Source organism: Melopsittacus undulatus, chromosome 10 (assembly GCF_012275295.1).
Source record: "Melopsittacus undulatus isolate bMelUnd1 chromosome 10, bMelUnd1.mat.Z, whole genome shotgun sequence".
Classification (NCBI taxonomy): Eukaryota; Metazoa; Chordata; class Aves; order Psittaciformes; family Psittaculidae; genus Melopsittacus; species Melopsittacus undulatus.
In genome coordinates this window covers 9603902-9675990 of record NC_047536.1, presented here as the reverse complement: position 1 = coordinate 9675990, position 72089 = coordinate 9603902, and the positions used below count along the sequence as shown (strand labels likewise).

Here is a 72089-nt window from a genome sequence, read left to right as displayed (position 1 = left end):
AGATTGCTATTCCTCTTCCACAGCAGCAGGCAAGCACTTTGCTGTGTGCTTCCCCTCCTCAGTGCCAGCTGATGCTGCCTGTGGGTCAGCAGAGAGGAGGGAGCATCTTTCCCAATCCAAGAGGAATCCACTGGAGACATTCCCATGCTGCTGGTGTCCTCTGGCTGCTCGCTCCATACCCTCAGCACCTGCCCACCTCTTCCTGGAATTCCATTGACCAGGGACCATTCACCTGGCTGCATTATCAGAGAGGGGTCAACAGTTTCTGGCAAATGCAGGGGCCAGGAATAGAGCTGGAATTACTGTGTTACTTCAAGCTTTGCAATGTGATGGGAGCTAATGCCTGTTATTTTATGTTCTGTTTTCTCCTATGGAGTCAAGGACTAGGAGGTGCTTTCTTCTTTTCCCTGGTGAGATATTTGCAAAACTCTCTTTTCCTGTTCGCACTGCAAGCAACACCAAGCCATCAAACGCTAGGTGTTCCTGCCTCTGTGTAATCCTAGGTTAAATGCACAATGTGATCTAAGGGGATGTAAACAGATGTCCCTCCTGGTGCAGCAAGAGTTTCTATTCCCAAGGCAGCTACAAAGCTCCGCATATTACAGTTTCCAAAATCATCTAAAACTTGTCAGACATTTTACTGATGCCTCAGAAATAGGAGTATCTACCCAGCAGCCTGCTCACCTGTACCACTGATAATCAATCCCACATTGCATTGCTTAAGATGCTGGCAGAGTAAACACTACAATAAAGTCCCCAGCCCAGCTGGGGGTCTCTGATGGATACAGCTGGTGCAGACATCTCCTGGTAGAAGACTTCTTAACTTTTTTTTTAATTATTTTTCTTTATTTTAAAAAGAGTGCAGTACAAGCCATGTTTCCAACAGGAAATTTGGGGTGTCCCTCCACAGCTGCCTTGTGCAGTCATTGGCTGTGCTGTGAAACACTGCCGGCGACAAATGAAAAATGCAGAAAATGAGCAATGGTGAGCTAAAGCTTGGTTGTCAACTTTGCTTTGTCATTTCTTCCGCTGCCTTTGTCAGTCACTTTGCCAAGGTGTCAAAAGCTACAGCATTAATGTGCGTGCGGAGTTACACCCCATCTTACATGTGTATGTCTGATTTGAACACATTCGCTGAGAATCTGCTTCCCTGTGAATCCCTTCACATACATCCTCCTGCTTAAGCTAGGGGCAGGATCGGAAATAGTATCTGTGTGACAGCTTTGAACAGATGGAAAATACTGCTGTCAATGTCTCAATTATTAAGCTTCTGTGTATTCCCACGGATTGCTGCCATGCTCAAAAGAGCAAAATACATGTACTAAGCCTTTTGCCTAGACCTCCAGGAGTTTCTGGGTTTTGAGTTCTTAGTTCTGCAGAGCATTACTTAGAGGGGCAAATCCTATAATTATTGTTATTTTCTCTCTGATATCTTCACTCCTTCCTAAATCTCTGACATAAATACATCCCCAAACAAATGTCTCTTGCTTTTCCACTACCATTTTTAAGCACTGCCAGAGGGCATGCTGCAGGCCATCACCAAAATAAAATATTAATTGCAAGTAGAGGTTTTCAATGGAAAAGCCTTGATGGAAGAAAAGGTACTTTGGTTGCCAGTGGGAATCCATGGAGCTGCAAGTCTCTGGGCCTTGTAACTGCGAAGCCCTAGGTGGTTTTGAGGGGAGAGACTTCACAGTTGTGTGCATACACACACAGAGCAGAGAACATAATCCCATAATCTGGTTATGTCTGGTGCTTAGCTGCCAAGGAATTGCACACATTACAGCAGTTGCCAGGTCAACGAAACTCTAGTCTATGGTGTACATGTACAAGAAACCCAAAGGATGTCAGTGAAACTCCTTTGGAGTCTGATGTTAGGCGTGTGCTTAACTGGGTCTTACACTGGAAAAACATCTGTAAAGATTCAAAAACTCAAAGATGTATTGCTCTGAATAGCTTTAGAGTATTGCGAATAAATTTTGGGAACATATGGTCACTGCACATCGGTTTCTTTTTTTCTTGCTAATGTCTCTGGTTGCCCATTCATCTTATAATTAACAAACCCAGTGGGATAAATTATTGTTTCCAGCAGCTTAGCATATAGTTCTTGGGACAATGGCATGGAAACTCAGTACAATACTGTTTGTCAACTATTTCTCATACTCTGACAGCCAAATAAATATCTCTGGGAAGTGTTGCTGTTGGTGTTCAGTAAAGTTGTTGCCCACTTCTTGGGCTGCTATAAATTCTGAACTACTCTACTATGCCTCACTAGGCTGTTGGACCTGGCAGGAGACTGTTATGTCTCCACTACTCAGCCTCATCTATGCGATATCGATTATTTATACTCCAGCTGCCCTAAAAATAAAGCACTTGATAAAGTGAGAGAGAAAAGCAATATTCCCAAGAAAATGGCTGAAGTGGGTCCAGCTTGTGGCTCCTTCATACTATGGGTCTTCGTCAGGAAGTAAGTATTTCAATCTGTTATTCTAAGGAAAGTGCTTGATCGCAAGCTTAACTCTGAAAAAGCTTAAATGATTTGCTGGATTTTCTGACCGAGGGAAAATAGAAGGTGGGAGAAAAAAAAACCAGCATAAAGGAGTCCAAAAGAATAAAAGAGAAAGCAAAAAAATAAAGCAAGTCACACAGAAGAAATACAGAACTGCAAAGAGGAATAAGAAGTTAGGTATTAAATTAGGAAGGAGAATGCAGCTATAGTTGAATTGAAATAAGAGTAGCACAGACCAAAACCTCCTCCCCCACCCAGATTACAAATAACAGTCAAAGACATTGCACCCCTGTCTTAAACTTAGGTTAATATTCTAGTGAGTCAGAATAAATTATCTGTACCCTACTCCATGTAAACACTTCACGTGTTCCTGATGTGCAACTGGAATGTTTATTATTATTATTATCCTTATCCTTATTATTATTATTATTCCAAGGAGTAGTTTGCTTCTGGGAGAATACTAACAAACCAGATCTATTGTTTCCATTTCACCTTTATGCTCTGCTTCTGCAAGATGAATGTGGATGCAATCAGAGCTCCAACCTCAGCAGGCAAATTCACAGCATCATGAGGCTGTGAGATGTCAAGTCACTCCAGGTACCTGCGGCTGTGGCAAGTAAGATACTGATGCTTTGATGCCTTTCCAATGCTGCAGTCAGTGAGAGCTGAGAGCATCTCTCCTGCTCCTGCCTCTGCCTCTCTTGCTCAGCTAACTAAAGATGGACATTTAAAATCCCATCTGAGAGGAGGATGAGCTGCAATATGCTGCTATATTCTGTGCTAGAAATTATGCTATGTTGCAGAGCAGCACTGTACATCATATGTGCAAACCCAAAGTGCATGAACAATAAATATAGTAACAGAATTCTTATGCCTTATGTTCAATAATACTTCCAGGGTAACATGTGCTGTGGGGTAGTGGAAGTTGCACAGATAGGATATTCAGGGTTGTAGCAAGGGACAAATTTAGGGCTGTAGCAAGGGACGAGCAGAGACAACTCCCATCACTTGTGAGGGATGGTAGCTTCTTGCTCTTAGTGGGACCCCAAATTGCCATAGCAGCAGTGTCTTACCTCAGCAAGATGCACTTCTGGTGATACACTCAAGGGCATGGAGAGAAGAGCTGCCTTTGCCCCTGCTGATTGCAGAGGCAGGGGACACGAGACATCCTAGGACAACAGAGTGCCTTATTATGATATTAAATGATTTCTGCTCTATCACACACCTTGTTGCTCAGCAATCCTTCACTGCAGGGAACTGCTGGGATTTAGGACTCAAATCCTCATCCACAGCAAGTGTGCCTGCTATTGATGCTTATTCCTACAAGTCTGTGAAGCCAGAAAGAGTTACTGAAGCTAGGAGGGAAGTAAATTTTCAAACATTTGGGCTTCCTCTGCTGGCTTCGTGCTGGGTTTTACCTCCTCAGGCCAACATGAAAACTCAAAAGGCAGCAGCTTTATTTGCAAGGGGTTCAGGCCAGGCTGATTAGCAGATCTCCCTTGTTACCCCAGAGGAGAAAGCAGTTTCTGCAAACTGCAGGTAAAAGAAAAACAGGCTGCATGACCTGCTGAGGAAATGCTGAGCATAGGAAGGAATGTGCAGAGCTTGTTCTGGGGGCCTAGAAACTGAGGAAGCCTCAAGTAAGCAGAGGTACAGGCATGAGGAGAGGCAGTTCCCTGTAGACAGAGGGTTATATATGATCCTCCAGTTGCTATGCTGAAGGCTGGGGAATACAGGTGGTGAAACAGCAAGGGAGCTGAGTGTGTTCAGTTATTAGTCAAGGATCCCCGCAGCTCTGCAGGCTGCAATGCTGCAGGCAGTGAGCTGCCTGCAGAACGGAGGAAGAGAGGGAACAGATATATAGCAAGGAGTCCAGGAATAGATGGTGTGTGTGGAACCAGGGACCTTAATTTCTAGATGAACCTTAACTTTCTGGTGCCATGCATGGTATAAACACCAAACACAACCGGGAAAGTGGCAAATACATAGAATTATAGAATACATAGAATAACCTCAAGCCTTAGGTCTGCCCAGAGCAGCCCCCACTCACCTGGCTCAGAGCACCAGTCAAGGAAGACAAACACACGTGCAGGATCTTTGCCCAGGGGAAGGAATAGAGAAGGACAAAGGAAAGTGTTCCTCTAAACCTTGCATACATGCAGCCAAGAATTTAATTACACACTATCTTTTGAGTCTCTCCCACACATTCTCCCTCAGGGGCTGATTTCTTTCCTAATCCCAGTCACCATGTTTGGATGGTTTAACTCCTTGGCTGGCCCAGATGCCTTATTGCTTTTGCCAAGGTCCTGTTTCATTCTAAAATTCATGTTTCGTGACGGAAGACTCCTGACGATACAGATGACTTTGTTCAATGAACAAGAGTCATTGGGAAACAAGTAGGACCCGTGAATAGAAAAGAGAAATGTCAAATGTCTTGTAAAGCTGGAGGATTGCCTGCTGCTGGATGTTTGTTTTCTCAAAGGACCTATACTATGAAGATGAAATTATCTAGACAAAACAGAGAGTCATGTCCAGGGGTGTCTCTTTTCCATTCCTGGGGATTTAGTCATCCTTTCATAGCTGCTGGGAAATAGAATCTTGTGAGCACCTGCCGACAATGACAATCTGCTGATCACAGAAGGAAAGGGTGGGTGTGCAATGTCAAGATGGGTAACGATGCACAGTTAATCTTCGACATGGCAACAGATCTGGGAAATCTTTGGTGGCATCTCATAGGCCAGGAGTTGGGGCTATCCCCAAAGGAAAGAGGTTGGATTCCAGCTGCTTTGCTGCTCTTTGTTTGAATTTAATTCAGTGTGCCTAAGAGAGACTCATTCCTCACAGGAATTTTGGTGCTCTGGTTTTGAACACTGCAGTTTATGTCCAGCAATCCTCATCACAAACGCAACGTGTCTGCAAATTTGTCATTGTTTTGGGTTAAAAAGTAGAAACTTCAGACCTAACTAAAGAAAGGAGCCCCCTGGAGAATTTTTCTTCAGGATCTATTAGTGAGCTCTTTCTGAGCAGGGTTTTGGGTGGATGTTTACTTCTCAACTTACGTATACCAGAAACTGCCTTTCTCCTGCATGTCCAGAGGTCTCTACATTAATCCTCTACTCAGTCAATGCACAGTCTTCATTACCATTTTGACTAGAGCTTAAGGTTTTGCTGGAACATGGGACAGCAAAGGGAGACAACAAAAATAATATTGATGGGCCAGAAAACATATGTGACCTTTGCATTTGTCACAGCCACTTAGAGAAGTGGGTGCTGTTTTCTTCATAACCATTGCAATACCCTTCACAGGTAGTTAATGTATTCCTCCAGCACATGAAAGAATAATTGGATAGCCACTTTTTTAAGCTGTATGTAACCAACCATATCCAGTTTACCACTAAATGTCACAGTTTATCATAATCTAATCACCAGAGAGCAAGAAAAATGAACATACTTGTCTCCATCAATAAATGAGTGATTATTCAGACAATAACTAGGTTTATTTTCTTTATTTCCATAAATGTTTGTAGTCTTATGAAGATGCTCTGGAGAAAGGATTATTTATGTTGGCATCCAGGCAGTATAGCAACAGGCACTTTAAAAAAGCTAAAGAAAGATGTTCATTTAGAAATGATCTGAAAAGTCTTATTAATTTTCATTCTGCAGAAGGAATCTGGGACATCAGATTATTTACAAGATTAAAAATGCACTGCCTGCTCCATCTTATAGTGTGCAAGCCTGATGCACAATATCATCACTGGAAGCCAATAGCGAGGAAAGAGCCACAATGTCTACTTTGGTTTTTATTTGTAAGATAACACAGCTATTCTCCAGCCAATTGGCCATTCTTCCATGTCCCACTTTTTGATGTTATGCAGTATCAAACGTTGATATTACTAGATAAAACCACTTCACTGACAATGGTAAAAACAGTTTTGATCAGCATCAGGAAAAAAGAAACAAATGTATAAAATTGGCCTCAAGTCTCCAGCATGTTCTAACACAAGGAAAGTTATAGCTTGTCCCCAGGGGGATGTCAAACTGCATCTCTGATTTCTGAGTAAATCTAATGCCACGTGACACCTTTGTGTGCACATGCCTGCCAGGAGACAGGTGTGTGCTGTAGTATTTCATACAACCAGATATCTTCTGCCAAGGCACTGAGTTGCCTGAGCTGCTGACGAGAAAATAGAGATGTCAGGGAAGGAAAACAATTCTCTCCATAATCCATTTGCCCTTGCAGATAATTCTTCACGCCTCCAGACTGAAGAGTGAACATCTGATAGGCACTCATGCAGTGGCGGCGGCTTGAAGGTTGAGAGAAGGAAACATATGAAGAAGAGTTGGAAGGTATTTTTGTGACAAAAACAGCCATGCATCAGCCTGCGTGAGTGAGAAGGGATAAGGACTCTTCTTCTTTGCTCAAGTGGAAATGCTAATGACAGCAGTCTAGGGAAGCTTTGCTAAATTTGGCCACCAGAGTCTGATGGGTGTTTGCAGGGCAGCCCTGGTTAATGACTTCTTGCTTTACTTGCAGAGAGCTACCAGTCTGAGAGCATTTACCCTCAATTTCCTTGGAAACACAGGGGAGATGCCACAAGACAGGAACTTTTCTATGATTTCATCACCCACCCTGAGTGTGTATTCAAGGTGACAGACTGAAATCCCTGAGCAGGGACATGGGAGATCTGGCTTCACTTCTTCCTTCTCTCTTCACGTCTCTCTCCTGCCCTGCCCTTTGAAGCTGCTGCATGTCTCTAGACACAGGGTCCCAGCCTTATTGATGGGGAAGAGCCAAAATGACTTTGTTTTCATCCCCACTCTCTTTTATCATATTACGCATGCATGAAGTACTTAGCAACAAAAAATCTGGATCTTTTCATTGCTGCTGTAACATAACAAGATGACAGTTCCATGTATTTCTTCCTAAGGTTTTCTGTGATTTTCTGTGACTCTGGTTTTCCTCCAGGCAGTGAGCAAGGGCTTGTGCTGGAACATAAGGAGAGCCATTATTCCCTAAAAAATGAAAACTAAGGCAAATTGAAATCTGGGTCTTTTGCAGGATTGCCACTTCACGACTTGGGTCTATAGCTGCAGAGATCTCCTTTGAAAATGTCCTTTAACCCCCTTAAAACACTCATTTTAAAGCTTCTGTTAGTTGACATTTCTGTAATATGTCACTGCAAAATATCTTCTTAATGGCTTCTGGCAGTTCATGGCATCTTGGTGACCTAAATGAAGCTTTTTTGCAACACTGGCCTGCAAACAGCAAATGCTCTGGATTATTTTGCATTTGCTATAGTCCTGCTGTTCAGAAGAGGGGAGGAAGAAACAGCAACAGCAGAAGACACCTAATCGGGGGACAGGATATGGGGAACAGGAGGGAGGGAACAAGCTGGAGAAGATGGATGGGTGCAGGAGGCACCATTTCTGTGCAGGGAGAGTTAAATTCCAGAGTTAAAGGGAACTGGGTGGCAAATAGACTCAAAATGTCCTCTCATGCCTGCTACCAGAAACACTGTCAGGGGTAGATGAGTGCCCTTGCTGCCTATTGCTCCTGGCAACATGTCCCGTGCTGCTGCCAGTGCCCATGCTGCATAGGACATTACGCCTACAGCTGCTCAGGGCTCCTCAGTATCCCTCCAATGCCTGGGCAGACCACTGCTTTCCATTCTGCAGCAGTTCCTATTCAGGCTGAGATCTTGGCCAGCTACTGCTCCACTTATTAAACTGAAATGATGCTGATTAGAGCAAAAAGGCCAATGAGAGCTCCATTTTCCTTGGGCCTCTCTGTACCCATAACAACAAGAAGAGCCTGCATCATGGGGCATCTCACCTGCACAGACAGGACAAAGACCAAGAGGATTTTTATTCCTCCTCCTAATTCCTTCATGAAAAATGATCTGAATATACATTTTATCTTCCTATTGAAAAATGTCTTGAAAAAAGGCAGATGGTGCTTTCTTCTTTCATAGAATCATAGAATCATAGAATAGTTAGGATTGGAAAGGACCCCAAGATCATCTAGTTCCAACCCCCCTGCCACGGGCAGGGACACCTCACACTAAACCATATCACCCAAGGCTTCGTCCAACCTGGCCTTGAACACTGCCAGGGATAGAGCCTTCACTACCTCCCTGGGCAACCCATTCCAGTACCTCACCACCCTAACAGTAAAGAATTTCTTCCTTATATCCAATCTAAACCTCTGCTGTTTAAGTTTTAACCCATTACTTCTTGTCCTATCACTACAGTTCCCAATGAATAGTCCCTCCCCAGCATCCCTGCAGGCCACCTTCAGATACTGGAAGGCTGCTATGAGGTCTCCAAGCAGCCTTCTCTTCTCCAGGCTGAACAGCTCCAACTTTCTCAGCCTGTCTTCATACAGGAGGTGCTCCAGTCCCCTGATTATCCTCGTGGCCCTCCTCTGGACTTGTTCTAACAGTTCCATGTCCTTTCTATGTTGAGGACACCAGAACTGCACACAATACTCCAAGTGAGGTCTCACGAGAGCAGAGTACAGGGGCAGGATCACCTCCTTCGACCTGCTGGTCATGCTCCTTTTGATGCAGCCCAGGATATGGTTGACTTTCTGGGCTGCAAGCGCACACTGCAGCCGGCTCATGTTCATTTTCTCATTGACCAACACCCCCAAGTCCTTCTCCGCATGAATTTCCTTTTTGCCCAACCTGTAGCTGTGCCTGGGATTGCTCCAACCCAGGTGTAGGACCTTGCACTCGTCATGGTTAAACTTCATGAGGTTGGCATCAGCCCACCTCACAAGTGTGTCAAGGTCCCTCTGAATGGCATTCCTTCCCTCTAGTGTATCAACAGAACCACACAGCTTGGTGTCATTGGCAAACTTGCTGAGGGCACACTCAATTCCATTGTCCATGTCAGCGACAAAGATATTAAACAAGACCGGTCCCAACACCAATCCCTGAGGGACACCACTCGTTACTGGTCTCCAGCTGGACCTTTTTCAATTACTGTTTACAACTATTTTCCACTGCATTTATGAACTACTTCAAAAGCTTTCTTGGAAGTCATACACCCCAGAGTCATTTGGAACTAGTACAAACCAAGCAATCACAAAAAGGGGGGTGGTAGAAAAAATTGCAGGTTAATAAGATTTCAGACAGTAGAAAAAAGTAATAGTTCAGAGCTGCTGTGTGAGAAACTCTGAACCTATTTATTTCTATTCTCTCACTTCTTATTTTAATGTACCACAGTTGAATTAACTTTGGCAGAATTTGGAGCCCTTTCGGTCTGTTTGGTACACTGAGTCTTTAATGTCCCAAGTGGTCCTATGATCTGTTAATTACCTTATTGCATGCAAAGCTCTACAGGGCTATTTCTCTACAAGAATTCTTCATCAGGATCAAATTAGTTTTGGGGACCCCTTTCTGTGTGATGTCAAGCATCCTCTGCTTCTCACAGGGAGTATAAGAACCTCTGCTCATGGCAGGATGCATTCAGCCATTTGCAGGATGAGACAGTGTGTGAAGCAAATGATCAAAGTGGTCCATTAGGTAAATCCATGCTCTCATCTTTAACCATCCTGAAAGTTGCAGTAGAATGGTTTTCGTTTTTCATTTTGCATTCCAAGCACCATGCTTAATTTCAATGTTCCCTCTCTTCATAAGCAGAGCTGGTGCTTGACTCTGGAGGGCTGAACAGCAGCTAACAGCTGAACTGAGGCAGTAAAACATCATCCTGTTTCTTCCTAACCCCAAGGAATTGTCATAAGCAAGGGGAGGTTTTTAATGAATGGTTATTTCTGTAATGGATGTCCCTATTCAAATGCAATAGGTGAAAAAGCATTGCAACAAACAGTTCAGAGAGATTTGAGTTTTACCCATTTACACAGGATCTTTTATCCCTGCCTGGCAGAAATACCAATTGATTAGAGGCACTTTCTTTCCCATTGCCTAAACCCCATGCTACATTTTGCTTTTCTTTAGCCCAAACTATTGCCTATTACCTTTTAAACTGTCAAATTTTACTTCTGTGAATAGCAAGGATCCCCAGGTTCATGGTCCCCATGGCAGCAATGTCTCCTGGGTGTTCCTTATGTCTTTCTAAAGCCCAGTAACTGCAGGGTCTCTGTTAATAACATTGCAGTATTTTTTTCAGTTTTCTTTTCTGGCTGTTCTCATCTGCACAGGGGAAGTACATAAAGCTTCTCCTCCCGAGGACCGCTCCTTAGGGGAGGTTGTCACTGAATCCTCCACTCTGAGCATCTTTCTTCACAGTTTCTGCCAAAGCAGAGAAATACGGACTCTTTCTGATGTCTGGCAGAGGCAAGCAGACAGCTCCCCTCCATCCCTTGAGGTCCTTCACTGCTGCTCCCACCCAGCTCACTGGATCACAGAGCAGCACCCTGCATTCATCTGTGAGAAGGTCCTCCACAAAGCACTGCACAGGGCAGCAGCAGAGGGCTTTGGTCTGGGTCTAAAGCTCTATCAGGCCTTACAGCAAGCTCCCCAGGGTAGCTGTTGTGTTGGCTATCTGCCTGCGCTTACCCTGCTCATCCACTCTCCTGCAGCTGGGAAACAGCCCCCACACCTCTTGTCATAGCACTGTTTTGTACAATTAGAACATCTCTCCTCTGAGGATCTCGGAGCCATTTATGACCAGCAAGGAGCAGGTCCCCACAGGTCCTTTGCTGAGGGAGGTGAACATGAAAGTCCATCCATCAGACACTGCACGAGGGTGGGTTTTCTAGCACATAAGGAGACACCCAGTCCATATTACTGTGCCCCATCCAGCTTCACCCTCCATCCTCAGCTCCTTCCAGCCCAGACAGCAGCTGCATCAGTTCCTCATCTGGATGAGGAATCTGATTCAGCCCTGGATTAAATACATGTTCAGTTAAGGCACAGGGGTAAGAATTCACTAGAGGGTTTTGCTAAGCCTGAAAGAGGATGATTTTAAGAAGTCACTGTATTTAGGTCATGGCGGGGGAAAGCCTACAAATCAGAGAAGAGGGGGGATTATAAATAGGAAATTCTTCATATGTCTTATTCCCTCAAAAGCCCATCCCTGATATCTCCCTCATTAACTGCTGGGGCTAGGCTGCTCATTCTGGCTGTGTTTTCACATTTTCTGCTTTTTGGGGTTTCTGGTACAACTTCTGGAAGCAGCAGGATAGGGACATTATAAAGACATAGAAGAAGCACGGCCAGTTTTCTGCACCACTAAGCAAGCACCACTTTCAATAGTACTACAGTACCTAAATGTGCCCTTGATAAGCAGAACTTGCTAATACTGTCCCTGGTGAGAAGCAGTCTTTACCAATCACAACTATTAAGCTAACTTGGTTTCTAGAGAGACATCCAACTAAAGATATCAGCTTCTTAAAGCTGTGCAAATTTGTTATCACTGCCTGCAGATGGGGAAACATGATGTATGCTTTGCTTTTCACTGCTTTCCCAGGTAGCTGCTGACGGTCAGCAACTGGGTTACACCGAGTTGCTCCAAAAAGGCTGCTCCTTTCACACCTTCTTGGGCAGAATCAGACACGTTGGTGGGGCAAATGATTGTGATACAGATCTAGGGGAGAAATGGGACAGAGACCCCAACCTCCTGACACCCTGTCCTTTGTTGGAGTTGCTACACTGCTGCAGTGATCATGTGTTTTCTTCTCTGTGTTGGCTCCTTGCCACAGCACATCACTCCTGGTGCCATTGCCATAGTGATGGGCTTTCACCAAAAGAGTTAAATTATACCAGGAATTGAAAGGGGTAGGATTTTTTCTTTATTTTGCCTAAGGGAAATGACAACTGCAGCAGCATTCACAATAACAATATTTGTACACATTTAAATACTGAATTCAGTGCTCATACATACAAAGAAGGACTATTTAATTCCTAAAAAAGAGGCCAAAAGTATTTCTTTTAGTAATGAATCTGGAATTGAAGAGCTGATATGAGCTTTCTGGCTAAAATTGCAGGTATTTTCTTTTCCTTTTTTTTTCTTTCTTTCTGAAATATATAGGGAAAATATTGAGGTCAAGCAAGTGTGGGTACTAGTAAGCCCTTCACAAATGTAGAGGAATGGCCATTTAGCAGGATACTGGGAGACAATGAGAGAACCTACTTTTATAATAATTTCAAAGCTACTCAGAAGGAAAAAAAACACCTGTTAAGTAAAGTGAAATTAAGTCTTCATTACCTAAACCCATACCTTTTACATACACAGTATAGACAAGGGAAGAAGCATATATGTGATATTCAGCTGCAAGGGTAAACTAGACAAGGTAAACAAAAGGATTAGGAAGAAATTCATGATGTATAACATCACAGTTGTAAAGTTATATGAAGACATGTTTATGCTGACAGAAAGGTCAGAGGAAAAAAGATGTGTGAGTGCTGCAGAATGGAAGCATATAGTGATAGTAAACTACATCAAAGATAGAAAAATGTTTGGTACTAGAGAGCCAGTCCTAAATGAGGACTCTGTTGTAAAGGGGACACAGTCATTAGACTAACAATGGCAAGAAATACACAATTAAAGAATGGGGGGAAAGAACACCAAAACCCAAGGCAGAGATGGTTTTCTTTGAAAAAAACATGTTAAAAAATAATGTGGCAAATGAGTCTTGTCAAAGCTGGATTGAAAGAAGAAACTACAAGTATAGTAATGTCTGTACCAATATGCAAGAGAAAAGATGAAAGGTAGACAGATGTAATCCTTACTATGCAGACATGCTTGAGGATGTACAAAGTTAGCCAGAGGTAGGAATGAGCCACAATGTGACAAATGTGGCAGGACCAAGCACTGGACACTGTCAGTACAAGCTGCATATTGCACTATGAGCCTGACTGAATGCTAGAGAAATAAAAAGATAAAAATACTGTAATTTCTCATTTAAAGTATTTTAAAGCTTTTTTAGAAGTATTTCCTAAAGGGCCTGGCAAGGTTAGCATAAAGTATGCCGGTGCTCTATTGTGGGCTTTGCCAGTCAGTGTGTTTTGCTGGGAACAAAAAGATGTATATACATCTGCAGCTATGAATGTAACTTGTAAGGGTTGTAAAAAAAGAGGAGAACTGTACAAACTGTGTCACTTATTTCCACACTCCTGGGATCTCATTGAAGAAGTGTCACACCACACAACTGAGAAGTTGGACCTACCAAACCTTTGTGAGAGCTCTATTCATGGCAGTATCTAAAACTTGGAGCAAAACTTTTGATAAGGTTCCTTGGCTTGCCTTGCTCTATGCTTGTGCCCCCAATATCAGTCAGTGACTGCTGATGACAGTCTCCTTATGGTTATGTCACAGTCATGATACAAACTGGAAAAAGGGAAAGCCAGGAATAGCATCACTGGAGGATCTTGCACCCCCAGTTGTATCATCACACTTCACATTTATAGTCATTCCCTTTTCTCCTAGCCTAGCAATTAGACTCACTGCTTCCATATCTAGAAAAGCCATACTCAGCAGTTCATATTTTGTTGGTTGGTACAATTTACTACAGCTTTACCCTGAAAGCCATGTTCAGTAGCCTATGCAAGGTGCACAAATGTATGATTTGTAAACAAAACCACAATGACCATGTATCCTTTGTTCGGATTACAAATATTAGCCAAGTACTTTGCAGGTCAAGGCTTCCCACTGTGTGCTCCTCTTTGAAAGGGACACTGGTAAATTATATATGTGCTTGTATAAAAATGGCAGGCTTTTGCTGCAAGCTGGGTTAATAAGTAGTTGTGTTGTACAGCTGCCTCATTCACTTTAAAAGGTAGGTCACCTTGTTGTGCAGTGTCACCAAAAGCCAAAGCCAGGGTCTCAAGGGTCAGCTTTGGCTTGATTCTTCCTGGGATGGAGTTGCCCCATGGACTTTCTCTTCAGGTTTGGGTACACAGTGTGTTCAGGGGTGGGATTTTTATTCACTCCCCACCTTTCCTATACATGGGCACTCTTCATAGTGATATCCAGGCTATTTAGCTTTGCCAGGGTCCCTTTTTTCTTGTCTATCAGGTGGGCAGGGTTCCTCCCACCCTCCACCCAGCTGCATGCAGGTCCAGGAGCTGTGAGGCAAATACGGATTATGGTTACTGTTTGCTTTTCTTGCCTTCCTGATGTTTCCACAACCACACGTAATGGAGACACTTGGTGCCCTGTAACAAACCTTTGCATTTGACTCACACCATTTTAAGGATTAAAGGCAAGTCATGGCACAGTTCCCTTTCCCTCTTCCCAGATCAAGTGCAGTATCACCTTAGCCAAATATGCAATCCCCCCCACCAGTGACATTTTTAGGGGTGATTCTACTATATATTGCCGGACAGCAATACAACCTCCACAGAAAAGGTCACATCCAGCTTCAAAGGGATAGGCAAACTAGGGCAGGAAGTTTCTCACTGTCTTTGGCAAGCAGTCAGGGTGACTGAGGGGTTCATGCCACACAGCTGCCTCTGCCAATTCTCCCTTGGCCCTGTCAGCACCCAGGCTGTGCCCTGCACATCCCTCTCTATCAAGGGATGCTATGGGACTGGTGGGTGCCTGGAGCTGCCACGAGCCTAACTGGGAGATACAGCAGTCTGAGGGTATTTGGTAGTTAAGAGAAGCACGAATGGTTTTTAATATCCTTATACCATTCTGATTAACAGCTGGGGGGCATTAAGGCTGATACAGTCTCTGCATGGCAGAACAAGCTGGAACAAAGGCAACAACAAAAACTCTCTTATTCCTACCCCCCACCCTGCTGGGGGTGGGTGGAAGTGCTAAACTTTCTGGTACTTGGAAAAAGGGAAATGATGGTATGAAAAGGAGAGTGTCAAAGAAACAGCCTCCATTTCCAACTCCTCCTCCGACTTTGTACTCCCCTCCACCGCCTCCTCCCCATACACATGCTCTGCAGCAGAATCCTTACAAACTTTCAGACTTATAAATGAGCTCTTCTTCAAAAAGGAATAGTGGGGGGTTTTCTCCCAGTATTATGGTACCATGCACAAAGGCTGGGTCTGCACACCCTGGTTTGCCTTGGTAGCAGGGTTTGGGAAGCGAAGGCTCTGCAGGCTGTGAATTCTCCTCCGGGGAATAAAACTGATGAAGCTCAGATAGAGACTCCCATGGCTACAGCAAACAAACCAAGGTCAGAGGAAATATGTCATGCTTCAGGCCTCATCAGCAATCCTTTAAGTACACTTTCTCTCTGCAATGCCAGAGATTTAATCTTGAACATTAATGCAATTAATATGGGATAAAAGTGTTTATGCTGGTGCCTTGTTTTGGTATTTTGACAAAAGGTAGATGCTCAGAGCAGAGAATAAAACACTTTAATGAATAGGAGAAATAGTTGTTCTTTATTCTGCACCTCCCTATATTTGAATTAATTAATTTCAGTTTGCTTAGCTCCTGAATAGGAAAAGTGCTGAAAATGAACAAGACTATTAAAAAGAGTTATAGCTGGCACAAACAGACCTTCGAGGAGAGAAATGATAGGACTGTATTAGAAAAATAGATCTTAGTGCAGCTTAGTGCAGCAACAGTTTGGGTTTACATTTTAATTTGCAAAACCTGCAGGTGATTGCAGGAATACAGACAGGGTACAAAAATCAATGGTGTGAATTATTAAAAAACAGAGGGTCCAATCCTCCATTAATATGAACTGGCTTGGTCCTTAGCATCACTAGGGTCTATAGAGAACACAAGCGAGCTTAGCAAGACAATTTTGAAGGGTGATACAAGGACAAGGCAAAAAACCCCAGTCTCATTATAATTTAGGATGAGTGTAGTATTTATTAGTGGTGAAGCTGGGAGTAAACCATGCTGACTATTACAACAAGCTGAAAATTACCTTCAGCCCCTCTGCTCCATCATATATATTGTGTCTGTAAACGTGTTACCAAAAATAGATTAAGAAAATGTTTTAGAAGACTAAAAATACATATTTGGTGCTATTTATTACTAAACCCTAAAGCAAGGTTTCTTGGCATTATACAATATACAGGCATTATACAGGATTCAGAAAAAAGCATTTGAAACACCTAAAATTACCTTAAAATAGTCGTTCTATGTCTGAAATTTACCTAATAGGGTGTTTCAGAAAATAGAAGATTTTCTGCTAATCTCAACACATCCAAGAGCCTGCCCTCAGGTAACATTGCCCACTATGGGGATCTGGCATGTTGGCAGGTAAAGGGTAGCTCCTCAGGAAGCTGAGGCTTTTCCCTTTCCCATTGGATGGAGTTACAGGGGTGTTCTTTCCAAACAGTTCAGTTCCATTGTGGCATCAGTGCTAACTGTATTTGTCCAGGTTTTCTGAAAACCTGGATACTCCCTTCAAACCTGAGGATGGCTCTGGGATAATTGTTTGGAAATATAGTGGGGTTTCTTCTAGAAAATTCACAATTTCCCTGATGAAAGGCTGACTCTTCCCACCTGATTATCATTCCAGTAAAACAACCCTGAAAGATACCATGTGCAGAAGTGGGCATGCACATCTTCCCTTACCAGCCACAGGAACCCAGAAAAGAGTGAATCATTGCTGATCCCCAAAAAGCAGCAAGTTACTGCTCTCAGAGAGATTTGTCTTCAAACATAGGAAATGAAACACCCCAGGGAGCTACCAGAATGAATTCAAATTGGAATGCAGCACCAAGCCAGCTGATTGAGTATATGAGGACTAGCACCAAAAATTCCTGGGCACCAACACTCCTTTCTATGTACACACCCCTTTGCCATCATAACGATTTGGAAGTAGGATTAGTTTGGGATACATTTGATAGTCTTGTCATGTTGTATATTCAGGGGAATCAGACAGTGACATCCTCTTATTTCTCAAATAGAACCATTTGTCAGCAGGTGCTCACAGTCATTCTGGGTTATATAGTATCTGGTCCTTTTTATAGTACAGACTCATGACATCGATAATTAATCCGATAATGCCTATATGTCTGCTGTTATCTCTGAGGAACATGCAGCCAGAGCAGTGAGCCATTAACACCCTGCACCACTCATTGTCTTAAAGCAACAAGGAAAGCTTCCCTAAACTTCACTCACTCTCCTTCCAACCAGGCTTTACAGGCAACATGAGATTATACCCAGGTGGGGTTCTTTTAAGTGTGATTTTCAATTATGGAGCCAAGCCTTGTTCCTGCAGCTGGTGGTGGTGGCATTCCCAGTCCTGGTGGATGGGATCACTCATGGGCTGAAAGATAAATGAGAGATCCTGCTCCTTATCTTCTTTCTTCAAGCATAGTGTTGCAGCTCTAACCACAAGAACTCTCTGAACTGAAGTGGTGCAGCCTGCTGGGCATGGTTATAGTGGTAAACTAGGTGGGTCTCAGACTGCAGTCTCATGGATTTATTTAAGGTCTCAACAAATATTAAAAGATTAAGTCATTAAAATTAAGAAAATCCAGCCTGAGGTGAGGTTCTTCAGCAGGATACCCTTGATCTCCACCAGGGATAAAATGGTATGTCTGTGCCAGGCTTCAGGAAAACTCCTGATGGTGGCATCCAGCCCATGCCCAGGTCAGCTAACCCTGCAGGAAAGAGGGTTTGTATCAGTGCAGATTTTGAGTTTGGCTTTATTTGTTTCCATGCGTCTGAAGCAATCAGTGACCAGGAGGCCTTCTGTTTGGGTCTGAAAGCTGCCATTTGCCTTGTGTTCCTTGTGCTGTTATAAAATCCTGACACAGGGAAAGGAAATAAAGAACAGACTTTAGAAACAAGGGGAGGGCAGCATGGAAGTGATTTCTGCTGAAGCAAATGAAGCTGTGTTGTAGCTATGGAGGAAAATAAATTGAAAAAAGAAAGAAAACAATACCCAGAAGGAGCATATTCGCAGTTAGAGAGCTGCTCTTTCCAGTGGAAGCTGAACCAAGCGGTCTTCAAACAGTCCACAGAAATAGAATTCAAATGGAAATATTTTATTCCCCTCCTGCACCCTGCTGAGCCCATTGCTCTGTGGCTGCCTGCACGCCTCCCACCCGTTGTTGCAAAGGGATCTTGCAGCCCCTGAGAGTGAGAAGCAGCAATCCCCTATGGCACCTCAAGCCTCTACCTTCCCTTTAACCTCAAGGTGTTGTTTCTCCATTAATCTGTCAGAAAGTGGCATTGGGATCTTTTCCTAAAATGACAGTGATGGTTTTTATTTCTCACAGCAGGAAGCTCCCCAGCACAAAACGCAGTGCAGGCAGAGGTAATGGGATCCCAGAACAGCCTAACCACACCAACCAACTTTCTCTCATCTTTCTACCCAATTACATGCCGTAAAATGCTCTCAATGCTCTCTCTGAAAGTAATTAGGTTGTCTTGTTTAGTCCCTGCACAAGTGATTACAGTGAGACTCTCGCTCCTGTGAGTGGCGGAATTACTCACAGCAGATACATCCCAGATAAAAGCACCCTCACCACAGCCTTCAGTGCACTTCAATAGCTTATTTGTGCTGCTTGATTTTAAATACACACCAAAGCTTAAGCTCACATTGCTTCAAATGCATTGCACTGTCCACACTGCAGGAGCACCTCTCTGCCTGGGCAGCTCTCAATCAGCAGAAGAGGACAACTGCCACTCAGTAAGGAAAGAGAAATAAAAAACCCCAAACATAAAATAGTAATACTGTCATTTAAATGTCTGTATTCTCATGGGAGCCAGCAAATCTGACTTAAAGAGCCACATAGCCAAAGGCTGTCAGATTACCAGCATTCTGCCAATGCTCAAGCATCAGTTCTCTTGCTCACAGATGACACAGATTGACACTTTTTGTTCCCATCTCTGATATGTATCTCAGGATTTAGGAACTCATGAAAGCCTAATGCAGAGGGAGAAGCCCTTTCTGAAAGTAGAATCCAGGCATGGGAGAAAGAGGATGAGTCCAGACCTGCCTTTAACAGCAAACACAGTGAGTGACTGGATCCATGCAGTGCCCTGAGCCTAAGGATGTGTCTTCTGCTGACAGCCAGCTGGGCTGTGCAACCTAGGGATTGTGCAAGTCTCTGCTGGATAGAACGGCTTGCATGGGTCGAGTATGGGGATGCTCATGGGTTGCATCTGACATTCCCACAGTGTAACTGGGTCTCCCTGTTTAAGTTCTCAGACTTCAGAGTTGTGCCTAGAGGACATAGAAAGCTCAAACAGCACCCTAATAAAAGCAATAAAAGGACACAGTTTCTTGTCTGGTTTATGATTTCAGTAACTCTTAGATTTCTCCCTGCCTGGGCATTGCCTAATCCTCTCCTTTCCAGAGCAATGCAGCTCTGAGCACAAGGGCTTTGCTGACAGTAACCACTCCCTGCCTTTGATACACAGGTAACCAATGTACAGGGGGGTAATACAGAGAAATTGTACAAGGGAGTTAAAGGAATTCCTTTGCTTAAACAAAAGTATTGTCTGTCCTAAGTATCTGCCATTGCCACCTTGCCAAGGCATTGATTACTGCTGGAGGGGAAGAAGCAGATGCTAGTTCTGCTGACAAAAGCAGATGAAATGTCCTGCTGATAAGCCCTGGAGAAGCAGACTGGGCGATCAAGCCTTAAGACCATGACAAAAACACAGATGTTTGTTCCTACTGATAAGTGGCAGGAGAAGCAGACTGGGCGCCAACTAACCCTAAGTCCATGTCTGAAGATTAAAAGGTGAAAAGGTTAAGAAGAGGAAGACTCATTTACTTCATCTTGAAGACCCCTGCCCACAGGAGGAAGACTCATTTACTTCATCCTGAGACCCCTGCCCATGATCAGAAGGGGCACTGCGCAAGTGCAAAGGACCTTCCGGCTCATTATAATACGAAGCGGGGATAGATAATAAATATGTATAGGCGGATTGAGCAACCTCATGTCTATGTATACCTTAAGAGAATAAGTGTAAAGGGACAACAACCCTGGGGGGTGCATGCTTTGGAGGAGCTATCCCCATGCACCTCAGCGCTGAATAAAAGCATACCTACTTTACAACTTTAACTAGTTGTGGAGTCTATCCGCGCATCAATTTGGCGAGCCAGGCAGGAGGCCTCTGTCCGGCTGCAGGATCGGCCAAGGGGTGGACATCCTCGGCGCCACAGGCCGTTTGCCTGGAGGACCTCCACTTCTCGTCTGCTCACTGCGGGGACAGACAACAACCTGTGCCGGCTGCGGAGAAACGGTATGCTTGGGGTTTTGGTAATTTGGGTTTTGGTAATTTAGGTTTTGGTAATTTAGGTGGCCTGTAAGGCGTACGCGTGGCCCGGGGCTGCTGGTAAGGCGCGCAGAGACGTCTGGCGCACAGCGAAGTTCCCCTTGGTTGGTATGGCTTGCAAGCGGGGGGCTCGCCGACCGATAGAGCGGCTGCTAGCGATCCTGGGAGCGGATCGGGTGAGCCCGGGTTTTCGCTGTATCCCAAGTTTTGGGAGCCAGGACGGACCTGCTAGGGGGGCAGGTGAAGGGTAAGCGAACCCACCAGGTTTCTGCTGTATCTCAAATTCTGAGAACCGTGAGGAGGGTAAGCGGAACCATAGTGTGAGTGGGGGATCCCATGTGTAACTTTGTGTTTCTGTGTGACTGAGACGTAGCATAGCTACGAAGCGAGTGTGGAGTCCCAATCCGCGGTTCCGTGTCTCCGCGAGGAGAGCGGCCGGAGACGGACGAAGTGTCTATGTTTTGTGGTCCTGTCTCTGTCTTGTGTATAAGATTAAAAGAAAAAAAAAAAAAGAAGAAAAAACACAAACTGGAAAAAATTGTAAAAATGTAAAAAAAAAATAATAAGAGGCATGATTGCAAAGGAAATTTTGCTCTAACTGAAACTATGATCTAACAACAGGGGAGCTGATCTGCAGAACTCAGAGATATTGTACTGATCCCCTTAATATCGTAAAACTTGTGTGTAGGTGCTCTCATATTTTCATAAGTGCATTTGCAGAGCACTGAGAAACTATAGAGATTTGTAAAAGATTGGCTGAAATGGGAGCCGATCAAGACAAGGAAATTCTGAGGAAAAGCCCATTGGGTTACATTTTGGCACATTGGAAAGAACTGAGAGGATCTTCTGGGGCCTCTGTAAACAAGAAAACGTTCGTAAAATATTGTAACCTTCATATACTTTGGAAGATCAAGGAATATGGCCCAAAATGGAACTTTGAATTATGATACAGTGTTATAATTAATGTTGTTTTGAGGTGACAAGAAAAATGGAATGTATGCAGATGTGACAGTGCAAAATTAATATACCTCTTCCTGATCCCTTAATTTTTGCTTTGGAAAAGGACAGGAAAAACTAAAAGCTAAAGAGATGTTGTTCAGATTGTGATACTAGGGAAAGATGTTAAGAAGTTAAAGAAAGTTAAGGAGGGAGCTCGAGCAGCTCCTTTGTGAGCATGGGATGGGTGCAGGGATAGGCAAACAAATGGAAACAGACATGTTGGGGAGTAAAGGAGGAAACATGGAAAGTGGATAAAAAGAAAGCGGTTGCTTTGAAACTGGTGGAGGAGCAGAGGTGGGGGAGTAGGCTCTTCTGTGGAACCAGATCGGTGTGTGTGCTATGGGGAGTCTGGACCCTGGAAGTGAGACTGCCCTGGAGGGGAATGCCATGGGGCAGCTCCAGTGAATGAATTAGAACAAGAATGGCATAAAAGCTGGAAAGAAGAGAGTTTATCCCCTCGTTGGGAGGGACCTTTTCTTGTTCTTTTAACTACAGAAACGGCAATAAGAACTGCTGAAAAAGGGTGGACACACGCGTCATGAGTGAAAGGAACCATAAAGGAAAGTTGTGACTGAACCCGGAGACACCAAGCTGACCCTCAAGAGGACTCGGATAAGTAACTGAGGGAATTTATGTTGACTCCTGTAAATTTGATATGGGAAATGCAGATATAGTTGAAGTTATTTTAAGAGCCAAGTGTCCCAGTTGTTTGAAGTATATTATTGCTGGTAGGGGAGACCACGAATAGTTTTTGAGAAATCAATTACAGTTCTTTTTGCATTCGGTGTGAAATTACCACCTCGTTGGAATAGTTGTTGTGGGGTATACCTTTAACCTACCAGAGAGGGCAAGACCGTAGGGAGTCGGTGCTGCAGCTGAAAAGGTCTGCCAAGGGCTGCAACCCCTGGGGCTGTGACCGCTGAGCACTATGATCCTGACCGGACCTCTTTTGGTGTCGGTTCTGATAGGAACCATATGGGAAAATGCCGTGGCTTTTAAAAACATTCACAACAACTGTAGTTGAATGCATTACCACAACTAGAAGAAGGGGGATAACCTCTAAAACCTTGGTCTATCACACTGTTTATGAATGCAAAGGAACAAAGATAGGCAGTTGCATATATAATCAAACTCAGTGAGAACAAATTCAGAAGAAAGAAGGTTAATTGGAATAAGTTATGAAGTTATAACCAATTTGAGTACCTCACTGTCAATAATTTTTGATGCATGTGATATTATAGATGATAATTTAGATACTAATTGTGGAAGTTTAGAGTGGAGGTGGTACTATAGTAGCCAACCAAAATATATTTGCCCAGGTGGATACCAATGTCACATAAATCCTGATGATGTACCTAGTCAAACGGCTAGATATCAGTCATCACACCTCTGTGGAAGAAAAGGATGGTCTTGTGTATGCTGGAATACTGCAGGCTGGAGATATGACTATCAATGTAAGACTCTATGAGGTTTAATAGCAGGAATAGCTGTACAACCCGTGCCTGCAAGCCAGTAAATTTAACTGAAATTTAACTGAAAAATTGGAAACAGAAAAAAAAAAGTAACTAAAATTGGGCTTAAACTGGAGAAGACCCAAATGTGATTATTAGTATTAAGATCAAAGAAAAATATAAAGAGTCAATACAACATCATGTATTATCATGAAATGGAAACTGGAGTCCAATATGAAATTCCCACAGTTGCTAAAAAAATCTCTTTGTGAATGTAACTGTTGTGTTTTTGGGGGAACTAACCGGGGAGAGAGATGGCCCTGGGAGGCAATGGAGAGTAATATAAGTGACCCTGCAGTCTGGAAAAATCTAAAAGGGAACAAATGGACCAGGCCAACAATGGCAGATTGACTTTACAGAACTGCCAAGGAAGGGGGGTATAGGCATTTGTTACTAAATTGAATAATAATCAAATGGTTTGCTGTCTTGGATTAAAGGACTCTTTCTTTGCTTAATATTGGCCAAAGAAAACCAGAATTTATTGGCTTTTGAATAAGGAAAATCCTGGCACTGTAAGGAAAACTCAACTAATTTGGACAGTATTACCTGAAGGGTTTAAAACCAGTCCGACGAGTTTTGAAATCAGTTAACACTGGAACTAGAAACATGGAATCCACCACTCAGAGGGACTCTCTTACAATATGTGAATGACCTATTAATTGCTACAGGAACAAAGGAAGAATATGTCTCGTTAATGGTGGGATTGTTGAATTTTCTGGGACTGAATGATTATCAGGTATCCAGACAAAAGGCCAAACTAATTCAAACCTGAGTTTCCTACCTAGGATATGAAACAACAGGAGAACATAGAAGTTGGAACTGCTAGAAAAGAAGCCATTTATCAAACACCACGACCATCAGCCATCAAGGAGTACGTACCTGGGAATGACTGGATGATGCAGACATGGATACACGATTATGGTGTTCTGGTAAGACCACTATATGAACTGTTAAAAGAAACCTCTCTCTTTGGAATAGACTGATTCTGTAGAGGAGGGCTTTAAAACAGAGCTAATGAGAACTGCAACTCTGTGACTTCCGGATGTGACTAAATCATTTTGGCTATATTCCTATGAAGAGGGAATAGCTTTGGTCCTTGCTCAGAAACTAGGACCCTATAAGAAGACAGTGGTGCATTTTTCAAAACAGCTGGATGAAGCAAGCAAAGGGTAGCCCAGATGCCCAAGGGCTGTGGCTGCAGTTGTCATGAACATTGAAGAGGCTTGCAAATTTACCTTGGGACAAAAGATTACTGTACTAGTGTCTCATGTTGTATTAGCAGTTCTGGAACAGAAAGAAGCCCACTAGTTATCTCCTTCATGTTTTTTTTTTTTTTTTTTTTTTTTGGTTTTTAAATTTAGGCTGGTGACTCTGATCAGGAAACTGGAAATAATTTGGCCAATATTGAAGCCAAACAAAATCATTCTTTTAATCCCTGATGGCAAACTAACAATTGAGAAATCTAAACCTAGATATTCAAAGGAGGATAGAAAATTGATTGAAGATCTCAAAGGACAGGAAAAAAGGGGGGTTGGGTTCAGATACATGATGGGCGAATTGTAATTCCCTGTAATCAACTCTGGAAGATACTTCAGGAGGGCAAATAAATTTTCCTGAGTTACCGAGAACAGGTTACCAATATTTGTTGGTGTTAACGGATACTTTTTCAGGGTGGTCAGAAGCATTCCCTTGTAGAATAAATAATGTAAGACAAGTAATTGGAACATCGTTGTATGATATACCTTGTTTTGGAGTACCAGAGGCAATTTCTTCCGACCGAGGCTCGCACTTTAGAGCAAAATAGTTACAAGAAACTAGCAAAAATTAGAAGCTGATTGGCAACTACATGTACCATACAGGCCCCAGGTCAGTGGGCAAGTAGAAAAGATGATTCATCTGATCAAAACATCAGACTGGTAAAATATGTCAGGAAATAAATTAATATTGGTATCAAGCCTTACCACTGGCTCTATTAAGGCTTTGAACTAAACCTCGGTCGAAAGAAAAGGCTAGACCATGTAAAATTTTATATGGAAGACCATATGGGGTCCAACAGGGAGTGCCTCTCCAAGTGGGAGAAGAAAACCATGTGGCTGGAACTCGAAGAAGAGGACTGGAGAGTCCAGTACATAATATACAACCTGGAGACTAAATCTTTCAGACCCACAGAGGAAGAAGATCTCGAACCAAGGTGGAAGGGGCCGTTCCAAGTATTACTCACAACTTTCACTACTATCAAAATTAGAGAACAAAGCGTCTGGATTCAAAAAGGCTCCAAAAGCTCCCTGGAAAGTCACATAGAGCGGTAATAACAGACAAATTTGTGAAAGATAGAGTGATCCATGAGTGTTAACACAATGTTGCAATTGTATTCAGAATATAAATCCAGGTATCACTTACTACCTGAATGAGATAAGGGCAGTACAAGTGCTGCACATACTACATGAAGCTTGGCCTAATTAGGTGTATACCCGACTGCTAGTGTCTGTTTGGTGTACACCCACAAGAGGCAACAGGCATCCTGTGGTTTACAGTCACAGGGGACAGTGAGAATGTTGTGGTTTGGGTCCGCAAGACACAGTAGATGTCTTGTACAAAAGGTTTTACGCACGAGAGGCAGCGGGCGTCCTATGGTTTACAATCACAGGAGGCAGTGGGCATCTTGTGGTTAGGGTCTTGCAAGACTCAGTGGGTGTCTTATACAAAAGGTTTTAGGTGTAAAACAAGAGGCAGCGGACGTCCTATGGTTTACAATCACAGGAGGCAGTGGGCATCTTGCAGTTAGGGTCCTGCAAGACACAGTGGGTGTCTTGTAGAAAAAATTTTGGTTTTTAGGCAGCAGGCATCTGGTGGTTTGAGTCCTGCAAGATACAGTGGGTGTCTTGTAGAAAAGGTTTTGAGGATTTCAAAGGTATGTGCTGCATGAACGTAATCTGACCATTCTGAATCAATCCATGCTAAGCTGGGAAAACTGCAGGAGAGTATGCAAAAGCTTAAAATTGTTGGAAGTGGATTGGATGAGGAGTTACTGGATGGTTCAGAGATATACTTAACCAAGGCCTTCTCCAGGTATAATTTTAAATCAATAGAAGGAACATGGATAGGTCTGTCCTAAATAATAGAGTAAAAGAATTTACTCACTTTATAGAAAAAGGGGGGACTGATACACAGGTAACCAATGTACAGGGGGGTAATACAGAGAAATTGTACAAGGGAGTTAAAGGAATTCCTTTGCTTAAACAAAAGTATTGTCTGTCCTAAGTATCTGCCATTGCCACCTTGCCAAGGCATTGATTACTGCTGGAGGGGAAGAAGCAGATGCTAGTTCTGCTGACAAAAGCAGATGAAATGTCCTGCTGATAAGCCCTGGAGAAGCAGACTGGGCGATCAAGCCTTAAGACCATGACAAAAACACAGATGTTTGTTCCTACTGATAAGTGGCAGGAGAAGCAGACTGGGCGCCAACTAACCCTAAGTCCATGTCTGAAGATTAAAAGGTGAAAAGGTTAAGAAGAGGAAGACTCATTTACTTCATCTTGAAGACCCCTGCCCACAGGAGGAAGACTCATTTACTTCATCCTGAGACCCCTGCCCATGATCAGAAGGGGCACTGCGCAAGTGCAAAGGACCTTCCGGCTCATTATAATACGAAGCGGGGATAGATAATAAATATGTATAGGCGGATTGAGCAACCTCATGTCTATGTATACCTTAAGAGAATAAGTGTAAAGGGACAACAACCCTGGGGGGTGCATGCTTTGGAGGAGCTATCCCCATGCACCTCAGCGCTGAATAAAAGCATACCTACTTTACAACTTTAACTAGTTGTGGAGTCTATCCGCGCATCACCTTCACCTTGGTGCAGGGCTGTGCATGCTCTGTTCTGTAATCATTGCTAAGATTATACAGCCAATGTATATACTGCTGAAATTTAAAGCTCTAAATACCATTCTGATTGTTCTCCAGGCCCTCCCCTTCTCTTTCTATCCCATAAATTCCCCCCTTACCATCACCCTCCTGTATTTCACTGTCTTATGTCAATTTTAAAGGGCTCCCCTAGGAACAATTTTATTATCCGTGGCAGAATAGAGGCAGATTTAAATACACTCAGTTGAAGCTGTCACTCAGATTCCTAGAACAGCCTTTCTTCCACCATGGGGCTGTGGGTTTTGTTTACATGCTGTCCCTGAGGGCTCGATTAGAGGGAGCCAGCGGTGGGATTTGGGATGGAATTAGGTAATACAGGACTCTACTGTCTGAGCATTGTATAGTGCCTTTTTTTATAGCCACAGGCTAAAGGGAAGGAAGGAGAGAAGGGAAATGCATGTAATCAGCCAGCTTGTGCATGGTTGTTCAATACGTTGTTGCAGCTCAGCCCTCTGTAGTGATGTAAGAGTGAGTGCCCAGGCCCACGAGCATTTCCACACAGGTCCTGGGATGCTGTGGACTTGCAGCACTTCAGGCCCCCTCTGCACTGTGGAAACTGGCATTAACGCTTTGAAAATGCTGCATGCACTGTGCTGTAGCTGGTGGCAACACATCCCTCATACAGACTTTTTCACTTAGTCTTGGACAGAAAGGATGAAATAACACGAGGAACAATTGGGAAGGCAACAGGTACTGGAAGTGCAGATGAGTTGTGGAATACCTCCAGACTTCCAGTCAGGAGATGAAGAGCTGCTGTTCCCTTCCAGGAGTGTGTGACATTATTTGAAGACCTGTTCTCTACACAGGTGCAGTGTGATGGATGCGGCATGGCTCCTGCTCGTTGGGGTAACACATGCGACCTTTGCAGTGCATGGGGTCCTGCAACCTGTCCTTCCTCTGTGTAACCCCCATGAGTACCCCAGGCTCCCCTGCAGGTCATTTCCTCTGGGTCTTGTCTCTGCCTGGCTCATGCTGTGCTGAAAAGAGCCCATGTTCTGATAAGGGATAAAATAATGTGGAGGTAGGTGAGCCTACCTAAAAGTGCAAGCTTCATGATGAACACATTCGCTATTCAAAGAAGCCAGTTTTGGGGAAATCCATTATCTATTCTATCCTGTGTTTATGCAAAGATTTAGAAAAAAAGGTGTTTGATCTTAGCCTTTGGAGGGCTTTGCTGTTTCTCTGTGTGTTACACAGTGCTTCCTACAAACCTGTGATTCCTTAATCCCGTTACTTCACAGAGGCAGTTACTGACATGACACAAAGCCCACAGCAGTGTCTGATTGTGTTTCAATCGTCTATGTATCATTTACTAACATGAACAAATCCCTCTTCTGCAGCCCAGTGTGGTTAATCAGTTTCCCTCGTGTTGGGAAACTGAGGCAGGCATATGCACAGTGCTGTGGTGTGGAACTGCTGCTGCCACAGCCAGGACTGCAGCCTGCTCCAAACCAATTAGCAGACGGTTCTGCCTCATCTGGTGCCATTCATTTATTAATTTTAATAAACAAGAGCATGATGTTGCAGATAACTGTGTTCTGTGCATTCAAATCAGGTGCAACAGTAACTGTGCTGGCAGAGCGATGACCAAGGAAAACAGTCCTGGATAGCCTTTGCTTCCTGAACTGTCATTTCCATTCACTGCTTGCCCACAGACACAACATGAGCTTGGGTAAGTGGGGTTTATTGTTCCTGCAGTTTATTCTCTCCTTATAGTATTTAACCACCACAGTGACTGCTGTTTGCTGGAGAAAAGGACTGAAATAAATAAACTCTTGTTGAGACTCTCTGGATAAGCTGGGAAGCGTGGTCCCATGGTGCCTGTCTCTGCACACCTGCATTGAGCAGGAGTATCTTTTGTACAGTTACAAATCCTCTGGGCTGATTGCTTTAAAAACAGTTCACCTCCAATAGGACTTTTCACTTCCCAGTGATCAGTCCAGGCTGTGGGTATGTTTTCTCCTGGAACCACAATATTCAGGAATCATTTAGCCTGTGGCAGAGTTATTTTACCTTCATGCAGGTACCACTCCTGCCTCCTTTGGCCACCCAACCACTCTCTTCAATCACATTTTTCTGAGGCACTGCCTTTTTGCAGAGTGTTTGAAAATGCCACAGCACCAGGAAACATTGACTTCACCTAGGACCTTCAGGTGTGCAGCAATAAAGCATGTATGGGTCCCACAAAAAGCAGTATTAAGACTGTTTCTTTAATAGCAGTAAATTCACATTGAATCAGAATTAGTTCTAGCAGGTGGATTATGGCTCTATGCCCCTTAAAGTAATAATGGCAATGGGAGGAGGTGTTTCCTTGAAAATATACTTCAGGCTTACCAGAGTTGCCTCTTTTTATTTGTATGTAGATTTCTGTGGGGAGCACTAAAGTATATGAGTAGACATATGCCTGCCATGCACACCCACAACAGCACAGCTGCAGAGGTGCCAGTCAACAGCCTGGCTGTGCCCTTCCATATTCCCTTCCATCAGGCAGATTTTTAATATGTGTCTGTGCAGAAAGCAACAGCTTCCCCATCATATACATGCCAAAACAGTACTGGAAACAAAAGGGCTGAGGAGACAACCAGGCATCCCTTTCTTGTAGGCAGTCACCATTGTGCCATGCAGATTGACTGTGGTGGAGAAAAGCAGCAAAGCTCTGGTGCTGAATAAGGAACAGAATAGATTTTTTCCTCCCCTTTGTTGTTTATTTAGTTTGAGGAGATTAAACTGGCATTTCTTTTCTTTAAAAAAAAGAAAAAAGAGAAAAAAGCTTCATTGTCTGTTTTTTAAGCAAGGTCAAGACACAGAAGCAAGCAGATAATGAGGCAGGTTGCAAGACATGATGACAGTGTAGATGTGAAGCATGCACAGAGTAGCGTAATTTGTATAAGCCAAATGCTCATACCTTAATTCCTTATCTTAAAGCCCCAGTGATTATGCCAATTGATCAAAACAGTAAGAAAAATGCCTTCTCAAGGGATAACGTGGAGCAAGGAAGGAATGCTGCATCTTTAAAGGTTAAGTAACTGCAACACCTCCATGAACTGGAGCCTGAGTCAGCTCAGCTGAGCAGTGATGCTGGAGCCCTGTGGGAGCCCACTTGTGCTGACACTGCCTCTTCCTCAGCATAAACCATAAATCCACTCCTCTTCCTCTGGTATTCTCTTCTAGACCTTCAGCCTGAGGATCAGATTGAGAAAAACTGTTCCTCTGAAACTCCTATTACTTGCAGCATCAAACCAGAACTGTACTCAGGTGAGCTTGTGCAACCTCCTTGTAGGCATTATCACCCAACACCTAATGGGGCTGTGTTTGAAGTGCTGGTCCTGTTTAAATGCATGGACCTCCATGCCTGTTTCTCCAAATCATTGTCATATGTGTTTGCCTACATCCTCCTTGCAGAGTCCCCAGGGATCCTCTCCTGTTTTAAGAGTATGGAAACAACCATTATCCTCTACAACAACAGCTGAGACTGCAAGACAAAATGCATGTCCAATAAGCTGGGTGTTGAGGGGGTGATGACATGATGTCAGCTCATTTACACCTTTGTGTGTGTGAAGTACCAGGAGTTTGCTCAAGGTACTTGAACAGAAAAATATTATAAATTATAAATTATAAATGTTGGTAGGTCAAATGCTTCTGGGAAAAGAAAGGTTTGGGTTCCCCTTCATTTATGAATTTATGAAAATACAGCTGAAAAAGAAGTGGGATTTATTATCACTGTTTATGTACTTTATTCCTACCACTATAATTTCAAAATTCTCTTCACCTTTATTTCTTTCTTTAACATTTACACTTGTAAATTCCCAAAGATGCTCAAGTTCACTGCAAAAATTCTGCTCTTAACAGAGAAATGATTTTATTCCACTCCCCAATTCCTTTTATTCTGGATGACAAGGGGGGAGTTGTCTTTCTAGTGAGCCAAAACTCCATGGTGATTCTATTGGCTGCTATGAAAATAGCCACATCTTCCCAGTGGATTAAGCTGTCTTGCACACCAGACTAGCCAGTCCGGACTGCTGCCAAATGCTATATTTACATTTCCAAACTAGAATCTGTTTCTAATACATTTTTATGGGGAGTTTTGACCCTTTATATTTATTGTTAATGAGCTTTCATCTCTGTAATAGCTTTCATCCCAAAGGATCCTGAAGAGTAATTGTAATAACCTGGCATACAAAACATACACAGAAATCAATTTACCCACCACTGAAATGCAGCCACGACTGGAGGGGTTGGGAATAAGCGACTGTTTAGCAGAAACCTGTGCAATGCTGCAGTGCTGCTTCCATTTGAGTGACAGGGTGAGCTAATTACCTGCAGTGGCTGTTGTCCAGATGAGCAGGGTTCACCCACAGGCCTGCAAAGCAGCTTGCAGAGGAGATACCTAGTGCCTGCAATGGCTTGGGAACTTGGGGGTTTGGGTTATCCTAAAGGAGATGGTAGTGATGGAGCCTGCAGTCACCTGGTGCCATCACTGCCTTCAATCAGTGCATGGCAAGCTGCTGGCACAGGCTGCATTGCTGCTGGGTATTGCTGCTCTTGCTGCAGCAGACAGTACCTCCCTTGGATTTGCACTGTGTTGCTGCTTAAAGCAACCTGCTGGCACACTTACGGGCTCTAAAGAAAAGTGGGGCTTGCTGTGCCTTTGCAGCCCCATGTAAGCAAGAGTTGAGCTCTTCTTAAGCCTTGGGATTGTGAAGGACTCGATTTCCCTTGTCTGTTTGCAGCTGGCAAACACTGGCCTTCAGTAAGCCGTGCAATGGAAGAGGGCAGGAGAGCAGTAAGTAATAACGTCACCATCAATCACCGATTGCCATGGGGAAGCCTCAGCATGTGATTCAGCTAAAATGCTGCTGCCCGAGTGGTGTAAATATTTTATTAATGGCTGCCTCAGTTTGCAGTGTTTTCATTACTGCTCACACCACAGGTACTAACGCTTTGTATTACCAGCACGGGAAGCCATGGGGCGTCTTGTACCCGACCTCCTTCCCCTGTGCTCATGGGGTCTGCCAGCAGCTGCAGCCACCCCTCGGTGTAGGCAGGAGCCCACAGCAGAGGGAAGCAATGCACGTTCCCTGCCATGGCCACGGGGTCAGTCAGGCTCAGGCAATCCCGTCAGGTCAGAGCAGGGCAGGACACTGACCATGCCAGGGTGAACTGTGTAACCTGCTTTTAAGAGGCTTTTCCATTTCCTCTTACTCTGCTTTTACCATTCACAGTCTGCCTACTGCAGGACAAATGCCTCTTTAGCACTGATCCTGAACAGCCTTTCCTGGTGACGAGTGGTTCAGGTATAACGCCACTGCATTTATCACCTTCCTGTACTTTAACTTTTTGTGGATTATTTTCCATGACGGAGCAGCCCACAACCCATCAAATGACTTGTCATCCACCCTCCCAAGTAAAGTGGTATTCTCAATCAAAAGGATTTTACCTTTTTTGCCCCTCAAAGGGGCGGTGAGAAGGGGAGCTGGGTACCAGAGACTCCTGACAGTTGGGCACTCATCCAGTGCTCTCAGTGGGATCTCTGTAATGCTCTTGCCACTGCTGGCATTTGAAAAAGCAAAGGCCGAAGAGACAAAAGGAAAGAGCCTTTTCTTCCTCCATCCTCACTTGTAGGTCATTTTCTCTGGCCTGTTTTACAGGAGCTGAAAATCTATTAGAGGGAGAGCTTAATCCTGTTTGACTGTAATAATTAGGGTGCTTAAAAAAACCCTGACTAATCGTATCAAATGTGATTGTAGACAGCCCAGTGCATGACCCTTACACTTATCACTTAAGGTATTATTACAAACCAGAAACAGCTGGCAAGCATGGAGGAAGATAAAGGGGGTGGGGAATCACATGCAAGGAGACAGGGACCATTCCTTTTCCAGTCTTGTAACAGAGGCACTGGCAGTGCCCTGAGCTGCCTTTCTAGAACAGACCCAAGCATAAAGTCACCTCCATGACTCCGGACAGACATGGCTGTTTTCACCAGCAGTGTGCCCTGTCAGCCACAGGGTCCTGCCATCGGCACCTCCTTTTCTCACGTGGATTTTGCAGGCAGTCCAAGAGGATTTGAGTCAGTGCTGGAGCAGCTCCCCTCAAGGCACGCTGTAGTCTGCAGATGTTTGTAGCAGCAATGGGCAGCTTCTCCCAAACAAGACAGTCTGTATTAGTCAAGCAGGATATAATGCTTTAGGGTCACCAGCTTATGACAGAAAAGCAGTGTTTGCTTCCATGTCTTGGCTGCTAACACTCTCTTTTTCTCTTGTTCTTGGTCTTTCTCAGGCTCCAATAGCCACAATTTCTTCCTCGCCTTCCCGAGCCTAGACTGAGAGTAGCTGAGTTCCCATCACAGCATCACTACACCTTTAGTAAAGCTCCATTTTTCCCACATGTTCTGCCAGTCATTCATGGGATTGCTGCCTGTTCAGGATGCCTGTGTCCCCACAACGTGAGTTCATTCATGTGCTCACACTTCTTGTTCATCCCTTCCTACTACTTCAGTTAGAACAAACAGTCCAGGCACCTACCTCCAGCATGATGGTCTCAGAAGAGAAATCAAATCTTCCAGTCCCAGTGGTCCACAAGCCTATTCTGGTGGATAATTCAAAATCCAAGCCTACTGCAGAGATCCATTATAATGGAGAAGAGTGCACCAAGGGAGTCATGCTTTGTCTGTGTTAGTTACAGATGAAGAGGTTGGAACTGACTTAACTTGGCCACCACATTAATGCTGGGAGAAGCACAGGGAAGGCTCCTGTTCATTGGTACCGTGCAGAGCTGAAACTGGGCCCTCGCCCAGACACTAGCTCACAAAAACACTATTCTGCAGAGCCAGCCAGGAGCTTTATAGACTTCACATAGAGGTGACAGCCAGGATGGGACTGTACTATCACCAATACGCTTCTTAGATCAGCATTGAAAATGTATGATCAACCTTGAAGGAGGCTTTTAAAGACTGAAATAAGAGCACACACCAAAATTTCAATTTAGTCTCTCTCTCTCTGTTACTGTGACTAAAATATGTGCAGGGAAGCTCTACTGTAGCTTGAACAAAAACCATAGCAATGTATTAACAGTAATGGAACTTGCAGCTGGAGTTGAATTGCTTGGTTTCTTTCACTCTCCCATGAGTCTTCTTTGGGTCCCTTTTTTTCTCTCCTGCTCCATACAGATTTTGATCTTTCCTATATTAAACAGGAATGGTTATCCCCACTGACTCACTTATCTAATAATAGCTCAAACCTTTTAATTCAAATTATTTGATTCCTGGGTTTTTTAGATTAAAGTAAACATACGGTTAGAGAATTACTGGAGAATAGAAATACCACGGTCAAATTATCCTGTGACTCAATCCTGCGAAGCACACTGGATCCTTTTAAAACATTTCACAAGTGCTCGGCAGTGACCTCTAACACCAGAGTGGTTTCTCTCCTATGGTAGCTCAATTTCACAATTCTGAATACACTTTTTTTTGAAGGAAAGCCATCCAAAGGTTTTTATAAAGTGTTCTTTAGCCTTTGGGAATGAGCCAATTTAATGCCAGGGTATCATTCCATTTGAAAGAGCTGAAGGATTTGAGGAAATACAATCTGCTTTCTGAACAACATGAGATGAATATAGTTGTGGTTTTGCTAGAAACCAAGCTGCAGAGTTCGAGCACAGAGCTCAACTTTTTCCAAGTTCAGCTGTGGCTCTTGTTTTGTCAACTGTATTTCTCTGTAGGGCTCCTTATTGCAACAGCCCTTCTTCCAGAGCCTGCTCCAGCGTACGTGAACACTTGCATCCGGAGCAGATGGCAAAGGAGACACTGCTGTCAGCCAAAGTTTCTATCATTCATGGGCCTTAAAATGGGAATGGAGGTTCCTCTGTAAAGTCTAGAGTCACCAGTAGAAGATAAAAGGGTTTAATTACTATTTTTCTATATACAATTGAAAAATGGGCAGGAACATACTGAATTAGCCCCATGCGAAAGTAGCAAGTTCTGAAAAAGCCTCTTGGAATCCATAAGTCACCCCAGGTCCCATGCAGAGGTGCAGTCTCCTGGCAGCACCAGGCACACATACATCCTCCCACCACCTCCCAGCCCATGGCACGAGTCACCCCAAGAAAACCTGCCAGAGCCACAGGGACGCTCAGTCACATCTAGCTTTATTTTAATCCCGTCAGAAAAGTTCAAGAATTACACCAAAAAATACTTCAGTCTCTGCTACCTACTGACAAAAAATACACCACAAAATTATAAACTGTTCAGTGGTTTGCTGGAGTTTTGATTGTTGGTGGAGGGGGTGGTTTGTACACTGTGAGAGAGAAATGGATTTACAGGTGGAAGGGGAAGAAGGATAGGAAATCAGACAATGGCATTTGGCACTACATTTTTAGCTACACTATACAGTTATTTATCATGATGCCTGTTAGGACTGAGGAGTTCTGCCCTCATTTAACACCCTCTAGTGTTTATGTATGCAAAATGGAGCGCAAAACTGCCCAATGCAGGGGAAGAAGGGGCCGGTTCCTAATTTCCATCCCAGTCTACCACAAGTCTGAAAAAGCAGCCTTAATCAAATGTGATCCTTGCCCTCCCTATGCACTCTGCTCCTGCTGCTCACTCTCGCCCTGCCTGCGCTACCAAGGAGCAGAGCTGCCTTGCAGCAATGACTTGCAGCTCTGAAAAAGGAGAAACCTTTTTTAAATCCCACCAGACTGCACTAATTGCACATGCCATTTGTGGGGAGAGGATGTTTTACGTTAGCCAGGACTGGATTAAGCTTGGGGTCTGGTCTGTGTTTGCAAGCAGAGGTTTGATGGGACTCCTGGACTCTGAGAGCATGCTACAGCCATCCCTCTCTACTTACTTAGAATGACATTAAATACTAAAGTACCTGACACTGAAGGAGGGAAGCAAGAGTATCCCATTCCAGGTGTGAGAGAAAATTAGGGGCTGAGAAGTTAAAGGCTCAATACTATTCTACACTATCACCACTCTTGAGAGGCTCCTCAATTCACAATGGCATTTCTTTGTCTGCTGGTGACACTCAGGAGAGAGGTCCCAAAGGATGAAGCTTCATGAGAATTGCCAAAGTTCATGCAGGAAATTTGTGCCAGAAGCAGAAATAAAGCCCTGATCTCCTGACTCCTAGTCCTGCATTAAGAAGTATATTCATGATATCACTATAGCAGCTTCTGTCTGCTTCCATTGTGCTCCATATCCAAATAGTAACCAGGATTTCAGCCTCAGAGCCCAGCCAAGATCACCAGCACAGTGGTTGCTCATTATGAATGCCTAGATCTTTCTGGATTTACTTAGGCCACTGTGCAGGGGTGTGTGTACACGTGTGTTTCCGTGTGTGTATGTTTGAGGAAGGAGGGGATGCTTCTATTTATCAGCAAATGAACACTGATGCTAGATTCAGTTTGACAGCAATATTTTCCCCCTGCCCCTGTGGCAAGCTAAGCAACATCACAATGTCTTTGTACCAGGTTCTTTCTATCCCTTCTCTCAAAAGGCTTTCAGCTTTTCCTTCACTGAATGTTAAGCCTCTGTCACAGCTTTCCAGCTTTGCAGGATTCTCTTTGCTGCTTTTATCCTCTCTGGCTGTTTATCTAATTTGCTTTTTTTGTTTTTTAATTTCTTTTTCTAACAAATAGTTAAGCAATGATTTAAAAATATTTTTACATCGTAAGGTACAGTCAAACATCAAACATGCCTTTGTACAAGAGCTCGACTCAGTAACAAATCAACAAGAACAATGCACGAAAAGAAATATCCATTAAGATGACTCCTGCATTTGGGTTTTATTTATTCCTGTCATGCTGTTAGCACAGCACCCTCAGCTTAGAGCAATGCAGTATAGACATGGTGGTGTCCGTCCCCCCCCCCAACGCTTGGCTCATCACCACTTGTTAATTTTAGTGACCTTCTGTCTTGGCAGCCTTGGCTTCGTGGTTTACCGATCCTGAAGACAGCCAGGGTGATACAGCCCGGGAGCTGGTCTGCTTGGCCATGCTGTAGTGGCTGATGACAGTGTAGAACCTGCCCCGGGAGTTGGAATCCTGTGCGGAATAGTACGCATCCAGAGAGGCCGGGATGCACCGCTTGTGCTGGAAAGGGGGAGAAAGCAAGAGACATCAAGAATGGTCCCGCTGGTCTGAGGCTCTCACTTTAAAAATCATAGGGTTAGCTGTTCTCATGGATGACATTTGACTCAGACTTGCTGTAGCCAGAGCATCTGCTGCACAGCCCTCACTGCCCTTCAACGCTGCAGGAATGCACAAAGTTTAGATTCAGGCACAGCCTTCAAAACCTGTTGCTATTGGCAACCCTGATGGCAGCTGATTTCATCGATGGATGGGAGATGGGGATTGTAAAATGAAGGTCTGACTGGTTTGGTACATTCCTGGTATGCACAGAGACCAAGACCCCTCGCTGCAGTCCTAGCAAGCTTGGATGAGCAGCTCCTGCCACATGCTGGACTGAAAGCTCTGCAGAGCTATGTCCTGAATTAATCCTCAGACAGGTAGAGGACAACCAGAGACAGAGTAAGCTGCTTACATGCTGCTCTGTTGCAGTGTGTTATCTCTGACCTGTAGGATGACCACCTTGGTCAGAGATGATAGGAAGCATAATCCAACTGGCCAGTCCTTGTCAGAGCTCTTTGGGCAGACACTGCCCATGCATCTCCTCTGTGCTAGTATGGACACTCATTTGCTAACAACTGCATAGATAAATCTATTTGGTTTGCAACAGCTGTAAAAGAGCAACCAAATGGTAACAAACATCAGTCTGGTTGGTATTCACTAAAGTTGAAGGACAGAAAGGGATCCAGGTACAATTATTTTATTATGAGTTCCCCCAGCTCCCAGTTCAATGTGACCAGCTGAAATCTGAGTCCAAAGCCTTTAATCTTTTCAGAAGTTCACGTTTGGATCTGATGCTGAAATTCATGGCTCTAACTTCATTTTTATATAACCTAAGGGAATAATTCACAATGACTAATAAATCAACATCCTTACTCTATTTTCCAGCCCACAGAGTACCCCCAGTGTGGTCAAGACTCCTATGAGTTTATGAGTTTATTCACAGTAAGAACTATTTTGCAAATGTTTGTGGGTGTTTCTTTAAATCTCAACTGACCAGGCAAATAGTTCTGTGAATATTCACTATCAAATCAGTGGGCAGTGGAGTTTTAGCAATGCAGTTACATGGTCTTGTTCTTAATAGAGCCTCAAATGCACCTAAAAAGAAAATACATGGGCAAATCTGGATTTCTTTCACAAAGGGCACATGTGCCAGCACTCTGGGAATTTGCTTTCCATTAAAATGTATCCCAGTAAACCTCAATCACTTGAATGTGTGGGAAGGAAATGCGGGATTCCAGCTGCAATAAATCCATTCACAAATATGAGGGATTGCTCCTGAACATCTGTCCTGAACATCATGCTAATCCCAACAATTACAGTGTAACAGTAGTTGATGGAGGCAGATGCAAGTCCACATTTCCCATAACACTTTTCCCATTTCAACACATTCTTGCCAAATGTTCTGTTTGGCCCGGTCAAAAAAACAGACTAGAACTGTAACCATGCAGTCAATTAAAGTCTATCATTATCTCAGGCAATTCATCCATCTGAAGTTTCTTACCTTATAAACAAATCCATCTGGGCAACTGTGGTCATAAGTAAAGGCTTTGTATACCACAAGAAACACTATGCAGGCAAGGAATGCAAGAGCCAGACTTATGAGAATAGTGACCTACGAAAGAGGGATAATGTTACTCTACATATGTTAAAATGGCATATGAGCAATCTCATAATTAAATGACTTACAGTAACAGCCATTCTAACAGACTGCAGTCTTCACTGTGCAGTACTTAACAAAGCATGGTAATTTAACGAATGCTAGATCCAATAGCCCTGAATTCTCACATCATTCCCATCCATCCCCCCCCCCCAGACCTTCAGGAGTACACATTCCTGGGTTTAACCCCTTGCAAATGTATGGGTTTTGCTGAGGCATTTGGTGGCTTTGTGTTCCCATACTCTCAGCTGTTCCATCAGCAGCATCATCTGCTGGCCCAGCAGGATCCACCAGCAGCTGGAGCTCACATTCAGGGTCTAATCTGTGCAGATAAACTGCCTTATGACCATGGTGAGATCCTGCTTTTTCTGATAGCAGTGGTAGGTGAGCTGGTAGGAAGAATGAAGCCTTTGTAGCATTCATGTCTTTGTGCCTTCTGGGCAATGCTATAGGGTTAAGTTGTGCATCAAGTACCTTGCAGAAAGGAGGGTGGGAAAAAGGGAATCCTCTATTAGAGCTGTAAAAGGGCAATACCTCAACCACCCTGAACCAAACAAGCCCATCATGTAAATCCTGCAGCACATCCAAAAGCAGATGCTGGTGCTGGAGGTACCAGACTCAATACCATCTTTGGGGCTCAGATATTCCCTCTCTGCTCATTCACAAGTAGGTTACTTTGCTGCACCATTCTGATTCTCTGCTTTAGCTCCCTTCTCTCCAGCCCTTCCAGTTCCCTCTTAAACAGTTCCTTCAACAGCAAGTTTCCCGTCCCCTTTCAGATGTCCATACTGAGGCCCTGATCCTTGATTTTAGCTGAGCTGTGCCCTCCCTAAGGACTCAGCAAGGGTCCCAAACGCACTCGCCTTTTCCCCTTCCCAGAAGCTTTCTTGGTCCCAGCTGGTAATTTCACAAATGCAGCATAAATGGCTCTGAACTTGTACTGCCTGAATTACAGCAACCCATCCTGTTGAGATTGCTGTCTCACACTGATCTGGATTGGCATGAAAAAAATGTCATAATCCCTGGGGCTCCAGTGTTACCATGCAAACTAGAGTTCCTAATCAAATGAAATCATTGGGATGATGGGGGTGGGAGCAGGAGTAGAGGAAGCATTTAAAGCTGCTGTGGCTTCCCAGCACTGGCACTGAGCACCCAGCAGCAATGCCTTTTGCAGGATGTTTGCCTGCACCAGGAAGGGGCTGCAATGTTCCTGAGCTCGGTGAGCCTGTGAGAGCTCACACTGAGGAAGTTCCTACAGCAAACATCTGAGGTCAGGCATGAGTTTTACAGCAGGGACAGCCATCAGTGAGGCTTTTTCCTACCCACAACCGCAATCTGTTTCCTTCTGAATCCCAATTTCTAATCTTGGCACCAGAAGCTGATCCCATGGCTGCAAATCAAAAGCCATCCACTGAGGCTGCCACAATGGTAGGATGTGGCTGAGGCTGTGTGCCTGACCCTGACTAATACCCCTGCCTGCAGGCATGCTACCACCATACCAAAAACCTCCAAAACATGCCCCCGTCCCAGTATTAGGGCTGCATCTACCTGTACTAAAGGAAACCAATTATTATTATTTACTGCCCTAGCAAGGAAGAGCCACAAATTTTCCAGCTCCATCTAGTCATACAGGGCTTATCCACCATTTTGTTGTTACACTTCTGTCACAATCCTCTTTATTTTCTGATATGGGTAAGGAAATTGAATAGTAGGTACAAGCAGAAGCTGTCCCTTAACAAATGTCCAGGAGAATTGTGATGGTAGGAAGTAGGGAAATGCAGAGAAAATTCCTACTGAGTAGTGCACAGGCTTGTCAGGAACATCAGCTTATAAAGAGAATTCATCAATATAATATTAATATAACGATATTATGTAATATCACTAATGTTATATCAATAAAGATATACAAATTGCTTAATGCTCATTGTTTCATACCAAATTTTGCTCTAATTCTCTCTTTTGGTTACCATAGCAGCTGTAATTTTGAGAACCTATAGGATATGCAATCCCTGCATAATCTCAAAGGGCCACTGTAATTGCTTGCAGTGCAGGAAAAGATTTCTCACCCTCACCAATCTTGCAGAAAGATGCACTGCCTGGCGAGAGGCATTCCCACATTGCACACAGCATGTTGGGACTGTTACTCACAGAAGCTAAAGCAACCCTGGTAATGCTACCTGCAGAGCTGGAAGATCCAGAGCTACAGTTTTCGTGGCTGTTTTACAACAGAGTGAAGGTAAATTTGCATGCCTGGTGTTAAATCTGATCGAATAAACTCACTTCAAAAGTCAGGAGATAGAGAGGTGTGGAGACTGTACCTAGCAGGAGATATTCATAAGTTCATTGTTAAGCCAGAATATTTTAGAATAAAGTGTAAAGGGTAAGAAGATTGAGGCTAACCGGCTTTTCCAATGATGAACAGTTCACTGAAGCCTCAACCTGCCTTTTACAATAACTGCTCATATTAACCTCCTCCTTGGGGCCTAATCTGCTGCAAAATGGGTCAATTAAGCAAAAGGCAGCTGCAGAGGGAGAAGCACTTACTGCTGGATCTCATAAGAGAACATGTGCAAGAGTCCTGGTGTGCTCAAAAGGTAGCTGATAGTAAAGGAGTACAGTTGTATGAATTGCAGGTAGTCTGACCAAGAAAATATGGGCTCCACTTCCTCTCCATTAAAGCACACTTGCCTGCAAGTTTGCGTAGAAATATTTCAGACCAGCTTTATGGTAGCCCATGGGTTCCCAACCCAAGGAAGCCATACCCCTTTCCACAGTACTTAAGAGGAAGAAGTCTTGGTTGGATTCATTGAGATGGAAATGGAATTTACCATGATTTCTGCCCCAAAAGAAGTTATAATATGAAAGAAGTTATAACCTGAAAAAATGAAAAATGTCCCTTTGAAAAAGTACAGTCAAAAGGAGAGAGCTCCTGGATTAAGCATGCCAACACTCTCTACTTCTTCCAACAGGAGACCTGGCTAAAATGACCCCTCTCCAAAAAGAACTATCACAACCCAGGTGTGGCATGCCACTATGGAAGAGCATTTTCCCTGTGGAACATATGTTCATCAACACTTCCTCATTTAAAAGGGGAGCATGTTAAGCCAGGTACTTCCTCCACAATCAATTTAATGCAAAGTAATACAAAGATGACAATGACACATGTAAGTCCCCTTCGAGGTTAGCCTGAAGGCACTGAAGCAAGAAGTAGATCTTGCTGTACCAAAGCAATGCTGTAGGGCAGCCCTGGCTAGAAATTCAGAAAATAAGAACTGTTCAGCTCTCCAGTTTGCTTGCTCTTCCCTAAATACAATGTACACTGGAAAAAAAAGGAAATATTGCTTGGATTAAGCTGAAGGAACAAACTTGTGCTGAGGGCAAAGGAAGAGACAAAGGGTAATGAAATTATACCAAATGCCACCTGGGAGCATACAGTGTAAATCAGTGAGAAAGGACCTCTTCTCTTTAGTAAATACAACCTTCCTCTTCAGCACTAGCACGAGCTGCACACGAGCAGGATGCACACACCCTATGCTACTATTCCTCCTGCTCTGAGGTTCCTTCCTGCCCCTCTGCATCAGTGAAAGTGGGATATCCCTGAACTATGAGCTGCCTCCCTGTCCCAGAACCACGGTGTCTGCCTTCCCCAGGAGTTGACAACAGAGTTCCTTTGAAGGCTTCTCACCCTGAGCCAGTTAAATCAGCCAAGTTCCTCCTTTAGTCTTCAGAAAAGGAAGAACTCAGCTGCCTGGAGCAAGAATGAATGTCCCTTCCTTTGTTAAATCCCACGTACATGCACAGCCTATGGAAATGACCATTAGTAATGTGACTTGTCGGGTTCCTTTCCTCTTGTCTGCCCACTGAACCCCTAAAAATAATAAATCCTCCTCTGCTCAGAAAGTGCTGACACCCAATTCATTACCTCCCAGGAGCGGGTCACTTCACTGAGCTCTCCCCTCCCTCTGGGGTGTAATTAAGCCCATTCTCACCTCGCTCCTCCTTTCATGCACTTGCAAAATTACAGCGTGACACAATATTCCACATGATGATACACAGTGTAAAATTGCTCTGGGATGAAATGTCATGTAAAATGTTAAAACCTGGAGAAAAGGGAAGAAAAATTCATCCCTGGATATTTTGCCATGCCAGAGCTAAGATCCACCTCTCTAGCTATTCTGGAGCAGAAGCTTCATTGACATTCAAACACCAAAAAATCACAGAGCTGCAATACTTAATAAACCTCCACTTTTTTTTATGATTAACATGAACCTTGGCAGTCTCTAAGCAATATAAACACTCACAGAGGGGAAATAAAATGTAGCAAGCAGATAAAACCTGGAAGTGCTGCAGGCATGAATCTGTCATGTGTGACTGCTCGAGTGGGTAGAAGAAGGGGGGATATTTGCCTGCCCTTTCCCCAAAGTCTCATATGATTCCCAAAGGTTCCCTTAAGAGGGGAGTGTCTGCTGGAATGGAGAAGAGACAACAGCCTTACGACACCAAAAACCTCCCCAGCCTCCACAGAACATGGAAAGAGGCCCTTACATCCATGAAAGATGACGTCAACCTCCCATCAACAACAGTGTGCTTGGCTTGGTTCCTCCCCACCTTCCCCATAGATGAAGCACGTGTTGCATTTTCACAGCACAGATTAAAAAAAGGATGTATCTTCATCAAGCAACAGGACGTCAGCTGTCAGTAGGTTTTGCTCCAGTGAGATGACATCTAATTGCAATGGTATTCCAGTTAACCTGGCTTTCATGCTGTCCATCTAAGTATTGCTCCCACTCTCTTTGATTTCAACAGCTGCTCATGACTTTTTTTTTCCATCAAAAAAAACCCAAACCCTTATTCCCTCTCTAGCAACAATGAAAAGCCTTATTTAAAAGCAAAGCAGAGAACAATGGCACATCCAAACAGCAGGGCATTCTTTTAATAGCCTTTTCCACTGCAAGGTTTCTACATTTTTATTCCTTATTGTTTTCCTTGGCAAAAATTTGTGCTCTTATACAGAGAGGGTGTGCACCACCATTCCCCATGGAAGAAGAGTAGGGAGATGCATGTCACTTCAAAAATCAAGGTTAGGGGCTTTGGCAGCAATACTGATAACATACCACAGAGTCTGCAGGCTCTGTGCCCTGGGCTGGTACTGACTGCCATGCAAACCAGTGAGGTATTCTGGTGCCTTAGAGTCCTGGGAAACCTGAACTCTCTGGAAATACCTAGGGGGAAGAAGGAAGAGGGGAAAGGTGGATCCTGAACGGAGGTTGATGGGAACACTCCTCACAGAGCAGATATTTATAAGGAAGGATTTACAGGCAGTGCAGTGGGGGAAGGGTCTGTCAGCAGATGGCAGCTCCTTCAAATTTATGCACTGTTGGAACTCAGTTGACAAATATTTTTTTTCCCAGTGGGGACTGGATGCAGACGGCTCTCTATTAGTATTCAGCATCCAGACTGTGCTGGTGAGATGTGGGGGGTGTGCGTTTGTTCCCGCTTAAAGTCACATATTACTTGCACTAGCAGCTGGAGGAACATAACCTATAATCATGGCCCTGGTGTCAGGGCTTGTTGTTCCACCTTTATGCTTTGTTCCCAGGCTCTGCTGATGGTGTCACAGATTGCAAGGACTCAGTATAAAAATGGTAAAAAGAAAAATAGATAGGGAGAGAAAATAACAAGGGCATTCAAATGCAACAGTGAAACACGGCAGAAGACATCCTGCAAAACTGAAGCAACACTTTTTGAAGAAGTGGAGTTTTTTCTAACCCAAACCACAATTAGTCAGTTAAATAAATGACAATCTAACAAATCTACTCTGTACAATGGGGTTGGCAAAAGCAGCTCAGTAAGGTTCCAAAAAGATGAGACATTCATATAGAGAGCCTCCACATGTCTTGAAGTAGGGCTTAAAACAAAGGGGACAGCCCCTTCTACCTCCACCAAGTTCTCATATTTGATGGCATGAACCAAACATTTAGACACAAACCCACAAAGGCAGTTGGGTGTCTAAATCTCCTTTAGTTTCCTACAGTACACTAGAATCAGTAGGCACCTTTTGCAGGCTCAGGTTTCCTCAGAAGGGTGAGAAATTGTCCATTTTGGGTTTTCACACATTGCCTTGACACATCTGCCTCTGGGTCACTAAAACGGATTTCCAGATGAGATGGTCATCTCCTCTGGTCCAGCACTGCAATCCTTGTGCTCCACTACTAAAGCTCAAACTCATCACTGCTCATACTCAGGCAGCAGCCTTATCATCAGCTGTCTAAAATTCATCTGGAAAAAACACTGTGCTGCCGTTTCTTTGAGGGGAAAACAGCTGCAGTCAGTCCAGCTTTGGAGGAACACGACATGTACCACATGCTGTTTTGGATCAGGCACAAGCCTCAGGTACCCAGGCATTTGAAACTACCCTTCATTTACCACCTAAGTGGAGCAATTCTCAGGATGCAAACAGGTGATGTGATCTCTATCAATCTGTCTGATGAAAACAGCACTGAATTTCTCTTCTATGCTCATGCAGCTTTTGTAAGAGGCTGGCACACGGGGGTTTCATCAGCATGGGTGGCACTTCTTAGCTATCAAGCACGATTTTTCTTCTAAACCTGGCAAATAGATGCTTGACTCTGGACACCTTTCTCACTGCTCAGAGCATGCAATATATATGCTTATATATGCTCAAAAGAGGAGTACAGCAAAGAAGACACCAGAAAAAGAAAAGCATTGCTGCCCATAGGAAAACTAGACAGACAAGCAGCACCAAGAGAAAAGCTAATGCTCTCAGAATGCAGAGTTGTGTGTTACTGTAGAGATCACTTTAATTGCCAGGTAAAGATCATTTACCATGGAAAAGTCCCTACAAAATTCTGCACAGTCTTCCTAGTCTTAGCAGCTGGGATGTGAATAAGGGACCTCAGAAGCCAGATGCCTGTGTCTGTTCTGGCACTGCAGTTTCACCTTCTTCACGTTTGTCAGGAAAGGATGCCAATGCCACTGCCACTGCCATGCCTGGTTTACAAGATACCTTCAGTGTTGCGGATATTAGGAAATTTTTGTGACCTTTAATAGTCAGTTCAGTTGAAGAAATTCTCTTGGGTTTAATTTTCTCTTTGTAGAAGAAGAAAGACTCTGAATGAGGCAAAACATGTTATGAACAAAATTGAATTCCTGTCAAGAATTCTGTCAAGATTATTTGCACAGAAGAGCATAAGAGCTATGCTTGGATAGGCAACAAGGCTCTTTCCACAGTTTATGGCCACGCCATTACACCTGGAAACCTATCTCCATTGGCAACCCAGTTAACCTGCATGCGAGAGAAGAAAATATCACAAGTCATCAATCCATTTGCCACAGGAGGAGTCCCAGAGGTCTTGCCATGCAGTAGAAAGGTTTCAGCTGTAAGGGCACCTCGGTATATGTTCGTACACTCATGATTCCATTACAACGATTTCTGCTTAACTGAAAAATTCCAGTGGGTAATTTTTTCCCCTTCATCCTCTAACTTCTTCCAGCTGATAATAAGACATAAGATTGACAACATTAGATCTCTACCTGAAAGCTACAGCTAAAGTGAAAGACCCAGGATCTAGCCATCTATCCTGGCTACCTTGCACCTCTATGTCAGGATGAAATCCAAGTGCAAACCATCCCATCATTTGAATCCATGTTGCTATTGTAAGAAAACTCAGGCACGTAGGCAGGGAGGGCGCCACAGCATGATGGGACACCACGGGGATGAGGAATCTGAAACACCCCAGGAAGAGCTGCTCCCCTACTTAGACTCAGCCAAAGAAACGGTGTGGTGCTTTGCCCAGGACCCTCTAATACAGCCTGATCTGTTCTGCAAGTAAAAATTATTTGGCTGTACTTCTTAAAATATGTCATTTCACTCCAGATTGTTACAAATCTTTTTCTAATAAGTTGCTGATTTTGCTGATCTTATGGCAACAGCATAGCCTCTGATATGTTGGAAGGCTAATGGGCAAAAAAGAGACACAATTGGGTCTTCATTTTTGCTTGGTACTGTTCAAGAAGGTGTAGGATTTGTCTTTCATTATTACAGCACAGCTTTATTCCAGGTGGTGTCCAGATTCTTAAGCAGCATCTCTTAGGAGAGGGAAATGTCCTTAGTCATGTATCAAAATCTTCAGAGCTATGGGAAAGTATTTCTTAGTGCTGCATGGCTTCTTACATGTAGCTTAAGGGCTAGGGTTTTTTTGGTCCTTTTCCTTAGAATTCATAGCCATAATCCAATTTGGCCCCAGTTCTACTAAGAACACTGAACACCATCCGTGAGGACTGCATAATTTTGGGGTCCAAAAACATCTCACATCTGCTCCACTATTTCGTGGGTTCCTTTCAGCCCAACCTGCCCAGCAAAGTCCAAAAGACTCATCAAGTAGATAAAAGAAAGGGTTATTTCTGCAACTACCCTAAAGCCTCAGAGGTATCCGCTTGAAGCAAAACTAGCTGTCTCTGTGTCAGTTTGCTATCCCAGCCATGTCCCCATGGCTCTGCCCGTCTCTGCATACATCACCCCACCACCAGTACACCAGTGAACCTCTCCAACAGTGCAAATCTTAAAAAGAAATATATCTACCTTCCAAGATGACCACATACCCACCAATTCTCTGCTCTGTGCCTCATAATACTGTGAGTGCAGCACGAGTGTGGAACAAGAACACCGTGTTTCTAAGCAATTTGTCAAATAATTAAATTATGCACACAATAACTAGCTGGCTCAATTATATTAGCCAGTCTCCATCATGTAATATAATTTCTAGTGGCTGTTTAGGCACTAATAGCCTCAGATCTTTTTAACTGTGTCTGATGCCAGCTGCGGTCTGCATGACATCTTTCTGTGCCAAGTCAAACCCCTTGAATGGAAAATTCATGGCTCCGTTTCCAAGCCCCAGTTCCTTGTGGAAGTTCTAAAATGCCATTTTCCATAAGGATGCCTCCACCACTGAATATCAGTAATTTCCACTGAAGTAAATAAAAAGCTCTGTTTGGTCTGCTTTTGCTTTTTTGCCATTTAATGACATAAACCAAAAATTCTTCATCACAATAGGCTTGTATGTTGAGATGCTATAACATTGTTTCTAGGAACACCAAATAAATACACAGCCTTTTTGGCAGACCATACAGGTATTTGAAGGTCTTTTCCCTTCCCTCCTATAAGGGTATTTTCTTCCTTTCTCAACTATCATAAGCTTTCCCTCCTTCTTTCTGTGACTCTGCTATCTTTAAAAGAAAAGAAGAAAATCCCCAAAATAAAACAAGTGGGGTGACTCAGAAACACTGCTTATAAAGGTGCTTTTCTTCCCAAATCCATGTTTCTAATGACACCTGTCAGACTATTCCATAAGTAATGCTGGAAAGAGGCTTCCTTCCAGATGACTAATTTGAGACGTTTTTTCAGTAAGTGGGATTGCAGCAGTCAGACACATCATCTCCACAGCTAAGCCTTCATCAGCAATGTGCTGCCATCTTCCATTGCATCATGCAAAGCCTTGGCAGTGACATTTCCTCCAGCCACTTCATGTAGGACGTGACAATGGATGCCTCAGCTCATCAAGGGCTCTTTTTAAATGCATTAACATGAATACAAGATAAATCAAGTCATCAATAAAATGTGTCATTGCCTACCCTTTGCCTGCCAAGACTCAACCTCTGAAGAGTCTCAGACATGCAAAATCTTTCCTTCTTCTTGATCCCTCACATTGGACTTGGTGCAGGGAAAGCACTAGGAGCCCTGAGTAAGGGTGGATTCAGGAATCAACACATGGCAACAGAGCTGTGAAACACAGGCTGTGTTCCTTGCTCTGCTACTGGCCTTCTTTGACTCAGGTCCAGCTCCACAGCTTGCTCCCGAATGGTACTCACAGGAACTCCAGCAAGATCTACCCAAACCTGGAAGCATCTAAGCCCCCAAAAGCTTGGCCTTCTCTGGGCCCGTTGTGTGCAAAACCACTCCAGCACCAACACCATCCCACTGCCAAGGATCAGGCCAGTGCTATGGAAAAGCTGAGGTCTGTTTGCTTTATGAAATTACTTTCTTCCACAGGAAGGGCAATTTTCAAAGCAAATCTTTCAGACTCGAGCACTGCTGTACTGGGCTAAGGCACAAAATGGCATTCCTCCAGGCACATTTTTGTGTCTGTTTGCCTCAGACATTGCTTTCTTATATGTTCATTTTACCTGTAACACTATCATTTTCCTTGTCAACCATCAACAACAAAAGACTGGATTAAAGAATGCCCAGAACAATTTAAGATGTTTGTATGCCGGGGCACAAGATATCTTTTTCCCTACCACTCCCCAGTCCTACGGACATCTTAGGTAAAATGAAACTGAAGGTCAAGCTTGCACAAATTAAAACACCTTTGATCAGTGCACCCCTGTGGTTAAAAAAGAAAACAAAACAACAACAAAATGAATTAAATTGGAAGTGTGTTCCTTCAGGAAGGTCAATATATTCACATGCATTTCAGCATCTATGTCTACTACCACGGGTCAGGAAATCAAGCTAATAAGATGGCAGTATTTATGGTCCAGTACACCCATTTCTCTTACAAAAAACCTTGTTCTTATTGTGTGGGTGCTTCATACAAGGACAAAGTGAGGTCTTGGTGAGCAAAGTGTCCCCTGGGTAACTTAAGAATTAAAAGCCTTTACATTTTAAATTAGAAATGTGAAGCTTTATAGCTGCAAATGACTTACAAATGCTACTCTTTAAAAAACAAACAACAAAAATGAGTAAGCCAGCTGATTATGATGCCTTCAAAGGCATGAGGCCACTTCCATTAGTTGTGGATCTGACCCAACAGGCTTAATACATCTGCAAGTACTAACAAGAGGGAGCTCAGGTCTATTTAACATTCAATCAGGGTTTTGTGCTGCTTTATAAATAGATAGAATGAAACATTACATGGAAAAAAAGAAAAAAGTATGAGTGAAGCATTTCACTTCCCTGATTATTATTTTTTGTTAGCATTCTGTGGTTTGGCTACAAGACTCAAAATGCACTTCATGACAGTCAATAAACTTTGCCTTATCTTCAGTCAGCTGAAAACCCTTTCCTCCCCCATCCCATTTGGTCCCTTTTGCTATAAGAGCCAAACTAGCATTAAGCATATTTCATTCCACCTCACCTGCTGACAAGAAAATTACCCAACAAATAGGGTTTACTGTGGAGTGACAGAGGTGCCAGAACGTTGTGTTGTTGGAGGTAAAGATGCAGTGTAAGAAATCATTCAGACTAAATGTAAACTGCAATTACACTTTGTAATTAGCAGAATGGGTATCTCCATGCAGTCATTTATAAAAATCTTTTTCAAGCATTTTGTACCAAAGCAAAGGGTCTGTTGAGCTTTCTACTCCTTTCTTCCTCCCATATAACATGGTTTGGGATTCATCAGGTCTATCCCACAAACCCTTAGATGTGAATATTCTTTGCAACTTCCATTTTTAGACATTTTCTGCATAGCAATTAATTTTTTTCTTTTCTCCAAATACCAGTTAAAGGAAAAAACTAACCCTGAACAAATCTCTGCAGCTGATTGCTCTGTCAGTGCTCACAGGTGGCAAAAACAAAATATATTTGAGGTGGGTTTTCTGACTTTGCAAAAGCGTATATGTGTGTGTTTCTGTAAAAAAGAATATAAAACAAGAATATACTTTAAGGAATAATCTATTTCATATAAAAGCCATGGCATTTGTTTGGGTATTTTTGCTTTGCTAAATGGGCCCTAAGCCAGTTATACAGAGCATTCTAGTTAACTCAAAATATACTTTTCCTCTATGTGTTTTAGACATGAAATTCTTCATGACTTTACCAGAAAGCCAGGTATTAGCAGGGAACTCACAAAAACCACAGACTTTTACCCAGACAGGGGAAACCTTGTGCAGTTTATAGCACCATACCTGGGGATGTGATCGGAAATATCTGTTTTCTGGCAGCTGAACCACAAAGCCACATTTGATTCATCCTCCAAGCTCTGAATTGTCACTGATGTTCACAAATGGCTCCATCAATCTACTTTCATGCAAGCTGCAAGACCAGCTAGGACAGATATGACCAAACCTCTTCTCTCCCCATTTACAGCCAGAGGAGTAGAAGAATGATTTCTGAGCTCGGCAGAAAGATGATGAGCAACATTTCTCAATTCCTTTCATGCATACCAAAAGTAAGAGCCTGAATCCATGCAGGTGCTAGTCTGCATCAGATATAAGTAAACTCAAACCCAGGCAGGACTAGGCAGTGGGTTTTTGAGAAAGGAGAAACTGTGACACTCCACATTGCAGTGGAAAATACTCAATTTCCAAAGGCAAGGCAAAGCTTGGGCTCCAAAGACAAGTCACTGCATCCCTGTAGGGAGAAGACTTAGGTGTAGCGAAAGCTGCCTGACACCCCTGCAAGAAGAACATGTACTCTGCATCTGAGCCACCTGGGAAAGGAGATTGCCTGATAGTAGCTGAAAACTCCCAAAGGGGGTGAATGAGCCTCCATATCTGCGTCTCTTACCTGCAGAAAGAAACTGATGAAGACCTGCTAACCACCTACCTCCACTAGCATACAGCCCAGGACTTTCCTTTCCTCCAAATGGCAATGCCTGTCAAGTGAAGATCCTTTCACTACAAGAGTACCCTGGGGGTTCAATGGGTCAGATTCTAGTGGTGTAAGCAGGGAAAGCATCTTTCATTTCAGCAAAGCTGTCACCAACAGGAAATCAAGCCCTGGCTCTACCCTAGACAAAATCTTTCTTAACTAGAAGCCAAACATTTCAGTTTCTGGTTTGTTTTAGATAATAAACAATCGTTGCATCAATGCCTGTTCTGTAGGGTGTGGCTGAAGACCGGTTTTGTTCAAAGTCTTTCATATTAGGTCAGAGGAAAGTGTTTCAATATGAGCATTTCAGTAATAGAAACATTTGAATGGGTTCCACTATATTTTAAGAACCTGATGAAAAATGTGGTGAATAATTACATCCACTAGTTACTGGATCTGCATGTCTCTGAGCAGTTTCAGGGTGGAGGGATGAGAGGGCTGATCAAATGATAAGAAATATACTGTCATTGCGTACTCAAGAGGAATGGAATACACAGCCAATGACTCTGAAAATGGATTTTGCCAACTTGTAGCAAAAGAGTGAAGCTCCCAGTCTTCTTCAGTGAAGAAATGCTCAATACTTGAAAATTATTTTCCCAGGTAGATAAATTGCTCATAAGGAAACATCTGAAATATCTCAGTTTCTCCCCCATACACCCACTCCCAATTTGTTCTGTTAAAGACAAGAACACAGTTTAATTATTCCAGCTCTGAAAGACCGAACTTCAACTTTCTCAAGAAAATGATCCATGGAAAGGGAAGAACTGTGGAAGACTTGAGAAGTCAGATAACCATGGTAGGTAACTATCACCTAACTCATACTCATTAAATCATTGTCTCTCTGAAAAGGCAGTCACAAGTAGCTCTACGGCATTTAGTGATAACAGAACTCAAACTGGTTGCACATAACTATAATAAAGAGAGCAATTTGCACAACTCAGTAATGAGTGTTAACCCAATGGTCCATGTTGTACAACAGCACTGAAAGGCCACTCTAGTACCTTTTCTGGTGCTATTTGGAGCTAGAAAACTCAGGGCAAACTCAGGGCTAGAACAAGTTTACTTGAACTCACTGGGTCTGATTGGATGAAGCACAAAAGCCATCAGCACTGCTCTCCAGCTTGTTTCTTCTTAAGCAAGATGCTGATGTCTTGAACTTAAGCTCAGCTAAGTGACAGTCAAGAAAATGGATAGAAATCCACTCCACCTTAAAAATGCTTCTTGTCGATTTCTGTGTTATCTAGACTGGTTGGAAGACAAAAGGAATCACTGGAAATCCTATCCTTCAGAAGTAACAGGACTTCATTCAATGGGTAGTCTGCTTGAAAAGCAAAAAAGCATTGTTCTTATTTCAGTACTGACAGAAAGAAATAAGGGAATTATGATGCTTACATAAGAGAGATTGTTCTTAAAAGCTGTGACATAGGAAAACATAGGAAAAAGAAGCAGTAAGGCCTACCTCAAAGGCAAAAGGTTATTATCTGTTGTCCCACAAAGGAACATGGCAAATAGAGTCATTACATTTGCATACCTTTTCTAACAAACCTTGCTGTCACCAGTGGATGGCAAAGCATGGTAACATGAGCTACCTTCAAAGCATGCAAAATGGAAAGCAAACAGCAGACACCATTCCCTTCCAGACTCAGAAACCTTGGTATACATCATTACTGCGAAATAAGATCTCTGCAGTTCAAAAACTTCTTAGAGGGACACACTCCAAAGGCATAAACACTATGGAGGAGGTAAGGTCTATAAATCACTGCCAGTCAGCTTCAAAAAAAATGTCATTGCTTCTCTGTGGAGGAGTAAAATGATGGAAGAAATTTCTTTTATGTATGGATGGCTCTACCATAGTATTATTTTAACACCATTTTCTTGTAACCCATCTACACCCAACCATTTGAACATTTCTTATAAAGTATGTATGGGGTGACTCATCCAGCTGAAGAATAAGCCTAATTGGTCAGACTTCCAGGACACTGTGTGCTGAGCTATAAGAAATCATAATCTCATCTATTAGGAGATGTGACAAGTTGCAGAAGCTATCTAAAATTCCTGGAAGAGGTAGTGTGAAATAAGAACCGTTGCCTAGGGACAGTCTCTTCTATACAGTAATTAAAGAGCTCAGATCTGTGCTATTCTGCATGGATGAAAAATATGCATGCATAAGCTTAAATTCTGGCTCTGGCTTGCTCATGCGAGAAAGTTGTCTAATAATTCATTAGCCTCTTCAATAAAAGATACCCAAAAGGCAGAGCAAAGGGCATCTGTGGATTTGACTGCCGTGTTCATACGGTCCCAGAATTTCCCCAGGGATTTCACTCTTCTGTATAATGCAGCTACATGACTCAGGAAAAAAACCCAGGAACTTGGGAAGAGTTTCTTTCTCCCCTGAGAACATTCCCATACCAAGTGACCAGAAGAAGAGTGGAAAGAAAAGCACATCATAGATTGAAACAAAAATTTGAAACCTTGCAGAGAGGTTATTAGCACGGAGAAGAATCGCTCCTCATACACAGATTAGTAGAGCTGTAGTAGCAAAATGACTTCCTATGAAAACCCTTGAATTCAAGCATTGCTGTTGACTCACACTAGTTGTACATGCATTTCCCATATGGCTCTCGTATTTGAAAGCACTAAACCAATGGACCATCTACGCTTGGATGGACTATTGACCTTTCCCTTCATCATTTCTCTTGCAGAAATCAATGAGATTATTTACTTGCTTCTGCCAGTGTAGAACTACCAAGAGCCTGGCGCAAATATAGATGAATACCTGTAATTTTAATCAGCATGTTAGCAAGAAGTTGTGGATGATACTTCCAATGCGCCACATACTGGAAGGCTATACAAAGCAATCAGCCAGCAAAATAAAATCTGATGATCTCATTTTTATACATATATATATATTTAAAGCTTTTAAAAGTGTAGCCAAACTGAGATAATAAAAGTTAAGTATTTACTATGTTTTTCTCTTACAAAAAACAAATGTACAATGATTTCATCAGTACCAGATAATAGTCCTGCTTATAACCAGAGGGCAGTGTTTTTAATAACTTCACTAAAAATATGCTCTGGTACAAAAATGTGGTGCACTAAAAAAAAAATTACAAAAGGTAATGAAATATTACCTATTATCTCAGCTCATTTTTGTCAGGAAATAATACTACAAACTTAATATGATACATGGAAGCCTTATGAAAAGCAGGCAAGGAGAGGCTTATAGTCTTATCCAGTATTAGACGAGAGGCTGAGTGATTAATAAGTTGACATTGAAGAGCAGAGAATGGAAACCATATGGACCTTAGGGAAAGGAAATAGCTTAAAAATGAAACTGTCATGCTGCCAGGCTGCATAGGAAGAGGCATCCCACAGCCATCCCCACCACGCAGCAAAGGGGAAAGCAGCTTAAGCCTCTGTCAGCACTGTGCACACAGCTGGAGCTCCAGCCCCCCTGAGCCTGCTGCTGTGCAGTACTTGGGCACACATGGGCGGGACCAATTGCAGAACTGCACCAAAAATAGGAAGGGGAGAGGAAAAAAATACATTGAAATGAAAGGTTTGAATGCAACAGCAAGTTGGGTGTTTGAAGAATGGGAAAAATAAGACACACTATAGAAGGAGTAGATGGAATAAGATTTATCCATAGCAGTGAATGAGCTATAACTGTACCTTATGGGCCTCCAGCATACCCAGTGTGTAAGGGTGAGATACTCTTGACTGCTTTTTTAAGTAACAAGGCCAGATCTTTTGATGGGATTAAAACTTGGTGTTACACTAACATTACCACTGCTCAGGGCTGCAGAATTAAGTTCTAAATACCCAGTGAAGCACCATTACCTAAAATATCAACAATGCCATTTATTGCATGTCACAAGCCAACACATCACTGCCAGAAAACTCTACATTTACTGTTGTTTCTCAGGCACATTGCGTCTGTTTCTGATTTGTACATTGTTCACACTGGAAAATGTCTTGCTGCTGTTTCCAAGACTGGGGATTTAACTGTGGTTAATTCGCTGTTTACTTTACAAGTGGTACCAACGGAGAGTCACTATTGGTGGTAAATAGGTAGCATGCATGCAATAACATCAGTGAAGAATTCAGTCAAAATCAGCAGCATGTAAGCCCCTGGTAAGTAACCTAGATCAAAACATGTGATGTCCACTGGAAAAAAAAAACCACCAAGAAGCTATAAACATTTATTCACAGACCTCTTAAGAATAAATGATGGCTTTAAATATCCTGGATGAAAGAAGCAGAATTGTTCTTGTGATATATACGTTAGGTATTTTCTGGAAACAACAGAAACAGTGCCATTTGGTAGTGCTGCATAAAAGAGTACCTAAGCATTTCTCCTTCCAAGTTGAACAGGCTTTATCTTGAAGTCTATCAAGAGTAAATGGGAATATTTTTTCCTGAATCAAATTCCAATTTTAAAAGTGATATTTTCCTTCTAAATTATTAGAAATACTGATTGATAATAAACTTTTTTATTCCTTACAAAACCAAGAACAACTGTGCCAGATGAAAGATTATTAATTCCTTGAGTCAATATCTTGTTAAGGATGATTCTATGATAACGCTTTCACAAAAATTTATAAACCAAATTCTAGCTTTTCAAGGAACAGGACTATATCTGGGCACTGCCCACTCCCTCCCTACTCAAATCATTGATATTTCCTCTGACTGGAAATGTGAAATCAGATCTCACATTTTTATCACACCCATGCTCTGTGTTTTAGGAAAAGCAGCATATTTTCTCAATGAAAAGGAAGCAAATACTAGCAGCTACATGCTTGGAGTCTAATTTTAGGAGGAACTGAGCCATACTAAGATGCTGCAGTCAACAGGAACTAGGGGACACTCAGTAATCACTGAGTTTCTTTTTATGTTTGAGTAGAACCTGACAAAAATTTCTCAAGGAAATATTTTTCATCAGAAAAATTCAGTTCCTGTGAACCAAACCTGCTTACAGGACAGGATATCCTTGGGTACTTGTTTAATCTCTTTTTTTTATACACTTTGAAATAGCTTTTAATCTATAATAATATAATTATATGCCAATAAAACATCTTAAATATGAAAAGGGTTGTTTGACTAGAAGACAAAAGAACATTTAAAGTCAAAACAAACTTTCCATCAACCTTCCCTGTGAGTTTTTTTATTCCTTTTAAACACAAATGTTTGAGAAGCAAAAGGATTCAATCTCGGTTTACTTTCCACCCGGGCTGGAAAATATATTCCTAATTTGTTGTAAGTAGGAAAAGGAAAACATTTCCTACTTGAGATTCAGTTAGGAAGGTTTTTTCATGCTTGTCCTAAAGAAAAAAGGTTTTTACTCATGCAGATAAACCTCTCTTTGACCCTAGTGATGAGTGGAGTGTTAAATTTGCTATGTCTTTACTGTCACTTTGATTCAGTTATTGTAAAGTGAATGGCATTTGCATCACAAGGCAGCAGAATAACCATTTCTTACCTTTAGCCTTTCTGTTACACCATCAGTGAAACTGACTGTGAATTCAGCAATTTTGGGCACTCTGAGTTTTCCTTTGTTCTTCTGGTCAGGCTGATACTCTGTTCTTGTTTTCACAATTACCTGGAAAATATCAACACTTATAAGGTTTCTCCACACATCTTTTTGTTATCTAAGCTTGTCTATACAAACCATTCCCTGCACCCACAAAAGTACCTTAGAACCACAAATTATCAGAAACTCATTATACCCTCAGGAACTAAGAGAGACTAATAAATAGCCAGGCAAATACGAAGATCTAGGACAGTGAGCTTAGCACACTGAGTCCTAAAATAGCTGACGGTTAAATGTTTGACACCTATTTTGTTTAGGACTAGGCATATGATGTTTGTATCATATTCCACAGGCAAAACATACAGAGTAACAGCCCATCCTAAAGAAGACCCCTTGCTTACTAAAGCCCCATCCTAAAACCTTCCACTTACATAAATTTAAATTGTGGCCATTTGGTGTCTCATTTATTCAGGCTCCACATTATCCACATTAATCTTCTATTATCAGCTTGGGTTTTCCCCAGAAGAAAACCGTTTGGATTTTCCTCAGTTTCATTTGCTGACTAATCCAGGTCCTACTAATCTTATAAAAAAACCAAAGTGTCTTACACTTTTAAAATGGTTCTTAAAAGGGTAAGGTCAAATTACCAAAATTGCATTGTCAATTTGCATTGAATTTATCTGTAATCTAGAATGACCCTAAATGTTGTGGGTAAAATGCACAGCAAACATAAAAGGTAACACATAATTCCAACTGCCACCAGGGGGGTAACCATTGCGGCTGTGCTCTGAAACTAACAACCCTTCAGAGGAGTGAGTGTATCCACCCCATTATACAGAAGAATCTTAAAAGACTACCCACCCATGAGCCTAAAGAGCACTGTGAGAGCTTGCCAGCGTAGCTCCACTATTGTACTCTACCTGGAGAATGTATGAGAAGACAAAATAGCCCTGGCCATTCAGCACTAGCCAAGAGCTGGAGCTCATCCTAGAGAGGAGACCTGCGGCTGTGAGCACACACTGTGCTTCTGCACAGGATTCCCAACCACGAATAAGGTCCACAAAGCACACAACAGTTTGGTGTGGTTTGCAAGGTTCTGATAGGTTAAACACAAAAGGATAGAACATTGAAGTTCTCGGCCCCAGGGCCAACACTTCATCTTGCTGGCCCCCCGTTCTGACAGCCGTCAGCCTTGCCAAGGTGAAAATTAAATACTCCAGGAGTGGTGACTTGTTCATGTGAGAGTGACAAGAGTGATCCTAAAGCTCTTTGTCAGAAACAAAAAGTCATGAGGGATTGAAAAAGATTAAGTGATGCACAAGGCTGAGTTGCCAGCTAATGAAGAACTTATTTCCAAATGAAGACAGCAAAGTCTGGTTTGGACCACAGAAAACCCCAGGTATTTAATCCTCCTGCTCTTAATGCCATGTGAAAATCCGAGTGAGGGAAAACCAGCGAGGAGTCATAAGCCAATTTTCTGGATTCAAATGCAAATCATTAAAGACTGATGAATATTTACATCCTTCAGCAAATCCCTCTCAGCAATATTTATTACAGTAGCATTTGCAACATTAAGACTTGGGAAGAAGAGGGGACAAAAAGCCACCCAAATATATTTATTTCTATTAGCATTTTGGAACTCAGGATTTCTGATGACACCACATAGATGATGGGAAATGACACAGAGGGACAAGCTTGATTCAGTGGGTTTGGGATGAACCCTAATCCTACCCTGAACCTGGTATTGAATCAAGCCCCACTGTACTCTGACAAGACGAATAAAGCAAAGCTCTCTCTCCTGCAACAACAAACCAGCTCAGCTCTGAGTTACAAACAAGGAGTAACCTCATTTTCTCACTCAAAAGGAGGCAAATGCACTCAGGCCTCCATGCAGCCAGCCCCCAGCCTTCTCGCCGCCCTTTTGTAAACCCTGTACAGCAAATTACAGAGTGTCAGCCATCAACACCTGCCAACCAGTGTTCAGAAATTGCACTCATTCTGCTTCCAGACCGACCAGTCGCAGTACCCAATTCTCCCAAATTCATGCTTCCTGCTTGATATAAATGTTAGCTGCAGACAATATTTTCACATGCATATGAGGGCTTTTCCACAGACTCTGATGGTGGCTCTTAACAATGGACCATGAAGCCAGAATAGAATAAAATAAAAACAAATTAAAAGCCTTACTTGTGTCTAGAAATAATTGAATTTTCTTCCATTCTTTGGCATTAACACCAGCTTTCTTATGGGTATTTTTTAACTGCTGTTACATTCAACCAGTATCCTATAAGCAGGAAAGTTTGACTTATGCTGTCTACAGGGATACAGCATGAGACTGAAAATAAACCAGAAGGCATCAGATTCAAGTCCAGTAGCAATGTCTATCGCGTCTATGAATAAATAAGTAAGCTCAGTCCCCAGCCAGATCAGAAGCTACTGAAACACAATTTGCTGGCAGTGCCAGCAGCGAGATGTGTGTGCACAGAGCCATAATCATCCTGCTGGTCAGTGTTTTGCAAAGAAACTTGCAGTGGTATCAAAAAGCTTTAGTAGAGCAGGTAACAAGTACCTTTGCTAAATGCCTTTTGGCATTGCAAAAGCTAAATATCTGCTCTCCAGAAGTATCTTAGTCAGGCACCTGGTGGAGTTACTTGGCAGAAGAAAGCCAGGGCAGTCAGTAAGGTCTCCTCTTTGAAAGAGAGCACAGAAATAAAATGACAATGGACAGACAGCAAACCGTAGTGTGTGGGTAGCATTCAATATTGTGGCAATAGCAATAAAAAATGCTATTTTGCTGAGGGCACGGTGTGCACATGCAGAAGAAAAGAGCTACAGTTCAGTCCCCTACAGTCTAAATAAATAAGCCTGCACGTGGATCCCACTTTTGCAGCCACTCATCCCCTCTCCATCCAACAAGCTGCCATCAGGATGCCCACGCAAAGGCTTCTGGAAATTGAGTTGTGTTCATCACACCCCTTGAGCCTCCTGCACTAGTGAGACCACCCCTGGCAATACCCAGGGACAGGAGTGAGCACTGTCAGATGGTAATACAGGGATACACACACCCCCCACACACAGGGCTTTTAGCAGAGCATTTGCTACAATGACAGCCTCCCATGCATGTGTCAGATGTGTCTCTAAACAAGTTTAAATGAGAGCTGATCAAAAGAACTTTTCAAAATACAAGGTATTAATCCAAGTGCAAATTTAGAAAAGGAATAGTTAATCTTACATATGTATCATTATTGGGTACTTGCTCTTTTGGTTGCTCATTCTGTTTTCATTTTCCAGTTTTCTGATTTGGGAATGCAGATTTGCCTCCTCCCTCCCGCCCCCTTCATTCCCTGCCATCACTCCTATTTCACCTTTTCTTTCCATTTTGTCCTGCGAAAAAATTCCTGGCAGTAAAGTCTTCCAGAAATTCTAACCAAATTGCTGTTGGATGCACAGTAATAAAAACCCCACTGGTTCCGCAGTCAGTGCAATGATCAGCATTCATTTATCACCGGCTACCCCAGAGCAATTCGATCAGAGCCCAGGATCCCACTGTTTCAATGCAAACAAGGTACATTCATCTCACACCATGACAGGTTTCCTGGGAGAGCTACTGGCGTTTATTACAAACCACAGCCAACAGAATGATCCCCCTTCCCTCTTCATGTTCGTTTTGCAGCTTTGCTGACTTCAGTAGAGTTATTCTTGATTGAAACAGCAAAAGGGAGTGTAAAATTGGGGTCCTGTGCAGACTGCAATTCCAAGCAAGCTCAAGTGAAAGAAATGTCCATCTCCTCATTCCCTTCTCTGCAATGCTGTTAAGGTGGAAATGAACTGCTGTAACTCCCAGAGCTGGCAGCAATTCTTAGCTGAGCTCTGGCCTTCTGAGTTCAGACAATAAATGCAGACAATCGAACCAGTGCTTAAATGGACAAAGTCTCTTGCATACTCCTAAAAGGAAAACAATTCACCCCCTCTCTACCCCCACTGCACAAACACCATTCTGCCTATTCTCTGCACTTGCCTCCTTGAGCTCTCACCTCCTCGTGCATGCTCCCTAACCCATACTCCTCAGGGTGAGAAGGGTCTGGCTGTTTTAGGCTGGCATCCCTAAACATGAATTTACAAGAGCAGGGGGTTGTTATTATTATTATTCATTTCATGAAGCAATCTGTACACCTACAAAATTAATACTTAAAAGCAAGAACAGCCTCATCAGCTTTTTGGATTGTCTGAGCCTTCCCAGTTGCTGAATAAATACCCTTTGAACTTTTTTGGACACTAGTCAGCCTTTGTGTTGCATTATCCCTGATCCAGAACCAGCTTATGGCTGTGCCTCACTTTGTGTGTTACGATGGTCCACCAAAGACAGTAATCTCCCTGCCAGCTTAGGCCAGCCTGTCTGTAGTCCTTTAAAGTCTATACTGTAGATGGAGCTAGATGAACACTAACTTGGGGGATCTCCATGCAAATCATGTTGCTGCTGTGACCTCTTCTTGGGTGGCATGGTTGAGTGTGGCAGGGGGGCTCGAACTAGATGATCTTAAGGTCCTTTCCAACCCTAACTTGTCTATGATTCTATGATTTCCCAGAGACCTTCCACCTTTAATTTGCAGAAAGACTGTGCTGTTCATGGCAGATGCAATAAAGGAGACAAATAAATAACCCTTCTTCATTTCATACCTGACATAAAACCATTCTTTGAAAGTTGCTTCTTAGCTGAAGTTTGCAGACTGACTGTAAGAATACAGGAAGAGATAAAAGGGCTTCCATGCACCAGTGAAAAGACATCTAATTAGAGGATTCCACACTGCAGTCCTTGAAGCTTCTTCTGTAACCAAGTTTATCTAGCATTTGAACTTGTTAACTTCCAGTTCAGCAAAGTACTTAAGCATGTGAGTAGTCCTTTTAAAATCAACGGGATGTTAGTCAGATATTTGAAGTTAAGTGTGCATTTAAGTGCTTTGGACAGATCAGAGCTTAAACTGGCTTCAATCACCTTCTCACAGCCAATTATAACACTGATGCTTAGGGCTCCTGTGGCATTCTTCTGCAAGAGGGCTCAAAGCACTTTACAGACCAGCATGACCCCAGTATTTCCATAGTACTGGTGGAGTACTATGGGAATATACTATAAAAAAGCAGAGAGAAAAAAGGTTTAGTAATGTGCTGAGTCACACCAGCAATTGGTGGTTGTGTCATGAAGACAGACCACTGCTTGCTGCTACACAGTGCACCATGTTTTCTCAGGTTTTCATTAACTGAATGCTAATAGTATCTCCAGCACATTCTCCATACAAATGTAACACTCTTGGGATTAAGGGGCAGCAAGATATGGCTGGGGTGGGTAGGAAGTCAGATGCGACATAGAAAATAGCAGCCCTCTGCAGAATTTATGTCCTCAGTGGTCCTAGGTTAGCAGTTGTAACACCACCACTCTCCATGTCTTGAAAGGGTTTACTTTTTATTCTTTCTTGCATCTTCTGGTTCCTCATTCCAATCGCTCAAATACTTTCCTGCAACAGCTCAGTAGCAGCCAATAGAGAATGGCCTGTAAAAGTTCTAAAACCCCAAACACAATGGGACAAGCCATATTTATCATGCTGCTCCACACAAACAAGATTTTTCTAATGGTGCTGTTTGCTAATACATTTATTGAGTTCTAAACCTAAATGCACTTATTATTCTTGGCTTATTGCTAGTGACACCACTGGAATCAATAGGAAAGCTTTCCTCAGCTTTAATGAATGCAGGACCAGGCACATTTTCTGTAGCGATGCTTTGGAAAATTATAGGTGTGCGGAGGTGAGAAACAACAGATAAGAGTCTGTGTACACCAGCGGGAAATCCATCATCAGCAACGTTGAGAAAGTAAACAGTAGGGGAGTGCTGGGAAAACTAGAGATTTTGGATGCTGAAAGAAAAAAGAAAGCAAGCTTCTAACCAAGTGGATTATATTAAAAGCATTTGCTTTGAGAAGGAAGGATCAGAGCAGACGTGAAATGTGACAAATGGAAAAATATCACATTAAGCATGGAACCTTAAAAAGGATTTTCCTGCAGTGGGATGAAGTAAGTGTTTCAGAAAATGAACTGATATGAATTCCGAGTCTTGTCTCCAACTGGCTAAATGTAACATCATTTATTGCCACTTTATATTTGCGATTGAGCTCTATGGTTTTCCCTGAAGAAATGAGTAATAATATTTAACATAACTGGCATTGTGAAAGCTATAAATTATTCATTTAGCAAAGGACATGCAGCCCTGCTGTAATTCCCACTTCACTGCCATGGTGCATGTAATATATTGTGGTTCAGGTGCTGCAAAGTGCAAACCATAAAAATTTAAAATACTACTTCCCAGGATTATTAATAATGAAGAGTCTCTCACTCGGAGTGGCTGTCAGATTGACAGAAGAGATAAACAAAATGTGTTTCTCCTACTAAAGATAAAGGTTTCTTCCAGGTTCAAAGATGGACTTTGTAGTCCCACAAAATGGTTGTAACACCCCATCAGTTTCCATGTAAATTAGTCATGCTCACTTTTAAATGAAAATGAGACTCTAGGCTTCATTCCTTTCCACGACTTTCTTCATTCCTTGCAGAGAGAACAGAAAATAGAAACTTATCATTGCCATTGACATCATGGTTTCCCTTTGCCTTCATCACCCAACTGAGCATCAAGAGCTGAGAAAGGCCTTAGACCATGTCCCAGCTGTAGTGTGCTGTCCAGGTTACTGATGATAGCAAGACGGTGACCCTCAGACTTGGCACTAAATCTGCTGTGACTGAGCTGGTTTCTATGCTTATGTGCTACAAGCCAAGGGATGGCTAAAATTCACCACCTGCTCACACACAAAATTCTCCAGTGACCTACAAGCTCTAATCCTCATACACTGACAGCTTCAAAGAGCAAATGAGATGTGCACATTGCCAACAATAGTGAAGTGAAAATACATGGCAGTAAAAGAGTATAGGAAAAGAGATGGAAAAATCATGGTTTAGGGCTTAAAACAACCTCTTTCTTTGCAGGCTTAGGATGAAACATTGATAAACATGAGCATCTCCATGCCTACTGTAGCATCCCGTACCTACTGTAGCATCTTCTGCATCTCGTTCTAACTCTTGCACTAGCTACTGCTAGAAACAGGACACTCTGGACTAAGTGGACCAGTAATCTCAGACTGCCTGGCCATCACCATGCTGCAAATGCTCAGATTTTTAGACAATTAGGTCTTTTAGAACTTTTCCAAATAATTATGGCTATGTCCCGTCCAGGGGAGAGGCAGCTATGCTTACGAATCTATAGGATGACCACATCTCAACAGGCAGACTTCCCAGAGATTAATATTAAAATAAGCATTTGGGGGGTAATGGTGGTCCCCATTGAATCCTATTATTTGAATACATAAAATGCCTGAAATATTAAGCATCAAAAAGAAAACAAAAAGGAAAATTCAAGAAAAGGATGCCCTGGGATCAAATCCATAGTCAATGGAGAAAGCCACAGTCAGAAACACTCTGCTTTTTTCCCCCCTGTTTTAGCTCATCTAATGGGTGTTGTGCTGGAAATGAGTTTCACAGAGGGTGGTAGGAAAAAAAGTGGTCTCCTGAGTGAGTGCCAAGAGGATATTCCAGGCAGAAGGAACATCACAAAAGGACAAAGACAGCAAATATAATCAGCCCTGGCATCACCAATGAAAGGCAGCACAGAATATAAAGGCTGCACTGGAAGCTGAAAGCAGCTGAGGAGAGAAAGGCGCAGCTCACAAGCATAAAATGAGCTTGAAAATTATCCAGCTAAGTCTCCCTACAAATCCCTAGGTGACCATAACCATCAGGAACCCACAGGAGGCTTTGAAGGGGTGACAGAAATGGATTTCAGTAGGTTCAGCCAGCAGAGAGTATAGCAAAGCAGACAAAAGAATCAATCACACAGCTGTAGTGATGGTAAATTGGCCAGGGTAAATTAGCAGAGCTCCATTGATCTAAACTACACTGATTTACACTAGACAAGAATCCTGGGTAGTCTTACTTTACAGACCAGTAAGTAACTGGTGCATGGGGTTCACTTTATGGTCTTGCTGAAGCAACTTCTACTTGCAGAAATGGGCTTTTATGTTAGAAAATAAACAACAACAAAAAAAAGAATAGATTACAACAGACTTAACCAAACGTCTGTATCCTAATAGACTTTTCCTGTATCCATTTCTGCTGTTTCTGCAGAACACAGCTCTAATTCCAGTGCAGACAATACTGGGGTTAAGAGAGGCAATGGAAGTCACAAAATCAGGCACAAGCTAGCTTTAAAACCACCTAATTCAGGCACTGATAGCAGTGAAGTAAAGAAAATTTCTCCACAGGCTACAGAAATCCCAAGATTTTCTCTGCCGAAGATCTGCAGCAGCCACACATTATCTGTATGCAAGGAAGGAAGTTGAATGCCACCCCAGGTGCCTGCAAAGGCTGCGAGCACATGCTTGGGTTGCAGTGCAGTCCTTGCTGTGAGCGGATAGCCCGTGGACAGAGGTGTTCAGTGTGCTAGGGGAAGGATGGTCCCACAGCAGCTATATCCAAAGAGGAGCATGAACTGCTAAGACCCTCGAGCAGGGCTGTCCAAAGCTCGCAAACAAAATCAGAAAGGCTATCCCAGAAATCCCATACTGCCAGAGGGCGTGCTGCTGCAAGTATTTATTACAGCTTAATGAGCAGAGGCGATGTTTACATTCAAATACACATTTAGAGGACAAATGGATTTGCACAGTGCAGGAGGGGGACAATGTCACAGGAGAGGAAGGCTCAGACTTTAGTGTTTGTAGAGATTAGGCAGAGTACCCCAAAGGGAGAAAAGAAAGGATGGAGAAAGGCAAGACAACCTGCTTGTCCCTTCATATTTGTAATGCTCTCTTGTTCCCTTCCTTTCTTTTATGCATGCTTTCTTTCTCTTTGCATCCTCTTCCCCCTTTTACTCTTCCTTCCTGCAACTGCCACAATTACTAGCCCTTCCCCATCTCCTTTTGCTGTTTGCTCCATCCCACCACATTCACCAGCAGCATGAGCAGGAGCACAGCCACCTACCCCAGCTGCCTCAACAGCCCCTCAGACAGAAGTAGGGAAGGCTGAGCTGCCTCTGGCCCCATCACGTGCAGCAGCACCCCAAAACCACCTCCATGTTGCCTTAACAGCATGTGCCTTCAGGCTGGCTGCAGCCACCATGCACTGCTGGGTTTCACAGAGGGAAGGCTGACATAGGTATTTCAGCACGGAACTGCAAGCAGTCCCCTAGGTACAAAAGCACTCATCCAGCATCCTATTAATTATGCCTGCTCAGCTGGCCGGGACAAAACATTATTTTCTGTTAAACCAATAGGGACAGGCTGTGAACACAAGGGACTCTCCTGATTTTCAGGAACTCTTGATTACTCTGTGTACACGGCCACGGCTACCCAGAGATGGGTGAAGCCAGGCAGAGAAAAAGGCAGGCGCATGGATTGGGAAAAGCATTTGAAGAAAGCAGTTACGTCTGTTTTTCTTTCTTGGGCTGGATGGCAGGAATTTGTCACCAGAGAAATTATTTCTCAAGCCTCCAGATGCATTCAGAATAAAGAACAATGGACCACATGATAAGCCTTCTGCAGCCTTCACCACAAAAGAGATGCCGGATGTTTTTTTTTTCAGCCCTGACAATGGCTTTTATACACTTTTGTGTTATGTAAAATTGGGATTTTTACTGCCAGAACAGAGGCATTTCCTGCTGGAGCAAACTGAAGCAAGCCTATGAGACCAAAGGGTCCCCAGTCGTTGGTCTCATTTAAAATTTCAGTGAAGCCGTATGGTCCCTGGAAAGCTGCGTATCTTCTAGCATTATCATTGCAGAGACACGTAACAATTACAGCCAAAGCACTTTGTCTGTGCCTAGGAAAACAAGTGAACAGCCAGCCTTTTCCCCTTTGGTCCTAAAAGAAAAAAGACTTCTTTTTTTTGGCTTTTTGAATAAGAAGAAATGAAATTCAGAGACATAAAAAGCCAGGTCAAAGACTTGTCATTGGTGATGGCTATTGTTCCTCTTACATGGATGGATTCCAGCAAAAAGGCCATGGAAAAATGCTTTAAAAGCATCTGGCTGCCTCCTGCAAATGCCACCCCAGCAAGAGAATCAGAGGGTGAGGGAAATGCTTGAAGGTAGTCAATAAATACAAATACACTAAGCAGGCTTAGCACCCTAGGGGAGAAATTACTGTCCCGGGTACATTTCTCCCCTTGCAGCCATACAACTGCTGGCAGAACGATGAGAATGCTGATGCTGCAGGAGGAATAGCATGAGCCTTGGGAGGAACCATCCCCGTTTGATGGAAAAAGAAATAGTCAGTTGAGTGGTCAATACTTTTAAATAAAGATTGCCAAATTCAAACCTCCTGAATTCCTGCCTGCGTTTTCCCAACAGCATCAAGGTGGAAGTCAGAAGGAGCTGCTAAGCACACAGCACTTTGCAAAACAAGCCTGTCAGGAAAGCATGCCCAAAAGGACAGCCAGTAAGTTTAAGAATACCTTTAAGAAAGTGTTTCCTCCTACTACCCCTACATTATTTCTCATAATCAAGGCGTTATCTGAAAAGAAATGTGCTCCAGGGATTAATCACATGAGCAAAAGCTCCATTTTATATTCTTTCTCTGTATTCTTTGTCTGAAAGGGGAGCCAGACACTGAAAACATTTGAAAGAGATTAATCTATTGTGAAACACCTACAGAGGTTAATACTAACAGTCACTTTGAGTGACTCTCAAGTGATCCTGCTATAAAAACATCTTTAAATGAAGAAAAAGTCAGGTATTTAAAGCCTTTAAAATGTAATTTTTAGTCTGTAGATTCCGTAGGCTTTGTGGGGTGCCTCTAAGGATCTGCAAAGGTAAGTTTACGGACAAACAAGCTTGTTTTTCCTCCAGTGTGCATGCAGGTGTCTAAGACTCAACTGGAAAAAAAGCCTATATATTAACAGAGCTTCCAAACCTTTGCCATGCAATATACATACACGGAGTGAAGGTATTATTGCACACTGGCAATAACAGCAGTTGGATTGCCCAGCACAGACCTCATATACGAGCCAAAGCTGATACTACTCCTCCTTCAGACAGACTGAAGCTAGGGCAAGTACAGAGCCGCAGGCTGCAGTCAAACCTCCTTGCTCCGGTTTTGATGCACCCTGGATGCCCTGGACCCAAGGTTAGATGCAGATCAAGAGCTCGCAGTTTCTTAAATGACGATACTCTCTAATGGCAAAGAGAAGCCCAGACAAGGGAGTAGTTAGCAGATTGGTTGTTTTTTCCCCCAGGTTTCACTCACAGGACAATGCCCGGGCACAGCAGCAGCTCTTTGTTGTGATGGCAAAGGCGCTGTGAGCGGCAGGAGCTGGCTGGAAGGCCAGGAGCAGGGCTGGGAGCATTGCCGCCTTGTGGTTAACAGCGAAGAGAGATGGGCTTGCCTGTATTTAAAATCAAGTGAGCAAACCCCTTCGGAGCTGCTGCACGCAGACCCTCACCAAAGCTGGTTTGGCTCTGCTCATTTATACAGCATCCCATGCAAGACGCACAGAAACTACCTTGGCTTATGTTTGCATTCTCCCAAGCTAAAAATCAGCCGCTGGCAGGGTTTAGGAATGGGCAGGAAAAAAGTCAAATCGATTTTAGTTGTTCAGGGTTTTTTTTAACCCTGCCTCCTGACTGAAAGTGAAGTCCAAACACGAATACACTCTGAAAGACTTGACATCCATGTCTGCTCTTCCTCAGGCTCACAGTCTGACTGCATTCAGTAACAGCTTTGCTTTACTAGGTACAAAGCTGAAATTTCCCCCATCACTTAACCTTTGCCCAAGCTTTTCACCTGAGGCTCAACTCCTTCTTAGCAGGTCTTTAAAGGGACCCTCTGCCTCGGAGTGAACTCACCCCAACATAATCTGCTCCACAATGAGCCAAGGAAAGAAAGAGGTTGTGAATTATTTTGCTTTTATCATAAATAACCTCTTCTTCTTGAGAACAGACTTGCCAGCCACTGTTAACTCCAGGCCTACTGCACACAGGAGCTGAAGCACAGTCTGCAGAAATCAATAACATTGACTCTAATGAGTACTGAATCATGCCTAGCACTCCTGGAGATACATCCCATTCTTCCAGCAAAGAAAAATATGGATGTCAGTAGATGCATTGACAGTAAAGTATGCTAATGAAGGTAATACAACCTAACAACATGTGAATTATTGATGTAGGCATGTTTAAGCAGAAAAATCAGCAAGGAAACACACCAGACCAATACACTCCAGTATTTGTTCACCAACAGGCAATTAGAAGGTGGTGGTCCTGAGAACATGCATTACCACTTTATTAGCTTGAAAGGATTTTTGCTAAGTTATCCGTGTCTCACCTGATCCATGAGTCATTTAAATTTCACATCTTGTGACACTGTGTGATCTTAATGAGCCATTGTACTAGCATTAAATGAGCTACTTTTACACATCTGTAATTTCCTCGGAGGTTTTCAGACATTTATCATAAATCACACTGCTTTGCTTGAATTATTTTGCTTAATGTTATTTATCAGAGTCATAGATAAGGGCTGGTTTAGCCTCTCATTCACAACAATTCATGGAAGTGTAACTCTCCTGAATGCAGCAAAGTTGCTCCATGAGGCACATGGAGAGTGAAGCTAGTTCCTTTGTCTGGCATAGCTCTGGTTCCCAGGATGTAAAGGCAGTTGACTCAGCTCTACCTTAAAATAAATATAGTTCGCCTATCTAGACAGTTTTATCACATCCATCATGTTTTCCTAATGCATGTAAAGTTCATTTTGTACTACAGTAAAAACAGGATATATGTTCAATAATCATTAGTGTTAATTTTACTATTATTCCATTATCCTGTGAGATCTAATCATGCTGTCTGTACTTCTGGGTGAGTTGGCTCCATCTCTGTGGTATCTGGGAACTACACTGCAGACAGGCTTTGTTTTTGTAAGGACTGTTGGGCGTACAGATTTTTACAGTCCCATCATGTTGTCACCAGGTTGTATCTATATGCATCATCGCTGCATCGGTACAGACAAAAGATTTCCAGGCACATTCTGCATCTAAAAGGTCCCAGACATAAAACCACAGCTAATCGCTGTTGCACATATCTGGGCATTTTAGTGCCACATTCAGTTCTGAGAGTGTGGAGTGGGCAGGGGAGAGAGCTGCCCCACAGATGGAGCCAATCCGGGAAATGAATCCCTGGATTGCTCCACTGCTGTCCCGGGCCTGGGGGAGCACAGCCGCTCTCTCCAGAGAAATCAGCATCCTCAATGCAAACAAGCTTTGCAGAGCCATGGAGAAAACAAATCTTAACTGAGATAATTAAAATAGCTGCTTATTTCGGAAGAGTTATTGCATTACTTGCAACGCAGGCAATTAATCTCACTGATAATGCATTGTAAACTGTCCCTAGGTTTCTCCGGTGCCTACAAGAGAAACACACTAAGCTTTCTCCAGTTGGATTTAATGAAGGGTGGTGGTGAATATTTGGGAAAGGGGGGAGGGAAGGAGTTGGGAGGCAGCTGCGTGTTTATTTGCCATGTTAAAACAGATAAACACACTTTGAAATGTAACCCCTTTTTATTTATTGAATAAACACGATGCCACTGTTCGTACCGTCAGAGAGCAGTAAGTCACCAAGGCAGTGAAAGCCAAAGGGCATGTATATGTGCATAATCATGCATGAGCACCGGCTGATTTTGTTTTACCTTTTCCGGAGCTGGGAACTGCAGGTGATTTACTTCCAAAGGTGTGATCAAAGGAACTGTCTGAAAACCATCTTCGTTGGATGGTTGTTTGTTGTTCTTGTCGTTCAAATTACTCCCCAGCTTCACCATTCTTGGACCTTGATTTCCAGACCTAAAACCAGCAAGACGATCAATGTCACAGGGGGAGCGGGAAGGGTTCCTGCCTCACCCTGCTCGGTTCGACTTGGCGTAGTGGTTACCAGGGCTCTTCCACCTGGGTGTCTGAACACACCACAGACACACCACGACTCCACACATACATTTTGACGTGCCTTATGCAGACACCCCACCATGATGCAGACACCCTTAAACTCTCCATTGTGTGCCTAAGCGGCTCCCAACACACCGACATAGCCAACGGCATCCCCCAAACATACATGGGGATGGAGCATGTCACCCCCTGTCCCCACAGCTGCTTTTGACACCCGCCCCCCCATTCTATTTGCAGCCCCCTGAGGGCGCACAGCCCCTGCCTTGCCAGCCCCACACCCGGGGGTTGAGTCCCCTGCTCCCAGCTCCGCAGGGTGGATGCTGGGGGCTCCCCCGCTCGCCTCTCCCTCGCCCCTACTTACTGCAAACCACGCTGTCACCGGCGGCGGCTCGGCTGTGCGCGGGGGTTCGGAGGCTGCCGGTACCGTGTGCCTGCGGGCCGGGCGCGGTGCTGAAGGGACAGCGCTGCGCCCTGCGCTCGGCTGCGGCTCCGCAAGCGCGACTGAGGGCGGGCGCGGGCGGCAGCTCCCCCCCCCGCCTCCCGCCGCCGCCGCCCGCCCGCCGCGCGGCCTCGGGCACCCCCTGGCGTCCCCGCCGCGCACGGCCGCGCACCCCGGCGGGCGGCGGCGCCCCCTGCAGGCCGCGCGTGGGGCGGGCGGCGGCTCTGGGGATGGGGTCTTGGGGTGAGCTCAGTTTAACTCGTTTGTAAGTATGGAATCTGCCTCCAGAGCTTGCAAGAGGGCGTCTTCTGCAAGACCTAAATATACTCCTAAAAGGCGTGAACTGTTTCCATACTAAAGCCTTTCTGAGCTCACTGTGAAAATTCATTTAAACACAACAAAGGAATGTTGTAAACACAACAAAGCCTGGTCGTGGCGCAGTGGGTCAGTGTCTAGAGGAAGAAGTGCCATGGGGCAGGGGTTAGAGATGAGGCAGCTGAAGCTGCCTGCTACCGACATCACCTCACACGGTCCATTAAAGAGCCTGGGTTTAATGCTTGGTTGGAATTTTCTGTACCACACATAAAGCCAAACTTCAACAGTGAATTTCATCCAAGAGAGTTCTTTGGTTTTAAGAA

At 43.3% G+C, this 72089-nt stretch overlaps 1 protein-coding gene across 1 annotated transcript; it reads right to left on the bottom strand.

The window, feature by feature from the left end:
- Positions 1-35197: 35197 nt before the first annotated feature.
- Positions 35198-71503, bottom strand: NSG2 (neuronal vesicle trafficking associated 2). Its single transcript, XM_034067175.1, has 5 exons — positions 71374-71503; positions 70763-70913; positions 56953-57072; positions 38705-38815; positions 35198-37164 (listed from the first exon to the last, which is right to left on the bottom strand). Exons 2-5 carry the CDS (start codon positions 70889-70891, stop codon positions 36973-36975), a joined length of 552 nt encoding a protein of 183 aa, XP_033923066.1. The 5' UTR covers positions 70892-70913; positions 71374-71503; the 3' UTR covers positions 35198-36972.
- Between the last annotated feature and the right edge of the window lie 586 nt (positions 71504-72089).

Bases quoted from the DNA above. Each gene is read 5' to 3' on its own strand.
- NSG2 (XM_034067175.1), bottom strand. From the start codon at position 70,891: ATGGTGAAGCTGGGGAGTAATTTGAACGACAAGAACAACAAACAACCA. The intron at 57,073-70,762 runs GTAAAACAAAAT...GATATTTTCCAG, and splicing joins AGTTCCCAGCTCCGGAAAAG to GTAATTGTGAAAACAAGAAC. The intron at 38,816-56,952 runs GTAAGAAATGGT...CCTCTTTCGTAG, and splicing joins GTGTAACAGAAAGGCTAAAG to GTCACTATTCTCATAAGTCT.